General features: G+C 40.2%; 1 protein-coding gene and 1 long non-coding RNA gene across 3 annotated transcripts; one reads left to right on the top strand and one right to left on the bottom strand.

Moving 5' to 3' along the window:
* The first annotated feature begins 22,033 nt into the window (after positions 1-22,033).
* LOC148025512 (pleiotropic drug resistance protein 1-like) lies at positions 22,034-37,306 on the top strand. 2 transcript variants are annotated; one of them, XM_087692682.1, is made up of 24 exons: positions 22,034-22,808; positions 23,397-23,517; positions 23,601-23,683; positions 23,783-23,867; positions 23,992-24,151; positions 24,265-24,341; positions 24,440-24,493; positions 24,642-24,732; positions 25,233-25,534; positions 25,626-25,907; positions 26,020-26,336; positions 26,459-26,619; positions 26,691-26,794; positions 26,946-27,108; positions 27,233-27,373; positions 27,454-27,611; positions 27,688-28,020; positions 28,192-28,482; positions 29,246-29,329; positions 29,418-29,551; positions 29,802-30,029; positions 36,225-36,396; positions 36,689-36,943; positions 37,031-37,306. In XM_087692682.1, the coding sequence occupies exons 1-24, from the start codon at positions 22,477-22,479 to the stop codon at positions 37,304-37,306; spliced, it is 4,404 nt and encodes a 1,467-aa protein (XP_087548808.1). In that variant the 5' UTR covers positions 22,034-22,476. The 2 variants fall into 2 exon arrangements, with proteins under 2 accessions (XP_087548808.1, XP_087548809.1); XM_087692683.1 differs by lacking the exons at positions 22,034-22,808; positions 23,397-23,517; positions 29,802-30,029 and having other exon boundaries at positions 23,588-23,683.
* Positions 25,436-36,696, bottom strand: LOC148025513 (uncharacterized). The gene is made up of 3 exons (XR_015693110.1): positions 36,552-36,696; positions 36,199-36,416; positions 25,436-25,525 (listed from the first exon to the last, which is right to left on the bottom strand). It is a non-coding gene; the product is annotated as an uncharacterized LOC148025513 (long non-coding RNA).
* Positions 37,307-72,089: the final 34,783 nt, after the last annotated feature.

Below are 72,089 nucleotides of genomic sequence, written 5' to 3'. Positions count from 1 at the left end.
CCTCTTCAGGGCATCGATTCCCTATCAAATTTTGCTGCTTCTTAATAAAATTAACGTCCACAACTATTTGTCTATATTGTTCAGAGCGGTATAGTGCTTCATCATGTCCTTGACATCAACAAGGACATTAGAGGCACTCGACTCATAGTCGCGATCATCAGTCCGTTGTCCCATTAGCCTAACCACTTGATTAGGAATTGGCCACTGATCTACTAAGACAACATTAGAATTCATTGTTTGGCTTCCACCACTTAGTGGCTCTGTCTGACTAGCCAGAGGCATAGTCATACTAGGAGGAGCTGGTAACATAGGTAAATTCGGCATGATACTCCCTCTCCAATTCGCATTTGACATGGGGTCACCTTGGCTCCCATTGGTTAAGGACAAATTATTACCATTCCAATTTATTCTTGCTGCATAAGCCACTTGCAAGCATGACTCTACTCCTTTTGCAGCAATGTCAATGTCGACCAAAGCAACACTACTAAGCTGCACCTGGATATTGAAATCCAATCTATGTAGGAAATATTGCAACTGTGCAGCCACTGGAATGGGGATATAAGTATTAAGTTTGTGAAGAACTTGCTTTAGTTTCTTGGCATAGGCCTGGACATTCTCATTTGGCTCTTGGCATGTTACATTCAAGACACACAACCAATATTGTCCACCCTTCTCATGAGCAAACTCTCTGCAAAAAGCTGTGAAGAATTGGGCACTGCTATTTATGGTTCCGGATTCTAGACCATGATACCAAACTGCCCTCTTCCTTTTAATGTCATGTTGAAGAATATCATTAGGTGCCCTTCGTCTTGGATTCGATAGTTGAACATCAGTGTTTGAAACTCCTTAATATGGAGTTCTCCATCTTCTTCTGCTAACCCATGGAAAATGGGCAATGGTGCTCCTAATGCCGATAAATCCGATGTCCCTGCTGGAATTGCGATGGGTTGTGCCATGGCTACAACAGGATTGACAACAGGAGGTTGTGTAGGTAAAACTACGCCCCCACTTGAAGTGGGTTGACTGATTGGAAGAAGGGAAGTACTAAGACTTCCACTTGCACTCAAAGGGTTGCTTGTGACACTTAGATTACTAAAACCACTACCGCTTATGCGTAATGGGCTACTCCTTTGAGGAGAATAGTGTCTTATAGTCTCCAACAACCATCTAGTCCTCTCAACACGTTCCGCTTTTTGTATTTCGTCTTGACGATCCTTGTCAGAGGACATAAACCAACTATTTGGTCCCTAGAAACCCTAGATTCGGAACCACCACTTGTTGGCGGCTCCCGGCAAATGCACCACTGATGGGACCTAAAATGGCCGACACTGGCTATAGCACTAGTTAGACCTCTGACATGCACAAGACAACCCCACGGCCTCGCGGCGGTCAGGAGTGTCTACAAGACACATTGCCCTGCCATCGTACGTAAATTTTGCATTTCTATCGTGTTTGTAGTCCAACCCTTAACCTTCTCAGACTCCTCAAAGGGAGACCCTACACATATTGGTGTAATTCACCACGTAGAACAACATAGGAGGTACCCCTCAGCTGATTGTCGCGGCCCCACTACGACCCTCCTACACCTTGAAGATTGGCCCCTCAATGTGTCGCTAACACATATAACACATACAAAATAGACTCCACTCTTGGTACCAATATTATATCGTCCCAAGAATGTACCAGTCCTCATTACTTGTCCCAGCGTCTAGACCTACAGCTTGGGTACCTTACTGTCTCCAACATGGCTCATTTATAATTCAACCAATTGCTATGCATACCAGGAATAGATACCATGTGTATGATTCATGCAATAGTGGATGCCTTATTGTGCACAAACAGTTATGGTTTGAAATCAACCTATGTGTCGTGCAAAAACAACCCTTTTAATGAATTTCTACTAATACGCAATGCTTCATTTGCAGGAACCTAGCATCAAGGCGAACCTCGTGCTGCTAGATCCATTATTTCCAAATAAACCACACCTAAATGTTATGCATAAAGAGAACAATCTAACTTTGTATTATTTCAGTGCTTAAACTGTTGTATAACATCATCCTCCCCCTCACCGTTTAAATTTTGCTACGTTGCATAGGTGTAGGCGTTCTTTTATGTCAATTTTTTGTATGTAAATTCCATTTTTTTCGAATGCAAGAAACCCAATTTTTCCTATTTATTTTTAATAAAAAATATTTATTTTCTAGTTTTTTTTCTAATGACAGATCATTGGAAGTGAAACTCAGCATTTTTCCTTATTTTACCCCATGTCCACTCATTTTTTCCACTCAAAATCAAAGAAACTATCAATTTCCATCTAAATTTGTGTTTTTTCGGGTTTTAAAATTTATAATTGCTGTAAATTAATACGGATTCCGCATAATAGTGATTGCAGCCCTCAAACATAATGCAAGGAACATTCAAATAAAATTTCAACTCTTGTGCACACCATTTAGACCATGAACGATAAAAAACAAGCAAAGTTCTTTCATAAAATAGAGCATATCGCCTTTTTGCGTGTTTTGGGTTTTTTGAATATTTAATTGGGACTGTGTATCGACCAACCATCCATGGATTTCAACATAGATCTTCAGCCTTCAGCCTCCTCAGCCTCTTGGAACAATTCGGTGCCTCCCGGACAAGCGCTCTTCAATGGATCTTCAATTCTCTTCATGGGCATGAACTGCCTCTTAAGGGGAGAGAGAGGGAGGAGAGAGAAAGATTGAATTCTGATCAGGTCATCCAGGTAGCCATTCCACGCGCGAAGATAGGCAATGAGGAGTGAAAATAGAGTGCATCTCAGGCATCCAAGCAGTTGGGGGGTTGCTTTCAAGTGCCACAGCCCCTCTCCATCAATCATGGGAAGAATGGCGTCCTCTTCTTGTTTGCGCGCAGAAAAATGCCCCCCCCCCCCCCATGATTTTGAGTTTGTTAGGGGCCCTCAAAGGGAACCCCCAAAAGGCATGACTTTTGGGCTCCCTAAAGCCTATTTCCACTTGCCACTTGGCCTTGGCCTCTTGGGCATTCCCATTTCTACATCCGGCGTCCGAATTGAAGTGTGAAAAATCTTGGAAGTCCGTCTTGAAGTCCCGCACTACTGGGCATCTCCCAGGGTCTCGTCTGACATGCCAAAAAATTGTGAAAATTCACCGATCGCCATCCAATGGGTCTTTAAAGCACTTTTTGTACATTGCCGCTTAAAATCATACTGATTGCAGCCACCGCCTTCGACGAAGTCTATTTTTCCCCTAAAATTCAGAATTTTTGGCTATTTTTAAGCACTTCTCGGCATCAAAAATCATATTTCATCGCCTCCTTTTAGGATTCTAATTTCTTTCTTCCTTTCTCCCGATGTGGCAATGGTGGGCCACAACACTATCTCCCACACGGATCGATGACCCAAATTAATCAATGGAGAGTGGGGATCGATGGCCCAAATATACGTGGCTAATCTTAGTCTACAATACTTTATTGTTACTTTTTGTTGAATCCTTAGAAATAAGCAAGTGTTTTGACAGTGCCTACATCATATCCTCATCGAGATGCATCCAAAAAAAAGCCAAAATTTTTCATTCGTTAATGCAAAAATACTCATTACGAGTTGCCCAAACCCTTAACAGATTAATGCAAAATCTCGAGGGGGGGGGTTCACTATATATATATTCTCTATATAACGTGCATTCATGGCCTATTTATAAATATCCTAATCTATGAATTTTTCTTGAATAAAACACAACCCTTTTCTATTCAATCTGTAAGTAGCCCCTTTATATGACACCCTTTTGTATGTTAAAAATGTATAAAAATAGTGTTTTAAAAACCCCTTATTTTGAGCTCATGTTATATATACATATATTCATGAGTGACCCCCCCGAGTGCAAAATACTCGATCCTCATGCCATAAACCAGTTATTACAATACCTCCTCCAAACTAGACTCTGCACAAATTTTACCAATTTATTGCTCTTGCCTTCACTTGATCCTCTGCTCTATCTCTCACCTAGACAACCACCTATTGAGCCCTTGTATTGAGCCCGCCCCTAGAAGGAGTGTATCTCTGACCCATCCAATAGAGAGAATTGGCCTCCCAACAAAGAGATTCTACCACTACATTGCTAATTTCATCATGACCTATCGATAAGACTATTTTTTATTTTCAAAAAACATCCTCGAGCTCTGCATATTTGAGATTTTTTCCCCCATGGTGATGGTCTTTGCACTAGGATTTTTCTTTAGTGGATAGTCTTTCAGGGACACCATCAAGTGATCAGTGAAAATCCATTTGCATGGGCTACCTCCCTCACTTTGGCAGTGGCCCTCGTCCCTTGTTATTAACTTTGACGATCCCCACCATGCAGTGCATTGCCAACCATTATCAGCAAAGCCTCCCTTGTAACCCATTACTAGGACAAACATCCCTTGCTTGATGGTGGCCCACATTCCATGTCCCTTTTAATTATCCCTAAGGGTCACTACCAGGTAGCGCATGGCTACCCACTACCAAGGAAAGCCTCCATTGGTCAATGGTGATCCCCATCAAGTGTTATTGTCTTCAAGGGTCACCACCAAGTGTTGCATGGCTATCCATTGCAAGGGAAAGCCTATGCCACTTGGTGGTGGCCCTTGTTCCTTGTTATTATCTTTGAAAGTGAATACCAAGCGACATGTAGTTTGTATTTATATGTTAGTAGCCTCTCTCGCTTGGTAGTGACTCTCTTTGGTCTATGATTTAGCCTTGATGCCTCCATCTCACTCAAGGTGCATAGAATACTAGGCTCATCACGCAATGCTTGGAGAGCTACATGGGATAGAAAATTGCATGCAACCTGCAATACCACGCATGCACTTCCAAAGGTTGGTTCATGAAATCCGCAAGGAATGAGACATTGACGTGAGATGGAGCATATTTGTAATTCTATCTCTTCAGGAGATTTTAGAGGACTTCCTTTCTTGTTGAGTTTTTCGAGGATGCATATTTTCTTATAGCCCATGCTCACAGAGTGACTATCATACCGGTAGATTTCCTCAATATGAAAGACTACTAAATCTTGTTGATATCTCAAACTAGCACATGTGGGAAAGTATTTCCATCCCATCTCTTCACCATCGATGATCTAGGCCAAGATCCCCATCTTGCATGAGAGGGACACATGCTTATAGAGAGAAAGAGCAATGGCCCAGCAGGTGGCCAAGACCTGCGAGACCGAGACCCGAATACAGCCCACCGGCCCAATACCTTGCCCCACCGGCCCAATACCTTGCCCCACCACCCCGATTCCCATCGCACTAAGACTCTTTAGGCTCTCTAGAATGAGCCCCACCACTCTAAGCCCCTCCCCAAGATAAGCCTCACCACTCCCATCCTCTCTAGGTCCAGGTCCTCAAGCCCCTCCAAGTCTTGCCAAACCACTCTGAGCCCCTCCAAATCCCATCCCACCACTCCCAACCTCTCCAAATCCCATCCCTCAAGGCCCTCTAAAAGGAGCCCCTCAAGGATGGCCCCCCATATCGAGGCCATGCCGCTTTAGACAAAGTCCAATTATGTTGAGCCCCTCCACATCCACAAACCCCAACCCTGCCACACCCTAAGCCCCTCGATGCCCTCTAAGACAAGCCCCTTCACGTGGAAGCCCCCAAGGACGATCCCCTCTAGGAGGAGCCCCTCTATGTGGATTCCCCCTAAGATAAAGCCCATCCACATGGAGCCCCTTTAGGATGAGCCCCTCTAGGAGGAGCCTCTCCACATCGAGGCCCCTAAGGACAAGTCTCTCCAGGAGGAGCCTCTCAACACCGAGGCCCCTAAGGATGAGCCCCTCTAGGAGGAGCCTCTCCAAGCTGAGGCCTCTAAAAGGACGAGCCCCTCCATACATACTCCCCAAGGAGGAGCCCCTTTAAGTAGACACCCTTTAGGACAAGTCCTCCAAGGATGAGTCCCTTTAGGTTGAGCCCCATCACTTGCAATCATCCTCAACAAGTGCCAAGCTCCAACTTACAAATGTCCCCTATCCCCTCCTCATTAGCACATTCTTGCACCTCTACCTCCACCTTAGCTCCTTGATTATCGAGACCTAAAACAGGCCCGACACTAGCTCTAGGGCTCTAGTGTCAAGCCTCATATGCTCAATAAACCACCCTCACGGCCTCACGGCTAGGAGTGTTCAGAGACTATACATTGATCTAGCTAAATCATGTGTTTGTATTGATTTGTAGCCCAATGATTTTGCCTAATCCAACTCCAACATAGGGAGTATCAAACATACAAGTGATCAACACCTCAATCCACAAATACAAAGAGCCCCCTCTCCCTAACAAAGTGTTGTGGCTCCTAAGGCTCTCCTACACCTCGAGGATTGGCTCAAGGATGTGCCATCTAAGCATAGAACACAATCATAGGGAGTATCAAACATACAAGTGATCAACACCTCAATCCACAAATACAAAGAACCCCCTCTCCCCAGCAGAGTGTTGTGGCTCCTACGGCTCTCCTACACCTCAAGGATTGGCTCGAGGATGTGCCATCTAAACATAATTGTCCACTCTTTTGATAAAGCATTCCAGGACATAATTTTACTTCCTCACATAAGAGTTCCCAAAGAAAATCATTCTATCTTATAGCTCAAGAATTCTATGATGTCTCATTGTTGATCAATCATTTTATTAATCAAGTGCCATGTATTTTAAGAGATTTTCTCTTAATACCATGTTCAAATGTAGATGCAATGTGCAATGCTATATAGTGCCCAAACAAATTAAACACAAAAATAGCCAATGGGACATGTGCAAAATATTATTTCAATGATTTCCTTTCACGAAGTGCTTCATTTCTTGAAAATAATACCGGACTAGTCCATGTTATTGTCCCTTTAAGAATATTGAACAAACCCTAGATAGGATTGCCTCCCAAATAGGTTGAGTTTGGCACATTAGTTGATTGCACTTGGTACTAACCAATGAGGATCCAATGATCATATGTGAGGATGTTGTTGCTAGCTCCCTCATCAATTAATGCATCAAAGGTATGTGCATTTTGGGTGGTTATCATTGTGCGCAAGTAGGCTCATGCTACTTTTCTTCATCCTAATCCTCTATGCCTGTGATAGTTACCACTCTAACATTCATAGGTGGTGTTATCATAGGAGGCTTGTGTAGTGGGTGTGATGGAGGATATTATTCTTGACGTGATTGTTGCCATGGAAAAAGCCTATACCATCTCCTTCTAGGGTTTCAAGCTCCACGTTGCCTATTCTACCAATGTTACAGACTTTGGAGGGTCCCAACCCTCTAAGCTTCATCTTTTGTTTGTGACCCTTTACAAAGTATAACAACACTAAGTCTCCTTATTCAAAGTTGCATTGTTTGACATGCTTGTCAAACCAACTCTTGCATCATGCCTTCTCATAGATGAAGGCATGTGTTGCAATGAGCCAAGTTTCAAATAGGCCTTCTAGTTCTACTAGGAAATTCGTCCATGCTTCCTTGCCATCTGAGAGCGGATTTTTGGACCCCCGATTTAATGTGGAAAAGTGTCTGGGAGGCATAAATTGCTAGTTTTTCATGGAAAATGAAACGGTTGCTGATGGATGAGCTAGAGTTTTCCTAGATAGAGTTTGATGCCATGAACGCAATGCAAGTCTCAATTTGTTAATCAAAGGACGGTTGACCCCCCATTTAATCCCTGTAAGGTCTGGTGTTCTAAAGTAGCTATATGATTTGGGAGCTAGAAAGTGTGCGATGGAAGCCAAATTGATAGATTTCAATGATACTAAAGCCGCCCATCCAGACCATACGTAAATCAGAGTTTATTTGGGCCTCCAAAATGAAAAAAACCACTTGCATGTAGTGTGAAAACTCAAAGTTTGAACTAGATATTTTAATAATTAAGCCTTAAGACTTGATTATCAGGCTTAGAGCCTTAAAACTCAATGAATATGGGGGGGAGGCACATTTTTTTGTAGTGTCCCCTCATTTCCCAATTTGGCGATTTTTTTGAAGCAAGCAAAGAGAGAGAGAGAGAGAGAGAGAGAGAGAGAGAGAGAGAGAGAGAGAGAGAGAGAGAGAGAGGCCTCTTAGCCATGGAATGAACAATTTTCACGCTTCTAATCACTTCAATCCATGTGAGTACAAATGATGTAGTAAATAAAAAGATCAAATTCTAGTATTTCTCTCTCCTCTCTCCTCTTGTTATGTGTTTCCATGGTTGATTCTATGAGAAAATAGGGTGGACTAAGATGAGAGATATCGATTGGAAGATGATGCTGGAGCATGAAGGAGCATAGATTGAGGTTGGAGGAGCATCACTGGCTATTGGGAAGCATCAATGGGCCTCCATTCATGAGATGCGTAAAATATAAAGCATGGTTCTATGAGTAAGTCATAAATTTAACCATTTTATTGATAAATTCTATTGCCAAATGGTTGAAAATTATGTACTTGGTTGTCAATGTTGTGATCTATCAGAAATGTTAAGAAAATAAAGAAAAACTGTCATCTAACAATTTCTTTATAAACATGCAAAACTTGCAACATTGTGGTTTTAAGGAAAATCATGAGTTTTTCGAGTTTTCTTATGTATATGGTGTTCCCATGGAATGGAATGTGACATTAAAATAATCCTCAACAGTCCTAATAAGTTCATATCACCAAATCAAAAATATCTATATTTATAAATAAATAAGTATATAAAAATAGAAAAAATAAAAAATAAATTTTTTGCATCTAAAAAATAGGAAACAATCACTTTTATGTTTGTGAATGTATGATAAGGCCGAGGCATGAGGGTAAACCTTAGTTCAGCCCTATTTTTATGTTAAAGTGGGTATTTATAGCTTTTATGAAAAAAAAGTTGATTTAAAATATGCTCTCTAAGCCTACCACACCGAATGCACAATCTGAAGTGGTCAAGAGAAGTGGGGTGTTAAGGATGATAATACAATAAATTTTGATTTTTTAATGATGCATGGCATATAGGACACATGGTTTTTTAAAGTTAAGAGGGTCCAGTAGTACGAGCATGATTGGTGCTGGCCCTATACAATGCAACAATTACGTTTAGAGTAAAGGCATGAAAAGAAATTTTTTTGCACCTTCACAATACTCGTTGTTTGTGAAAAAAATATTTGAGCACTATAAACCATACACAATTGCATTGCAAGCAACATATGGTATCATCCTTGATGCACAACAATTGTTTTCTCATGAATATTGACCTATGTTGAGGAGATGAGATATCCTAAGTTGTAGGGCTAGTAGTCAATTTCCTTAGGGAGTATTCAGTGAGAAATATATTACATCTCATGGAACGATTCATTAAAAGAGTGGAGAATGTATCGTATGTGTTCTATGTATGAGCGACGCATCTTGGGGCCAATCCCCAAGGTGTAGAAGAGTCATAGTGAGGCCAAGAATGTCAGCCGAGGGGCACTCCCTTTATTTGTGCTTCCATGGTATATTACACTGATATGTATAGGGACTCCCTTTGAGGAGTTTGGGAAGGGTTATCTGTTGGATTACAATTCATACAAACGCAAAGTTCTACATTAGAGATTAGGGTAATATACCCCTTAGATGCTCCCAGTTGTGAGGCTATGTGGTGTGGTTTGAGTTTGTAGTAGAGACCCGAGTAGTGCCATAGAGCTAGTGTTAGACCTGTTTTAGATCCTGATAAGTGGTTCCTTTGTCCGAATCTTCTAATAAAGTGGCAATCTTTGAACCTTGGTCGATAGGAACCAGTTTGTTAGTGTATGCCAAAAGGTAGTAAAATAGATCAAAAAGATAGTTAAGCAGAGCTTCAGAAGCAAGAAAGAGCTGAATGGGCTAGATGGTAGGCCAAAAAAATTAGGAGATATTCTCCTCAAAGAAGTGGTCCGATATCCCTACAAGGGAGGGGTCTAAGTAACCCAAGCCCCACGCATAGTCTATTAGGAGAGGAGGAGGAGGAGGAGGAGGAGGAGGAGGAAGTTCCAGTACTCCCCCTAGTTGGATAGCCCAGTTTGAGTGGGGTACTAGTGCCATCAGTTCAAACTCCTTTGGCAAATTTGATTGTTATAATAGCCAATCCATTACAATCCTAGCAAAAACACCGGACTTGCTAGCCTTAGGATTTCCTCTACCCATTTTTAATGGGTTAGCAGAGGAAGATGTGTAACTTCATAATAATGAATTCCAAAAGTTAATGTTTAACTATTGAATCTAAGATTAAGGACACTTGATGATGTTCTTTAATATGACTCTGAAAGGATGAGCCACAGTATGGTATCATAGCTTAGAGGTTGGAACCATAACTACGATTGATTTACTTTTTGTGTCCTTCCAAAGAGAGTTTGCCCCTGAAATGGGAGGTTAGTACTGGCTATATGTTCTCAATGTAACATGTCAAGAATCTCACGAGAATGTTTGAGGTTATGCCAAGAAATTGAAGGAAGTATTTCGTAAGTTGCAGACCTATATTCCCATTTCAGCATTGGTACTGCTCAACTCCAATATTTTTTGTATGGGTTGGACTTTAATATTCAAGTGCAATTGAGGTGCAAGGAGGGCCTCTAAAATCAAGCGAAAGGCAAAAGCACATTTTTAAGTGAAAGGCGCCCCAAACTTTTTGTAAAAGAGTGCCAAGCTCCCTCTTGTGTGAATTGTAAAAGGGTAGATGGTAAAGAAATATGCCAAGTAGAAGGGAATGGAAAAAATGGCCTTGCCACAATGGTCAGTCATGTAAAAAAAGGGGATGACCACCCATGGGATTTTAGGGCATATATATAAAGTTCAAAAAGTGAATGAGAGCTCATTCTTTGGTGTGTGGCAACAAGAGGCTCTTCTTCTTCTCTTATCATTGCTTGCTTGTGTGTGCTTGAGAGAGGAAGTGTGAGAGTGTGAGGGTGTGAGTGTGTGAGGGTGTGAGGGTGTGAGGGTGAGGGATTAAGGAGGTGAAGCTCTCCACCATCTCCTCTCTTCTTATTCTCTTCTCTTGTCTCACGTGCGACTATGGAGGATGGAGCTTAGAGGTGGAGGCTTGAGGATGCTTGAGCTTGCATCAAGAACCATGGACCTACCAGTGTGCTTGAGGGAGGAGGAAACTCATTCAGGCATCAAGGTAAGCTATGTTGAGAAATGTGCAATCACATCCACGATAGCCTCTAGGTAAGGAACAAACAAGGCAAAGAAACACATTGCAAATAAAGCCTTAGACTAGGTCATGCATGCATGGTTTATTAAAACCATAGTTGGTGAATAGCATGGTCACTTTCCACCTTTCTCCACCTACCAATACCACCTATTGTAAGCCTATAAAAGGCACTCATCCCCACACTCATTCAAATAGTTATGTTCTCATCAGTTGTACTTGCACTATGCTTGGATAATATCAATTGTTCTTCTTTGTCAATGCTTATGCCTCATTATGATTGTCTATTTGCTCATTAGTGATCCTCCTTAGCATGCATTCTCAATATTTTAACATGGTATCAAAACAAGTTTCAAAGTAATGAGTCATTGGGTCACTCTAGTTTGAAATTTTGGCTCCCTCCACTTTCCCATGAATCTCTCACCTATCTCCATAGCTACCCACCTTCAGTGGAGGACTTGAATCTCTCTTCCCATGCCATTTCAACTAGTTCTTCCTTCTAGGCAAACTTCCTTGACTCAAGGCACTCCTCCCTATCATCTTAGAGTCTTACATTGTCACCTCTCAACCCCAACATTGCGCCTGCAACTAATCGCTACCCAGATCTGCACCATTTTTGTTCATACTACTCAGTCCACCTTTTCACACCGCGATGCTGACGATCATCATCAGGCTTTGGTATCCTATCTACCAAGCTTCATTTCTATCAAGCAAGTTTTGAAAATGATTAACTATTCAATTCATAAGAGCTAAAAAACCAAGCTGCCCCCATAAACCCTAATGCAAACTCCATAGCCATCAAACTTCAAGCTTTTATTTCACTTCATTTTCTTGCTTTTTCCAATCAATTGGAGTTTTTTGCCACTTGGGCTAGAATTTTCACTCAGTTTTCAGTAACACTAAGGCATCAAACCAGCAAGAAGAGGACATTTTGGAAGATTCAAGTTCAATCCAAGAAGATACAAGCACAGTGTCCATTGACACTCATCTAGTGCTTTAAGCACTTATGTTATCTAACAAAATCAGCTTTGCCTCTAATCAAATCTAAGTTTCTTTTGTGCTACTCCAGCATCAAATCAAGGAGGGGAAAACTCGAACTTCCAAGACCTTGAAGATCCCAGTTCAAAGGGCATACTAGTCACCTAATCACCTAGTACCTCTTGATACTAATCACCTAGTGTTTTTTAGCACTTGTGCTCAACTCTTTTGCCGCTAAAATCTAATAATTTTGAAGCTGATTTGCTGCTAATCTTGCAATCTCAACATGGGCAAGGACTCATCAACATCCCGATTCAATGGTGTCGAATTCCATACATGGCAAACTAGGATCAAACTGATTCTAATGAAGATAGGCTTGTGGTCAATCACAAGTGGCCAAGTGAAGAAACCAAGGGAAGCTACACTTTCAATCATAAGGGATAAAAATGATGATAAGACTAAAGCTATTATCAAGCTCGAACTTGATGACAGCTACATTCATCATGTTGATAATTGTGAAGCCTCTCACATGACATGGGATCGATTAGAAACGGTGTTTGGAGCTCATTCAAAATCCTCCAAATATGGCTTACTGATTGAATTTTTAGGCTTGACATGAAAAGTAGTACCTCACTTGCAACTCATTTGAATTATATGGAAATCTTGTTGACACAACTTGCAGGAATCAACTTGAAGATGGATGAAGACGTTTGCATTGGAGTGCTTCTCAAGAGACTTCCACCCAAGTTTGATAATGTGTCTACCACATTAATCAACATTCCAAAGCCGAATCTTGTGGATATCAAAGCTTCTCTCCTAGAAGAGGAAAAGAATATCAAGAGCAAGGGAGAAACAAGCATTCCAAGAGGAGACCAACAACTCCTCTATGTGAAAGGAAAGAAGAGCATAGTCTGTGATTTTTGTAAGAAAACTGGGCATATTGAGAAGTTTTTCTATCCTAAGAAAAGGTCTCAAAGAGCATATCTTGCTACAGTCAAAGAAGATGAAGACAACAATGAAGAAGAATAATAATAATAATAATAATAATAAGATACCTAAGAACAAAATGATAGGACTCACCATTCCCTCTTTTATAGCTCATTTTTTAATAGAAATTTTTAAGTTAAAAATGTGGACTTGCCTAATGTTCCCACCATAAGCTCCTATGCTCCTCATGTAACCTCTGCACACTACAATCTCTATACACTTAGTGAGGCCTTGTAACAGCCTCTAGCTTTGTATGATTGTTTTTTTTCCATGTCTACACTTACCAAGGTTCTACTCATGACAGCCTCTGTATACTCAGTGTCTTTCTTGGTTATGATTGAGGGATGTTGAGAAATGTGCAATCACATCCACCATAGCCTCTGTGTAAGGAACAAACAAGGCAAAGAAACACATTGCAAATAAAGCCTTAGACTAGGTCATGTATGCATGGTTTATTAAAACCACAGTTAGTGAATACCATGGTCACTTTCCACCTTTGTCCTCCTACCAATACCACCTACTGTAAGCCTATAAAAGGCACTCATCCCCACACTCATTCAGTCAGTTATTTTCTCATCAATTGTACTTGCATTATGCTTGGATAATATCAATTGTTCTTCTTTGGCAATGCTTATGCCTCATTATGATTGTCTATTTTCTCATCAATGATTCTCCTTAGCAGGCATCCTCAATATTTTAAGAAGCTCACTAAACCCTGATAGGATCGAAGGTACATTGGCTAGGTGAGAGATAGCCATAGGTGCTCTCTTAAAACACTTGAATGAATAAGTGGTCCAGGGATCTTGGCGGTTGAGCGTGAGCTCCCTCAACAATAGAGAATCAAGTTGCCTACATTTTCACCAAGGCCTTGGGATTCAAGAAGCTTCAACACTTCAAGACTATGCTTGGAGTTCACGAGCTCATGCTAAGCTCGAGGGGGAGTATTGAGATGTTTAGCTCTACATGAGCTAGCATCCACTATGTGCCTTAATGATGTGGGATGATATTATTCACTGACATGTTAAGTTACCAACATGAGGATATGGACTATACCCATGTAGTCCATCCTTGGTTATGGCACATTCATTGTGACACCTCTTCTTTTGGAGTAGGTTCACACTTAGTGACCACGAGTACATATGTTGTGGTACTTTCACATTAGTCTTTTATCATGTTGTAGACTTAGTTCTTTTTGTGAAAAAAGAAGAAAGAAGAAGAAGAAGATTTCAACCATATCTCTTTGTGTTCTCAAGTCTGCATTTCTTTTGTATGTGTGTGTGCTCTTGGGTGCTTCACCTCTCTTCCATCTTGTCTGTTTTTAGAAGGCAAGCATGATTTTTGTGAGACTAAAGTAGAAAAGTCTAAAGCTTTTGCATTATCTCACACACAAAAAAAGTTTCAGATTTTTAGAAACATCGTTTTACAAAAGATTATCCACTTAAATAGCCACCATCACAAGGAGAATTAGATCACAAAATTGAACTTTTCCCTAGTGTTTCTCCACTACATAAAGCTCCATATAGGCATCATCATTTGCATCAAAAGAAACCCAATGATAAATAACTAAATTATTAAACAAGTGTTGAATCCATTAGTTCTTCTCCTTTTCGTACACATATCCTATTGGTTGAAAAGAAAAATAAAACATGTCATATATGCATTGATTATAGAGCTCTAAACAAAGCCATTGCTAAAAATCAATACCCTACTTGAAGAGTTGATGATTTGCTTAATAAACTTAAGAGAGCCAAAAATCTTAGTAAGATAGATCTCCCAATCATAATATTATCAAATTTGTATGGATTTAGCTAATGTATTTAAGATTGCACTCATGACATAGTTTGGTCATTATGAATTTATTGTTATGCCATTTAGTCTCACTAATATACTAGCTATGTTTGCATGTATGATGAATAGAATTTTTCTGGATTATCAAGGTTTTATAATCGTTTTATTTGATGATATATTTGTATCCAATAAATCAGAATATTTGGGACATATAAAGATATGTCTCAACTATTTGGGGCATTGTATTTCATTTACTACATAAAAATCATTTGTATGCAAATCTTGATAAGATCTCATTCTTTCAAAGTCAAATTGAATATTTGGGACTTTCACTTAAGGTATAACTATTGATCCTAAGAAAATGAAAACAATAAAATATTGGCCTAGTCCTAAGAGTATGCATGAAGTTTAATCTTTTCTTGGATTAGTAGGGTTTTATCACAAGTTTATCAAAAAAAGTACTTTGATTGCTTTACCTTTGACTATACTATTACACAAAAATATTGTTTTTCATTAGGGCCCTAATCAACAAGAACTGTTTAACACTTGGAAATACCTTTTGACCCATGGACCTATTTTCTAATTGTCCAATTCTTTCCATTCTCATGCACCTATTTTCCAACTACCCAATTCTTTCCATCCTTTCTTTCTTTCATCTCACTGATACTAGTGGTCCATGTATAGCTGCATTTTTAATGCAAAAAAAGCATCATATCACCCATGAGAGTTATAAACTAAAACCTTTGAATGAAATTTCAATATATATAATAAAGAATTACTAGATGTAGTTCATGCTTTGAATATTTGAAAACATTAGCTTATGGGATACAAGGTTCTCATAAAAATGAATCAATAGGCCATAAAACATTTGTTGAATCAATCTTTTATTTCTAATTGACACATTAAATGGGCTTCTATGATTCAAAATTTTCATCTAATGATTCAATACTAGATAGGTCATGTAAATGTGTGCACTAAGTTGTAAGCCAATGGAAAATATAGTGTCATATCATTTTCTTAGTTTTGATAAAATCAAAAGTGTGTATTCAACTAGTGTTTCCACTAAGAAGTTCAAAATTTTGATGCCATGATTCCTATGTATGCTTTAGATCTTAATTTTTTTTAATTTGGCAAAGATTTCAGAATACAAACACGATTATTTTTAATCAGTGCTCTTATATGAATGGATTTTTTAAATTATAAATAAATTGTGTGTAAATATACCTTTTAGAAATATTACCATGATTAAATTACATGCATCTTCTTATATGGAACATATAGGTATTCAATCTACTATAGTTGCATGCAAAGAATATTTTTATTAGCCCACAATAAAGCGTAATATAGCAAAATTTATGTCTATATGCATTTTATGTCAATGCATAAAATGACATCATGGAAAATCATATGGTTTTCTTATACCTCTACTTGTACCTAATGGCCCATGGAAACAAATTTCTAGGAATTTTATTACTAGTCTTCTCATAATTTCAGCACACCATGACATGATTTGGACAAGTGTGGATAGATTCACTTAACATGTCTATTTTATTCCTTGCAAAAAGACTTTATCAAACCCACAAGGTTCTAAACATTATTAACACAATTATTCCTCAACGCAAGTTTTCTAAGGTTATACTTTCCAATTTGTAAGAAGCTAGAAAGCGACATTATTTTAGTTGGTTCTATTAATAATACCTTGTCACATTGGCATAGGTATATAAGATGCTGAGACTTGTAAAATTTTTATTAATTTACAATAATACAATTACAGTCTCTTCATCTTACCTTCTTGTTCACAGCTTCCATGGTTTCTCTCTCTTCTCTTTTATCTTTCTAGTCTTTCTCTCTCATCATCACTCATTCTCTCTCCTCTTTTCTCTCTTTTCTACACTCTCTTCTCTTACCTTTGAGAACTCTTCTTGACAAGTGGTATCAAAGCTAAAGAATCATTGCCCCAAGGTTTCACGAAGAAAGGAAGTGATCACCGAGCAAGAGAAAGGATTCTTTAATGTCCACCATGAAAGCTCCACAAAAGCTTAAGAGAAGAAGAGAGAGAAAGCATGTTTGCAGAATGTAACTGGACTTCTAACCTTGACTAACTTCTATTACCCTTTCTTTAATCATTTTACCTCCAGAATGGCTTATTTCTTGACCATGACCTACTATTTTATCCATTGTGCCTCTAACTTAGTCTCACATCCTCCATTTAGCTCTAACTAGGCTATCCTCTACACTTGAAAGCTTCTTGGTCTCTACACTATCCACTTTCAAAGCTACAAACCCTATGGAAAATTTATACCTATGAATCTTTTTAGAGAGCACAAAGAGAAGGGTCTATGTTGCAAGTATGGTGAAAAGTAAATAGCTAACCATGGATCCAAGAATGCCAAAGCTAAGAACTATAATATAATTGTGCTTGAGAATGTTGATGAGAAAGTAATTGAGGAATGGGTTCACAAGTTGAATTTGAGGATCATGATGAGGATCTTAAGCAAGATCAGTCATATGACTCAATAGATGGATTTCCATTTGACCCTAGTGGGCATGTTCCATTTGATCCAAGTGAGATGGATTTGCGTATTGCTACCACTACACTTTATTTTATCTCCATGGATACTTGGATAGGTTCTAAAAGCCCTAATATATTCCGTATGAAGGGTACCATTCATGGGAAGGATGTATTTATCTTGATAGACAAAGGAAGTATACATAGTTTTATAAATAAGTCAATGGCAAAGAGGAAATTAGCACCCAGATGTTTCCACAGGTTCAAATATAGTTGGCTAAAAGTTATGAAGCAAAGGCGAACCTCATTACCTTGGATTTGGCAATGGCAAAGAGGAAATTAGCACCCAGATGTTTCCACAGGTTCAAATATAGTTGGCTAAAAGTTATGAAGCAAAGGCGAACCTCGTTACCTTGGATTTGGGGCCCATAGATGTAGTACTTGGGTGGGATTGACTGATGACTTTAGGGAGGATTGCTATGGATTTTTTGCAATTGCACATGGAGTTTGCCAATGATGGGTAGCCTATCCATCTATATAAGGAATCCATAGTAAGTTATATTTTTAGTTCATCACCATTAAGCAGCTTAAGGAGTATAAGAGATACTCTTAGATTTTTGTTTTACACCTAAATAAAGAGGTAGAAGATCAATCTAAGGAATCAGCTGTTGATGATCTAACATTAAAATCTCTAGTTGAGGAGTATAGGGATTTGTTTGAGGTGGTGCCTACGTCATTACCTCCCAAGAGAGCAATGGATTACCCTATTGACTTAGAGCCTCACTCTAAGCCAATTAATAAGCCACTCTATAGATTGTCTAGTGAAGAAGAAAGATGGATCTTCAGAATGTGTATAGACTACATGGATCTAAACAAGATCACTATGAAAAACAAGTATCCGATTCCTAAAGTGGATGATTTGCTTGATGAGCTCAAGTAGACTAAGTTCTTTACCAAGATTGACTTGAGATCGGGATATTATCAAATCCACATGCAAAAGGGTGATGAGATTAAAACAACCTTTAGGACTGATCATGGGTTATATCATTTCCTACTATTACCATTTGGATCTAGCCCCCTTCCAAAGTCTAATAAACAAGATTTTGTAGCCTTTCCTCTTTAAGTGTGTGCTAGTGTTCTTCTATGATATATTGATTTATAGCAAGAAATTGGAGAAGCATTTATCACATATGAGGAAGGTTTTTGATGTGTTAAGGCACCATATACTCTTTGCTAAGGGAAAAAGAGTTCATTCATACAAACACCTACCACTACTACTTCTCTTAAAGGATTTCTTGGTTTATCATCATTCTACTACATGTTCATGAAGCATTATGTGACTACAACAACTCCTTTGATTGTCAGGTTGAGAAGGAAGTTTCTAATCACTCGCATGGAACACAAACATGAAGGTCTTATTAGGATTAATCAAAACATGCATCAATACCTACAAAAATATCAAGAATGACTTGATGTTGATCCAAAAGACAAGTTTGCACCACTATAATGACCCGAAAGACAAGGTTGAATGTTCATGCGCCAAGAGTTCTCAACCCAAAGTTCTTGCAACATGTGCATTCAATGTCGTTTTTAATTTATCATTTATGATCAAGGCAAAGGGGGCAACATTTTTACCAAAACAAGATGACATCAAGAAAAGAGGCAGAGACCTTCAAAGACAAATGTGTTTAACATCTTAAGTGCAAAACAAAAGTGGTTGATTGCAACTTTTATAGCCAAACAATAGCTAATGCAAGACATGAATGTAAGCCAAAAACATGGCCAATGTGAAATTTGATGTAAAAGCATTTGCTTCTTCAATCTACCTAGGTGTGATCAATAGCCTACTCTATTATGTTTTTGGAGTTTGGTGGGCACCAAGAGAGCTTGAGATGATGTGTGCTCACGTCTCTGTGTATGGCTGGCTGCATGCGAACACATGTACATGCTTGCAATATTATGCAAGGTTATGCACTTAGTATTAGGACATGTAAAACACAATACTAATCACACAAGATTTCCTACAAGGAACCACCAATGACAAGAAGAAGCCAAGATTAGCATTGATCAACAATAAGCAAAAATACACAAATCAATTGTGTGGCCATGGAACGTAAACTACTCTTTTATAGGCTATGAATGTACAAGACAATACTTAAAGAGTGAGAATCTACAAGAGTCAAGAAAAAACGCTATCAATGCCTCTAAAAATGAGCATTACTTTACAAGACTTTAGAATAATCTAGTTGTTACTTACACATGGCATGACCCTTATAAAGTAGCATTCCAATTTTTAAGCCACTTCTTTCTCTTCTTCTTTTAATTAAACTTTCCTACACCATGATTTGGAAAGATCAGGACTCTAGTTCACATGGCATTATTATACTCAATATTTCCCTCTTATGTGGCAAGATTGTGGCTAGCCTACTTGTTTGGATTTTTTTAAGATCATCATTTTTCAATATCAACAATGCGAATCTTTATTTTTTATCACCTTGCATCTATTTTGAGGTATGCTTTCTTGAACCTTAATTTTGTTTGCAATGCTCTTTCCAATTCTTTACATAGGGCCATGCTTAAAGAGAGGCCTCCCATAGCCCTATTGACTTGCATGATGGATAACTCGATATGCCTATTTTGAGGCATGCTTTCTTGAACCTTAATTTCGTTTGCAATGCTCTTTCCAATTCTTTACATAGGGCCATGCTTAGAGAGAGGCCTCCCATAGCCCTATTGACTTGCATGATGGATAACTCGATATGCCAATGCCACGCACAAGTAGACCACACATGTGGACTTCCATCATGTAGGCAAGGAGAACTATAAGAACGGAGAGAGAAACAAGAGTAGACACACCCCATATTCCCACATGTCATCTACTCTCCATTAATGGAGCACCCTCTTTTTCAAGGGTATTCCTTCAAACCAACAAAGTCCTATAAAGCTCATGGTGTAAAAGCAAAGACACCATCATCCACTTGTTGATAAGTATTTGCATGTGTTGGAACCAATGTATTTGTTTTGGGAAAATTTACATATGTTTTGCCATAAATGAGGTCAAGATGTGAAAATTTGGCTGTACTTGAGCCAAAAATAGCCATCCTTGCCAACATGACCATAATCTAAATTTTTTGAAGTATATTTTCCCTAAAATACTCCTCTATAACCATACAAAGAGGTGTATAAAAGAGCAACTCATTCTTAATTTCCATATACATTTTGCTACAATTTAGTATGATTTAAGGCTCCTATGTTAAATTAGATGACATCATTTAGTTTATTTGCTAGACATATTGGTTTATCTTCGGGAAGATTCCTCTACGAAGCTCATATGGATTCCCCTCTTTATCCTTTCTAACCAAGGATTTTGAAACAAGCTTGACTAGAAAAGTTACATTTTTAGGCTCATTATAGGATAATTTAGCCTAATGAGCAAAACATATGTAAAACCACGCATATATTTATGCATAGGTTTGAGTTTAGAGAACTAAATATCAATCATTAGACTAATATTTAGTTGATCCAACAATGTTAAATGTTAAATCAACTTTGATCACCAAATCTTTGAGAGCAAAGTTTGGAGGGAGCTTTAAAAAAAGCTCAATGTTACACTTGAGTTGTTAGCTACTTATCTAACCTTTCAAAGTAAAGGCAATCACATTTGTAGTAAGGAGGCAAAGGACCATGCCACACTACCTAAAATGGAGGTTATTTGACTTCTAGAAAGTTGAGGCTATTTGCAACACTACCTAAACTTGAGGTTGTTTGACTTTTAGAAAGTTTGGCAAGTTGTGGTGTGACCCGCACCTTCGGTTACTTCTTGAGACTATTTTCAGGTGTCCTTTATAGGAAGTTGTTGACTTGTGCAATACCTTACAAGCTTTGGCTACAATCACATAGAACGCTCAGTGGGAAGATGCCCTTAATATTGCCCCTTGGGCCTAGGTGGAGAGGAGACCTTGGAATCTTGGATTCCTTTCATGATTTTGCCAAGTTACTTTGAATTTATATAAAGGGGAGCTTTGGAAGGTTGTAAGTGGGGAAGGGCCAACCAAGCCTCAAGGATACATGTCAACAGATGTGTGCGTATTATTAATAAACACTAAAGAGTCAAAAGGGGGCATGCCGCATGTATGATGACTCAAGCGCATGCATCATGCAAGGCCCATCTCCAAGCACAATCTCCAAGGCCAAGCACCAAAAGACGTATTACTAAAAAGGTAGCCTAGTAGGATGGAGGCTGGCCAATCAGAGCCCTGCATCTCGTCAAGCTGTTTCGTATTGTTTTGTATCTGCGTTCTGCAACCCCTTTTTTTATTTTTAATAAAAGACTTTGCGTCTTTTTCTTTCGTTTTTTGTATTTGCAAGCCCTTTTTTTTTTTAATACTTTTAAAAACTAAAAGGCTGTCATCTTCTGGAAGGTTGACTGCGACGGAAGCTCATGCACGATCGCTCCCAAGGCTCTCTCTCTCAGATGAAGGCGATAGTGACACGTCGACGCCCTCTCCCTCTCTCTCATAGTGAGACTGTCTAGTGAGTAGTGGCTCTCTCTCTCTCTCTCTCTCTCTCTATATATATATATATATATATATATATATATATATATAGATGGTGGACCAAGGTGGGTGATGGTGAGACACTACGGCCCTCTCTCTCGCGCGCGCCTCATTGCTCAAGTTTCAACCCGAGCCTCTCTCAATGGAATATGCATAATGCCTTGTCACTGGGTCAGTAACTGATTGTACAACGTCCATCGTTCGTCACAGTAGTGACGTATCACACATCGACACAACAAGTCTACTGATATGTGTGTGTGTGTGTGGGTGACAGACTGCTAATAAACAACCCACCTCTCTCTCTCTCTCTCTCTCATACGTACTCATTGTGCACATGCATGATGCATTGCTGCCCCACTAATCTCAAATTGAGACAGACTGAATAAACAACCCACCTCTCTCTCTCTCTCTCTCTCTCTCACATATATACTAATTGTGCACATGCATTGCTGCTCCACTAATCTCAAATTGAGCAATACTCATTGCACTCTCTCTCTCTCTCTCTCTCTTTCTCTCATGCACCCCTGAGAAAATTTGAAGCTCCCATGGCATCATTGCTGATCGCCGGAGAGGATCTTGCCGCAAGCCAGCGGTTCTACTCCACCACAGAAGACAACGTCTTTTCAGCCAGGCATTCCACGGCTGATGATGAAGAGGCCCTAAAATGGGCAGCATTAGAGAAACTGCCCACCTATGATCGGCTGAGAAAGGGCATCTTGAAGAACATTAATGAGAACACAGGGAAGGTCGTCCATAAGGAGGTGGACATAGCCAAGCTTGGGTTTGCAGAGAGGCAGCAACTCATTGAGAAGATCCTCCGCGTGATCGACGAAGACAACGAACGGTTTCTCCTCAAGCTCAGAAAGAGAATTGACAAGTAACTCCTCTTCTTCTACAGGATGGAAAATCAACCTGAATTTCATGTCTTCAAGCCTCAAGTCTTCTACTTGGCTCAACAGCTTCTGAAACAAGATGGCAAATTAAGTGACCAGATCTTAAATTTCAATGCAGACAAGCATGTCCGATCCTTATCAAGGCCAAGAGACCTTTTTCAGAAGACCAAAGACATTGTATCTGTTAAAATAGAGACCATTTCTCCTAATGCAACAGCCTCAAAAACTTGCAATGAAATAGTCAGGACCTCAGACTTCTGCTTGTACAACCACCTTCTATAAGACTTCTGTACATCTTCTGATAATCATTTTTTATCTTACTAAGGTCAAGAAATCCCTTTTGAAAATTTTAATAAATCTGTATCACTCGAGACAGAGCCCATCCACATGAGGCAGCACAATGCAACAGCTGAAATGTTCATCTGTGGTGATTTGCCGTTATTGATCATAGGCATAAATTGGTTCTTCCTAATATTTGTATGATGACAAAACCTGTGACTGTTATCCAATCACAAACTACATGTACCTTCCCCGCGAGAGCTGAACAAAGTTGTTGATTGACTTTAATACAGTGTCGGTATTGAATTGCCCAAGATCGAAGTTCGATTTGAGCATTTGAATGTTGAAGCAGAAGTTCATGTTGGAAGTAGAGCATTGCCAACTCTCTACAATTTCACAATAAACTTGGTCGAGGTATAAACTGTCATCCACTACTACCCAGAATAATTTTCTTACCTGGCATCAAATAGAAAATATGTTTGTAATTTTTGCAACAGGAGCTTTTTAGATGCCTCTTGTCAAACAGGAAGAGACCACTCCATATACTTCATGATCTAAGTGGCATAATTAAGCCTTCCAGGTAGCTTCCAGTCTCAGCACAGCAGCAGTTCTATTCTCATGAGTGCTCCCTGGTCATTGTAGATGGTCCCAAACTAATATTTTTGTACACTTTGCATAGAATGACACTGCTTCTTGGACCACCCAACTCAGGAAAGACAACTTTATTGCTTGCCCTTTCAGGGAAGCTAAGCCATGATCTCAAGGTATGCTTATCCAGCCGCAACTTACCATCTGTAGGCTTAAGTGTAGGAGATATGGTGCAGGCTTGAAAACAAGCAAGGTAGATTCAACTTTACAGTAGAAGACTAATTAACTCTGCATATTCAGGTGTCAGGTAAAGTGACATACAATGGGTATGAGTTGACTGAGTTTGTCCCTCAGCGGACATGTGCATATATCAGCCAACATGACATACAAATCGGTGAAATGACAGTCCGTGAAACTCTGGATTTCTGTGGGAGATGCCAGGGTGTTGGAACTAGATATGGTAACTGGTTTACACTTTTATCAAGCATATGGCATCAGCATCACATATGTTTTGCAAATATTCTGCCATATTACCAACGGTTGAATTAAGCTTTCTTTATATGATGCTGGCAGAAATGCTGACAGAGCTTTCACGGAGAGAAAAAGAAGCTGGAATCAAGCCAGATCCTGATACTGATGTATTCATGAAGGTCGATTTACTGAAATTCTTTTACTTTTATTGGGCATCCTATATGCTGTCTTACTGTTCAGAAATCTACCAAGTTTTGTACTGAATTCTTTTCTGCAGGCAAGTTCAATCGAAGGACAAGAAGCAAGCATTGTCACAGACTATGTGATGAAGGTAGTGCAACTTATATATGTACTTGAAATACTCATGGCTATCAGCTAGAACATGGAGTGGCCATGTCTGATGAAGGTCAAAAGATTCTTCATGCATAAACCGCCATTCAGCTACAAAATTAAGGTATCTTAGTCTGTTGGCTCTACAGATTCTAGGTCTCGATATTTGCGCTGACACATTGATTGGTGATCAAATGCGAAGAGGGGTTTCAGGGGGGCAAAGAAAGCGGATAACCACAGGTGAGTTGACTAAGGCGTTCATTCATTCATATATAATGACTTTTTAGCACTCATAAGGAAATTAGGAATGCAAACCTAGCTTGTCTCCTGGTGGAAAATACCAAATAAAATTTATGAAGTCAGTTACAATTATCTCTAGCCTAGCAAACAGGCAAGAGGGTCAAACAATGGTCTACAACCGTATGGAAATCATTGAAAAAGCACACTAAATGTCCCTCCACCACCAAGAAGAATTCTTCTAAGCATTATGCCCTTTTAAGATTCTATTTATTCTCCAAATGTCAACTCCATCTACAGATCAATCCTCTACTTGTTGGCCAATTAAGGATGTTTTTCTGCTGTCCTGGAAACTTGATGAGTGATCAAATTCTTGATATGCATCACAATTCTTAGCCTCATACATAATTCCTGTTGTCTCCATGCCTTCCATGAATGTTGTGGACTCTACTTTCTCTTGCCATTATAAATACACTGACAACTTTTAGCACAATTCCATGTAGGTGAGATGCTAGTAGGACCTGCTAAAGCTCTCTTCATGGATGAGATTTCGACTGGACTAGACAGTTCGACCACCTACCAGATTGTTAAATGCTTACGACACATTGTTCATGTGATGGATGCAACAATGGTTGTTTCACTTCTACAACCTGCACCGGAGACGTTTGAGCTGTTTGATGATGTAATACTTCTCTCTGAGGGCCACATTGTTTACCAGGGTCCTCGGGGACTCATTCTTGATTTCTTTGAGAGTCTCGGCTTCAAATGCCCAGAGAGGAAAAGTATAGCAGATTTCCTACAAGAGGTAAACTTAAGCTGTGATATTGCTTTCACATCTATCAGCGTGATAATTACAGTCCATGATACTATTTCATCTATCCGCTGACAAAATTTAGGTAACTTCAAGAAAAGACCAAGCACAATATTGGGCAGATCAGACACAGTGCTACAAGTATATTCCAGTGGAAGAGTTTGCTGCAGCTTTCCAAGCTTTCCACATCACCCAACGCCTTCAGGAAGAGCTTGCAGTTCCTTTCAACAAATCAGTTAGCCATCCAGCAGCACTATCAACTCAGAAGTATGGCCTCCACAAGAAGGCCCTGTTGAAGGCATGCTTCTGGAGAGAGTGGCTGCTTATGCGGCGCAACTCCTTCTACTATGTCTTCAAAACTTGCCAGGTTCTCATCTTAGGGAAGCCTAGAGCCTATACTAGAGTAACAATGTATTTGATGCCACGCATTTTAGTCTCTCATACATAGTAACTCTCACCTGCCATGTGTCTTTTCCCAGGTATCACTTGTTTCCATGGTTGCAATGACAGTCTTCTTTCGAACTGAGCTCCACGCAGATAGTGTTGCTAATGGCAATTTATATCTCGGTGCCCTCTTTTATGGGCTCATCATCATCATGTTCAACGGATTTGGAGAAATGGCTTTGATTGTGAGCAGGCTTCCTGTGTTCTACAAACAAAGGGACCAGCTCTTTTTTCCAGCATGGGCATATTCCATACCAACTATCATCATGAGATTGCCTTTGTCCATGCTCGAAACTCTAATATGGTCATGTCTCACATATTATGTTATTGGCTTCTCTCCAGAACCTAGCAGGTTTAGTAACCAAAGCCTTGCTGGTTTTTAATAACCCCATCTTACATGACCAGTAACAGAAGCTCTTAGTCTCTGAATTGAATAAAATTCACAATTTGATTGTGGGGGTGGGATGCACACAGATTCTTCCGCCACATGCTCGCACTGTTCTGCGTCTCTCAAATGGCGGTTGGATTGTTTCGTTTTATTGGTGCACTTGGGCGGTCAATGATAATAGCCAGCACATTTGGATCATTTGCCCTGATGATTATCTTTGTGCTCGGTGGATTTGTGATATCTAAAGGTACATCATAGTTTTCACACATGCTCTCTGTTGGAAGTAAATGGCCTTGCCTTATTGGGTTGCTTTGGCAGATCAAATTCGAAGCTGGTGGATTTGGGCATACTGGATATCTCCCTTGATGTATGGGCAGAATGCTCTGGCTATTAATGAGTTTATGGGCAAACGATGGGATAAGGTGTAGAAATCTTTTTCTTTTTTTTCTTTTTATTTTCAGGCTCCATCCACCTAGCTGTTATAACATGAAATATGATTGTCTCTTTGATCCCCTTTCAGTATTCAGCCTAGCAGATTGTGGGAATTAACATGGTGTGTCATGATCCAAACAGCCTTATAATGGGAGTCTGGATGCACATACTATTGGCATAGCAGTACTGCAATCTCGAGGATTCTTTACAGAAAGCCACTGGTACTGGATTGGAATTGGAGTCCTCATTGCATCAGCCATATTATTTAACACATTGTATACATTGGCATTGGCTCATCTGAAACGTGAGCATTTGGACTCCTTGCATTTCTCAATAAATTTATTAGGAGATCCAGTACAGAAAAGAGTCGTTCGATGATCTGCTTCAGCTGCTTTTTGGCAAAAGTAACCACTTTTTTCTCAATGCAGCCCTTAGCCGACCTCAGGCTATTCTCTCAAAAGAAAGCCTAGATGAGAAAGACGCCACCAGGACTGGCGAAGTACATACTTCGGCGCAGACACAATTGAACAGAAAATCCTCCTCAAAAAGGCCATCAACTGATGATCAAGGTGAAGGGTTACATACAACTGCTCTCATATGGGAGCCTTGTTACCCAGATTATTAATCAGCAGCCTGTGGGTATTTCCAGGAGCCAAGTCAGGCGAACTAAGGTTGTCTTCAGATGCATCTAATCATTCTGATGTTCATGAGTTGGCCAATGGAACTCAAAGGAGAGGAATGGTTTTGCCTTTCAAACCATTGTCTATGGCTTTCAATTCAATCAATTATTATGTTGATATGCCCATAGTAAGACTCTTCCCAAAAGTCCCTGAAGCATCGGTTATATGCAAAGATTGAGCTAAACCTTGCAACTTGCTTGCAGGAAATGAAGAAGCAGGGTATGCCTGAAGACAGGCTTCAACTGTTACAGGATGTTAGTGGAGCTTTCAGACCAGGAGTTCTTACTGCTCTAGTGGGTGTCAGTGGTGCTGGAAAGACCACTCTAATGGATGTACTGGCTGGAAGGAAGACAGGTGGCTACATAGAGGGGGAGATCAGGATATCTGGATTCCCCAAAAAGCAGGAAACCTTTGCTCGCATTTCAGGATACTGTGAGCAGAACGACATTCACTCTCCCAATGTGACGGTGAAAGAATCACTTGTCTATTCAGCATGGCTTCGACTGCCAAAGGAAGTGGACAAAGAAACAAGAATGGTAATATTGTATCCTCCATGCCTTAACATGAACTGAAGCTGAATATCCTTTATTATCATGCAGAAAATCTGCCTTGGCAGCATCTCGCTTTTGGTTTTGTACTGGCAAATCTTTGATCTGTACCTCTTAAGAAAAAGTTATTGATTCTCTTCTTACTGCATCAACATGCAGATGTTCGTTGATGAAGTCATGGAACTGGTTGAGCTTACATCAATCAGAGATGCGCTAGTGGGCCTTCCTGGTGTTACAGGCCTGTCAACTGAACGGAGAAAGAGGCTAACTATTGCTGTTGAGCTCGTGGCAAATCCTTCCATTATCTTCATGGATGAGCCCACATCCGGACTAGATGCACGAGCTGCAGCCATTGTGATGAGAACAGTGCGTAACACTGTGGATACTGGGCGGACAGTTGTGTGCACTATCCATCAGCCAAGCATTGACATTTTTGAAGCCTTTGATGAGGTATAATCTAGCTTAAGATAGCAATAGTATCACGTCTGAAATAGTGCTACCTTAAGCTTTGCAAGTATGATGTAGTTGCATGTTTTGGACAAGGCCATACATACATATTGCATTCCAGAGGCCTCTGGGGAACTTCGCTCCATTGCCCAAATCCAGAAAGAACCTTTTTCTTCAGGTTCATAAACAGTTCATCAAGCAACAAGAAGTCCTCTTTTTCTATTCTTTATAGTAGCCTGAAGCCCAGGACTTATGGATACCACACCTAAAAGCCATGATGTATCAAGGCTAGAATCCATTTTATCAATGGTTTGTGAGACAAATGCAACATGCCCAAGGAATCAAAGTGCTATAACAAAAGTACTGATAACAACTAACACGGCAGGAACCACGTGAACGCCCTCACAAGAAGGGCATGTCTGTATCTATTTTCTTTGGAAGACATGGATCCACAACTCCTTGCTTATACAAAAAAATATTTGCCCATAGGCTACCCCTTTGAAACATGGAAAATATTTTGGAAGGCAACCCCTTAGTTATGGGTTCGCTTGTTTACACAATGGGCTGAAACAGTTAAGCTTGCTTTCCCTTGTACAGTACCTACTCTTCTACTTCAACTGAATCAAAAGTGGTTCAGCTAAACTAGTTACTGATTATCTTTGATTTGATTATGAAAGAGTTCATGCTTAAAGAAACTCTGAATTTGAAAGCACCAGAACATGCAAGGTGACAACCCCCTCTTCAATGTGTTATTGATTGCAAACAGATGCTCCTAATGAAAAGAGGTGGCCAAGTCATCTATGCTGGCCCTCTCGGTCGACACTCCAGTCAGCTTATAGAGTACTTTGAGGTATGACCATGCCCACAACAAAATTTCAGGGCTGTATGTACATTCTTTTGTGCTCCAGTTTTTGAACTAATTATGTTAACTTTTACAGGCAATCCCAGGTGTCCCAAAAATTAAAGAAGGCTACAACCCAGCCACATGGATGCTGGATATCAGCTCACCATCAGCTGAGATTCAAAACCATACAAACTTTGCAAAGATATACAAGGAATCTCCTCTTCATCAGTGAGCATCTCTCTCTCTCTCTCTCTCTCTCTCTCTCTCTCTCTCTCTCTCTCTCTCTCGTATCTGCAGTAATAGATAGTTGGTGATCAACCAATTGGGCTTCTATTCTGCACTGAGTAGAATTAGCCATGACACTGGTATTCAGTGCTCCTCCAGAAATGAAACATTGTCTATGCCTGATGTTAATTTCTCCGATTTTCAAACTTTTACAAAAGGGTATATTTGGTGGTTGTCTTGTCTTACAAATCAGGCGAGTTCAAACATTAGTTAAGGAGCTATCTGTATCTACACCTGGCTCGAAAGACCTCTTCTTTCCCACCCAATATTCTCAAAATTTCGCTGGACAGTGCAAGGCTTGCCTTTGGAAACAGCACTTGTCTTATTGGCGTAACCCCTACTACAATGTGGTGAGACTGATGTTTACTGCTGTCATTGCTCTAATGTTTGGAACGATTTTTTGGAACCTTGGCAGTAAAATGTAAGGATCTCTCTCTCTCTCTCTCTCTCTCTCTCTCTCTCTCTCTCTCTCTCTCCCCCCCCCCCAAAGAAAGAACTAACAGAGTACATTGCAAGACATGATTATGAATAATTGATAGAAGCTGTTTTGAAGTGCTAGAAAGCTTTAAGAAATACTCAGGAGTCCCTGAAAATGTAAAGATTCCAATGGGGTAAGATGCCCTTACTTGGACGAAAACCTATTGGTCAATGTCCCATTACTTATACTAGGAGTGGTCTTAAATTGTAGGGTGAAACTCTCTTTAACTCCCTTTACTAACCCTTCGTACGTAATGAGCAGGAATAGCATTGGCCTCTCTGATATGGCACTAAATGTATGTCCGTTGATTGATATGATCAGACACTTGAATTATCCTTTATTATTAGGAATAGGAACTTCTGATATATCTCCGCATTTTTTCCTGTAATGGATATTTGTATTAATTATGCAGAATGTACAAGAGTCACATTACTACTAAGTAGCACACAAAGTGACTTTAAGAGATGGCAGCACACCAGGGAGTCAAATTATCCTTGCTAACAAGACTTGCATACTCCATGGTGCCCAATGACCCCACTGAAGGAAACTGTGCCAATGATCAATATGGCTATGAACACCAGATTAGGAATAAAAAATGAAAGCATTACAGATGTTCCAATTATGCCTAAACTGTAGAAAATGAAAACCCACCAATAATTGTGGTTGTGCAAATTCTATAAATTTGGGGTTTCCAAAAGCAAAACCCCGAGGATGCATAAAGCTTTCAGAAACTTAACACCAAACTCGAGAGACAAGAGAGACCAAATGCGTTGAGTGACCATGCAAGACAGAAACCTATGATGAGAGGTCTCCTTAGCTCTAATATTTTTAAAAATGAGCCATTTGATATGGTTCAACTCGAAAGGGCCACACCAAGTGGGAGACCACCCACCAACATTCTCCAAATGAAGATCTCCACTTGTGAGCAAAAAGAGAACATGGGTAAAAATGAAATTGTCCTATAGTGGCCCTTACATCATGGTAATTGGCCGATGCTCAAAGTCTAGGTACTTTTGGGATTAGTCTAGGGTCTTGGTCCAATGTCCACATCCTCTGTTTTTGGAAATACCCTCCTTGTACTTCCATCTCTCATACTGCATAGTCCAGGTTGCTCATAATCTTCCTTGTGCTTGTATTCTCCCTAGTATTTCTCTCTCTAAATCTCAGCTCTCTTTGTATGTTGCTTGGGGTTTTCCAATGGGGTAAAAAACCCTAGGAGAACTTGATGCTACCTTATGATCCAAGGAAGTTGTAGGCTATGGTATGCTTCAAAGCTATTATGGGTTAACTCTACCATTTGATCCAAGTGGTTATAAGGATTTCTTGGAGTGGAATACATATGGAAACAATGAACATTTTGTTTGAGCTACATGAACTTTTCATGTCGTATGATCCAAGAGGTGGCAATTGGTTTGGCTGCATGCTTATGTGATCAATAGAGCTTTGAGTTTATGATCCTAAAGTGACTATATATTTATGTGCATGATACTTTGGGAGACAAGAATTTGGGTCTATGATCCAAGAGGATTCCATGATGCTCATGACCAATGGGAGTTTAGCTACTCGCAGCTTGATCGAGGAGGTGACAGATGATCTATATGCTTGATTATTTGGGAGATTACTAGTTGGCCTTTTTATCCAAGTGGATTTCAATAATGTAGCACGTGCCCGAGGATGTGCAGATTTAGAGGGGGTGGATGTGGTTTGGAAGGCAGTGTAAAGAAATGCTCTACCACAGAAATCACAACACAATTGTACGACAAATGCACAAAATGATAAAACACTATAAGGGTTGAGTTAAGATGGAGAAAATAAACACAATGAAATATATTGAATGAATAATAAATATAATATGGTGTGCAATACAACAAACAAGCTATGTAATAAAGAGTATTAACCCTTGAACTCGTGTTTGGAGGACTAGGACAGAGAGTATGAGTTGGAGAGTGTGTCGTACTCTAACAGATCCCAAAATGCAACAAGGTAGTCTCCAAATGTTTCTGGCAGCAACAAATGCAGCGATAGGATGTCGGATCAGTGACAAACAAGTAGTAGGGATAGAATGAAATCCACAAGTCCTAAGGAACTCGTCCATCCTATGGAACTTGGAACATCGTGCTTGCTTCAACCCATAAAGAACTTTCTACAAACGAAAAACCCTGTATTTTCGATCACTAGAAGAAAATCTGAGAAGCTTTCTATCCATAAAGATCTGACTTGAGGAGATACATCAACAGTCCTTGTACATTTGCCCTGTTCATTTTAGTGTTCATTAACTACAGATTTCTACGTTCTTTTGTCTCTTCTCTCTCTCTCTCTCTCTCTCTCTCTCTCTCTCTCTCTCTCTCGTTCATTGTCTTTCAGTCTTGTCCATACACTTCCACATTCACTGCAGGTTGACATGGTATCAAAAAAGTGTAGGACTAATTGGACCTAATCAGGAGGATTCTTCGCAACAAAATTTTGTGTTTACAGCCTATAGAGAATCCACAAGAAAATTTGGGATTTCTTTAAAGATGTTCATATTTGACTCCCATATATAGTTGAAAGGAAGTTGAAAGGATACATGTACATAATGGCTTGGGGTAGCTGCACCTTCAACATATTCAGATTAGCAATATCAACATCTATGGAATCTTGTAGTACTGGGCCCAACAAAGTTATCACTCTTGCATCAAATTCACAACATCTTTATATGTTGCCCCGTATCTCCCCTTGCTTCTCTTGCTTTCTCTTGAAAATAGAAGCTTATATCTCATATTGTGCCCATCGAGTAATGCTCTTCATTCATTACAGACACAACCGTACTTGATGAGGAATAAAACCTAATACTAACACACTTTAGACTGAGGTGAATAGGTACAATGTGGAGGAGCAAAGTTGCTGTTTTTTGCAGGTCGTTGTTGTTGGTGAAAGAGAAAAGGCTGCATTTTCAGTCTTTTGCTACAAATTTTGAGTTTTCATCGCCTTTGGTAGGGGTGAGACTATTTGACGACGAGCGGAGGAAGCCCTAGCAAGCATTGGTACCATGCACGGAGTCAAAGCGGGCTGCCCTTGTTTTTATGCAAGTCATTCCATTTACAATGTCGACTGAACTTGACACGGAGTTTCAAGCTATTATGGACCGTAAGGTCTCTATGTTGCTACCTCTTCTTTCATATCAAAAGCTTGATGGGGAGAATTACCGAATTTGGTGCATAATGATGCTTGCCATCTTGGAGTCTTATGATTTAGCAGAGCTCATGACCGAGGCTATAGGCTGTCCTACGGCCCGCAAAGCCTCCAAGCTTCTATAGATGAGAAAGCCGGGTTGATGAAGGTACATGCACATTGGGACGAATTTGAATGCCCACATCTGTTATTTCCTCTTTCTCTCTTGCACTTCAACCATCATTGCTCACATCAAGCACTTGACTGTGGCTCCAGAGATATGATTGGAGCTTGATCAAATGTACAATCGAATGACCATGATGAAGCGAGTGTCTTTGGAGGTTTAGATGAGGACTTTCAGTCCTAACAAGTCTTCTTCTATATGGGAGCATGTCAATAAGCTTCGACAATTACAAATGCACGCCCAAAACACAGGGAAGGTGATTACCTCAAAGGAGACTTTTCCTTTTGAGACTCCACCCTTAATGGAGAAGGAGATTGCTTCACCACACGCTTCACCCGTTGAGTCCGCCCCAGTGGATATTACAGTGACTTCTGTAGAAGGAGAGCAGCAAGTATCAACCTCCTCATTGGTCTTGAGACACAATCCATGATTCAAGGATTGAGGAAGTCCGTGAAGAGTAATAGCCACAAGTTGATCTACGGCATGGTTAGAGAAACCACGCACACTCCATCGAGATTATTTATACTAACTACTATTTGATGACTTGTGCCATGCAGGATAGGGAGCCCACCTCCGTGAAGGAGGCTTGGTAGTCAAAGCATCAAAAGAAGGCTACTGAGCAAGAGTTAGATACTATTGAGCGCAATGGCACTTGGGATCTTGTGCATAGGCCCGTCCATAGCAAGGTGATTGTTGGTGTAAAATGGATCCTCAAGACTAAATACCACAGTGATGGCACTCTAGATAAGCACAAGGTGCAACTTGTTGCAAAGGGCTTTGCATAGCAGCCAAGAATAGATTTCTGATACCTTTGCACCTACAATTCAGATGGCTACCATTAGGGCCATTATTGTCTTAGCCAACCATAGGAGATGGCCGAAGGAAAGTTGGGGTATCAGCGTTCCTCTTTCGATCCCTAGTTGTATGTCCACATCTTAGTTAAAGGACATGCATTGTTCGTGCTTTATGTGGATAATCTTATTTTAACAAGTGACCATGCCTAGAAGGTCAAGGAGACAAAGAAGGCACTCCACAAGGTGTTCAAGATGACAAATATGGACCTTCTCCATTTCTTTTTAGACCATGAGATTTGCTAGACTTCGAGGGGGCATCTCTAAATAGCAGCAGCTTGCAATTAGGATACTCTCTCAAGGAAGTTGTTCATCCCTTTGTAAGAGAAATTGGAGTACTTTTTCCCTTATCCATACTAAAAGAAGGAACAGATTGAAGCCCTCACACACAGAGAAATGGGAGTATACCCATACAAATTTGCAACGTGTTTCCAAGATAAAGGCTATAGGGTATGAGAAAATCAAGGTGACTTTAGAAATGATAGATAAAGAGAAGGATGATCAAAGGCTGATCACTTTACATGCCTCCCAGTTGATCTCCATTTTAGGAACAGCATGGTAACTTTGCAACATCTTTAAGTGAATGGGTAGTGCCCCTCCACCCCGTCCCCCTGTTTTTTAGCATGTGCCTCCTTTTGTAAACGGGCAGTGTCCCTCTGAATGTAAACAACTTCTTATTTTAATACGACATAATGTAATCCCCCAAAATAAAATAAAATAAAATACAATTTAAGAGCCAAATGACGAGACTTCAGCCATGAATGGAAGCACAAGTTCAAGTGCTGACGGGTCACATATTTTGAATGATGCTGATGTTGATGTTGGTGTTGATGACAACAATGACAAAGAGTATGAATCTAAAGCTATTGCTGCTGTTGCTGCTGCTACTGATGATGATAATGATGAGCACTGATAGCTCATGCATTGCTTGTTCTGTTTTTTCACAGCTTGCTGCCTTATGAGTTAGGATTTTTTTTAAATTTGCCTATGCCCTACAGTTTTGAACTTCGATGTGAATACCCCAATAGCTATCGTGTTTCGGAGTTTTTCCCACACTTGTCACTTGAATTAGTATGTTTCAACCTTACATGTCTTCAAATTTCAAACCTTCATCATTGACACATTTGACTACAAATATTTAATAAATTACCCAAGGGAATTCACTAGATATATATCCTCTATATCACGTGCGTTCAAGGCCTATTTATAAAGATCCTTATCTCTGAATTTTTCTTTAATAAAACATAACCCTTTTATATTCAATTTGCAAGTAGCCCCTTTATATGGGACTCTTCTGTATGTAAAAAATGTGTAAAAATTGTATCTTTAAAATCCCTTATGTTAAACCCACATGACACATACATATATTTATGACTAATCTCCTAGGGTGAATCATCAAGTAACACATCTACAAACTTCTATTATCTCATTCTAACTTCTAAGTTCCAAGTTCCCTACGTCGATCTAATGTTGGAACTTTTGATCTTTTCAATAATCATGGTTTAAACATTTAAGTTTTAGCTTACAATTCTATCATTCTAGTATGTACATTCACCTAGGGACAGCAAACCATACTCAATCATTACGTCCCTACTTATATGTGTATGCCATATGGTAACGTATGGAAAAACCTATTAGTGTCATCATATGTCATAACCAAGGAGTATGCTGATCCTTGGATTTCAGCTCTTTCTACAAGTTCTGAATTATTGGGCTTCATGATCAGGTGTTAGATGTCCATGTAAAAGGCTTTTATTGGATCGAGCAACCTCTGTACCTCTTTCTTGTGTTTAAAAAAATAAACATTACAAAGAGAGAGAGAGAGAGAGAGTCAAACACATACACTGCCAAGTTACCAAGGACTAGACTTCTTGCAATGAATCAGTAACCTTTAAAGTTTTGATGTTCACGGCATAATAGCTCTCACCTCAATGAATTGAACTTCTTGTGCAGGAAAACTGTTCAGGACCTGGCCAATATCATGGGTGCTGTGTATGCTGCGATGCTTTTTCTAGGATTTAGCAATGTAAGCACAGTCCAACCTATTGTGGGAATTGAACGAACTGTTTTCTATCGTGAAAGGGCCGCAGGATACTACTCTGCAATCCCATATGCTGTTGCTCAGGTACTTCCAGCCATTGTGATCTGTGCATCATTCTGAAACATGAAAATGCTTCGAAGATACTAACAATGAATGTGAACAGAAGTGTTATGGCAATAAGGAAAAGTACTTGAAACTTTACACTTTCTCACACTTAAAGAAGGATTTAGAGAACTTGCTTTGCCTGTGCAGTCTGGCATTGAAGTTTTCATGCAAACTCCAGTCTATACAGTGCTTGCCTTTGCATATTCATTTCCCTCATAGACAGATTCATATAGAAAATTTGACCAAGATGCCTTTGCTTTGGTGTGTGCAGGCTGGCATTGAAGTTCCTTATGTGTTCACACAAACTGTAATCTATACAGTGATTGTCTTTGCAATGATAAACTTTGAATGGACTGCTGCCAAATTCCTGTTGTTCTTTTTCTTCATGTTTTCCTCTTTGCTCTACTTCACATACTACGGCATGATGACTGTGGCGTTGACACCAAACCTTCATTTCGCAGCCATCATTACTTCAGCATTGTTCAGCTTCTGGAATTTATTCTCTGGCTTCATGATCCCTCGAGTTGTAAGCTTCAACCCACTGTGGTTCTTCCAGTTTTACCAATCTGCACAAATAACACTGCAGCTAACCTTGATATGGAACTGATTGCAGAGCATTCCTGTGTGGTGGAGATGGTATTACTGGGCAGATCCTATATCATGGTCAATTTATGGCATTGTCACCTCTCAACTCGGAGACATCACCACCCCAGTAAACAACCCCGATGTGACAGGGACACAGCCATCCGTGAAGCAATACCTGAAAGACCATCTAGGTTATGAGTACGACTTCTTGGGAGCTGTGGCAGGGGTGCATCTTGGTCTGTGCTTCCTCTTCTTATTTGTGTTTGCATTCTGCATCAAGTGGCTGAACTTTCAGAGGAGGTAGATGACGGCATGATACAATCTCTTATCAAAAGGAGAGAATTATGTCATCGGTCATTGATCATTACTTCTTCCTAAGGCGGACTAGACTCCTCCAAACAACTTGCCAGATTCTTCTCCTAAGGGAGGTTGGCCGACATATGAACTGTCTATACTGTCTGGCTACCAGTGCACCATCATTTGCAGAATTGTTAACAATGAGCTTGAAGTTAGAGAAGAGTGGCCAATACAATGACTTCCTATACGATCTGGCTATCAGTGCCCCATCGTTTGCAGCATTGATTCCAATGAGCTTGAAGGTTAGAGAAGATTGGCCAATACATGAACTTTCTGCACAGTCCGGTTACCAGTGCCCCATCATTTGCAGCATTGGGCCAATGAGCTTGATCCTGCAAATGCTCTCCTTGAATCCAGTAGCCTTGCCAATTCATCTTCATGGGTCGAATCCCCCATCTTCAATAGGACACAGGACAGTGATAACTCTCACCATCATCATCATCACCAATCATCGTCACGCTCCATGCTTCTCTGATTCAAATGTTCATAACTGCGCTCTCACTGCCAGCTTGCCAGACAAGAGAATGGGCAGCTGCCGATGTGCAACACCGGAATTGGGTTGTCTTGCAGGTACCATATCGGAAAGAGGGGGCCACCACCCAATTCCTTGTTGCAAAATTTGGTGATGAAATGGTTCTTCACCTAGCCTAGGGGATACACTCTCTATGCTCCACCTAAGAATTACTCTCCCCATGCTCTTTGTATAATAAGCCTACTTCTAGTGATACAAAACATTGGCAACTTCTTCGATACCATACAAAGGAGAAGTGTCTAAACTAATTTTGCTGTAGTACTACCAGTACTACATCAGATCAAGCAATTATGATATCCCTTAGGTAGTGTCCATCATATATTGAACCATTACGCTCCTTCAATGCAATAGCGCAAATATAAGGTTAACAATTGACAAAGACTTCTCAATGGTGTTATTTAATGGACACACAACTTGAGAACCATATATTCACATTCTAATTTGAATCAGATAAGCTATACTTATGCTTCACACTACCACAAAGCGACATTTCTCTCTCACTCTTTTCTCTTTCTCCCCCTTAACCATTTTCATGTTGTCTCTCTCTTCACCTTCTTCTATTTTTGTTCCTTTAACCCTCTCTCTCTCTCTCTCTCTCTCTCTCTCTCTCTCTCTCTCTCCTTTTACTCCTTGGTTGTTGCATCTTGTGCAAGGCATTACTATCTATCGCTGCATCACCACTGTCCATCACCCACCAATGTCCCTTAAGTGCTAGCACCATGATATTGGGGCTTCTACCATCCATTTCAACCCACCTCCTATGCAATGAGAGTGAGTGAGTGAGTGAGTGAGTATAGAACCATTTTTTAGCCAAAAGGAAACTCTCTCTCTCTCTCTCTCTCTCTCTCTCTCTCTCTCTCTCTCTCTCTCTCTCTCTCATCAACATGTCACTTTGGGGGGTCTCACAAGCTAGAATACAATTTTGTGCTCACGCTAGTGCTTCTAGTATGTCTTTTGCATTTCTAAAAAAGATAGCAATGCATAAGTAGTTACTAATTCTTGAAATACCCTAAATCTTCTTTGCCATATATTTTGTTTTTATGTATTTGTATTTGATAACACTTTAGCCTACTCACTAGTCTCAAATGATATGTTTTAGTTGCTATTGCTTGCATAATAGATTTTGGTTGCATGTTCTTGCTCTGTGCTCAACTAGACATAAGTGTGCATTACTTTAGACATAAAATGAGATGTCTCAATAAATGAATAATAGATTTTTGGAAACAAAAATTTCAATTTGGTGATGGTATGACTTTGCTAGGCAAATGTAAAGTGTAAAATTTTGTGAGCATAAAGTAGAGAATTGTACTTTGCACATAAAAAGAAGGCAAGACAACTATGGATAGTGAAGAGGATGATGATCCTTGACATTTTGAGGCAAGTGCAAATTGTGGAGTGCAAGGATATAGATTAAAGTGCAATGGTGTGCACCCAAGGGTTTGCATAGTGATGACTCACGAGTAATGTTGGTGGATGTCATGAAGAATATCAATGCATTTTCTTAAATACAACATATAGGACTTTGTTGACTTGTCAATATGCCTCTTTCTTGTATGTTGACCTTCAATGTCTTAGGTTCATAACTTATAAATGTGCTATGTAGCTCAAAAATCATGTTCTTTTTGGTATAGGCTTATTCTTAATATGACTAAGGTAGATAGTTGTAAATTTTGTCATCTATAAAAAAACCTCAAACTTTTAGAATTATATTAAGAACCTTAACACATGAGGCAAGCATTTTCGAATGTGATGACATGAGCTTTTCTTAGGATCTTTCAAACATTTCTTTTTTGTCCTTGAAGGCTAACATTTTACCCCAACTTTCTCAACAAACTTAGTTGCAAAAAATAGTGTACAATCATCAAAGAAAGTATTTTCAAAGTCACTAGAAAGGGTATTCATGTGGTGATGTGACATTGTTCATGTGTTTGATTAAGCAATCATGCACTTTATGGACAATGTTTCTTTGGTAAGGGAGAACAATGGAACTTGACTAATATTTGGAATGCAAATGAGGTTAAGGAAAAGTGCTCTCTCTCTCTCTCTCTCTCTCTCTCTCTCTCTCTCTCTCTCTCTCTCTCTCTCTCTCTCTCTCTCTCTCTCTCTCTCTCTCTCTCTCTCTCTCTCTCTCTCTCTCTCTCTCTCTCTCTCTCTCTCTCTCTCTCTCTCTCTCTCTCTCTCTCTCTCTCTCTCTCTCTCTCTCTCTCTCTCTCTCTCTCTCTCTCTCATGCTAGAAATATATGGATATGGAGAAGATTCATGGCATCCATAAGAATACCATGTAGACCTTTAAAGCATTGGAATAGCATGTAGACCTTTAAATATGAAGAAGGTTGTAGGCTTGAAGGACATGCTACTGAGTTTTATTTGTGTAAAACAAAATGGTCAAGGCTTGACATGAAGACTACTAGGAACCTTCACATCAATTTTCAAAATAAAGGCTAAAAACTCAATAATCTATTCCATTATATATTATTTTAGTTATAGGTTCAAGAAGTCCCAAACCTCAAGAGCCTCCTAAACCTGCAACCATACCTAATCCAAATTTGAAATTTGGAAATTTAAATCTCTGACAACTGGCTAGTGCACACACAATTTCTTCCCCCACTTTGCCGTGTGTGTGTGTGTGTGTGTGTGTGTGTGTGTGTGTGTGTGTGTGTGTGTGTGTGTGTGTGTGTGTGTGTGTGTGCACATACATACATATATAAACGATTGCTCTGTGTGTGTGTGTGTGATGGATTACATTAAAACAACAAATGGCACGAACAATAATGATAGTGAGAGCAATAGAAGTGATTGCATAACAATAACTGCTCTCTCTCTCTCTCTCTCTCTCTCTCTCTCTCTCTCTCTCTCTCTCTCTCTCTCTCTCTCTCTCACACACACACACACACACACACACACACACACACACACACACACACACACACACACACACACACACACACACACACACACACACACACACACACACATTGTGAAAGGTGAAGCAAGAGTAGAAGCACAAGCGAAAGCAAGAGAGAAGTAAGAGCTATGGAGGTTTAAGCAAGAAAGAGCAAGACAATATGTGGGAACTCCGATAGTCACAATAAATGTGTAACTTGCCTTTCCCTATTGTATTGTCATGTAAAGAATAAAGAATAAAGTAATAATGACAGTCGATTGTTGGTAGTAATGTATGGGTTTGTAGACGATAAGTACAAGTAAATATAGGTAGCTAGGTACATGAGGCCTTTAACCCCCAATGACATCCCACTTAAAGGCAAATGTGCTTGAGTATGGAGAAAACAAGAAAAAAGGTGACAAATTATAATGTGTATATAGAAGTACAATAAGATGAGGAATAGACACCACCTCATCCTATATCCACCATCTTCCTAATAAGGAAGGCATAGCATTCTACTAAGAGACTTTTAGTGAGTAGATCTACAAGATTCTTGTTAATCTAGAACTTGCCAAGCTCTATTTGATTGTCCTTAATTACCTCTCTAATGAAGTGATAATGAACTGGAGTGTGCTTGGTCTTTGCATGAAAGACCAGATTTCATGCCAATTGAATGGTACTCATAGATTCTAAATGCAATGTAGGACTCATAGTCATACTAGTTGGCCTAACCATAGGGCCTCCTTGCAAGTCTCAGTGTGGCTACAATATACTCAACCTTGATAGTAAACAAGGCCATGCATTTCTATACCCTAGACATCTAAGAAATAGCACCTCCAGCAAAGGTGAAGATATAACTAGAGGTGGACTTCCTAGTGCATGTATGTCTTGCTTAATCAAAGTTCATGTAGCTCACAACTCTAGTATATAGGAAACCACAACAAAAGCATATATTTGCACTTCCTTTAAATTTCATGATACCCTTCATAGTGTCCCAATATCATTGGGTAGGTGTGACTATATATCGAGCTACAACTCCCATTGCACATGATATGTCAAGTCTAGTGCCTATCATACTATCCATCAAATTGCCCACTATGGATGCATTTGGCCATCTTTGCCTTTTCATTATCTAATTGGGGACAATCTGCATGACTACCCTTCACATGAGAGGTAATGGGCAACCACTAGACTTACGACCTTGCATATGGAACCACCAAGGACTTTATAAATGTACTCCTTCTCTCATAAGTAGAGGATTCGCTTAGAGTGATTGCATATAATGCACATACTAAGTATATAAGAGGCATGACCCATATTCATAATCTCAAAGGCCTTCTTGATATGAGTCTTCAAAGCATCTAGCTCATCATGAGCACTCCCAACAATCAACACACCATCAACATATAGCACCAAAATGATAAGGCTACCATCATGGGCTTTCTTTATGTAAAGATACGGATCCATATCATGACACTAGTATGAATGCATAAAGGCATCAAACTTATGATACCATTTTCTAATTGTCTACTTAAGTCCATAAAGACTCTTCCTCAACTTGCACACTAGGTGTTCATTGACCTTTTTCTCAAAGCCCTTAGGCTACTACATATAAATATCCTCATGCAAGTCTCCACATAGAAGAGGCATTTCTACATCCATCTAGTACAAGTCTAGATCCATCTATGCAACCAATGACAATACCTAGCATAGGGTAGTCATGTTGACCATAGGAGAGAATATCTCATCAAGATCCACTCCCTTCTCCTACTTAGAACCACTTAGCAACCAATATCACCTTATATGCCGGCTTGTGGTGACTAGGGGGACTCTTCAACTTGTATGCCCACTTGCATGGCAATGCATATTTCCCGTCAGGGAAAGAGATTGAATCCCATGTATGGTTTTTCTATAGTGAATCACACTAGACTACATGGCCCTCTTCCAAGAGTGAATATCACCTTTGCACATAGCCTTGTCTTGTAAGTGAGAAGCTCACCAACATCTATCACCATGGCATAATGCATAGAGGGCTTAAAATGCTCAAGAGGACATGAGGCTCTAGTGAATTGTCACAAGACTAGCTATGGAGCTTGTATGTCATCCTCTCTATCCAACATCATGATCCTACACAACACATGGATATCAAGCCACTACATCATCAATAGTTGCAATAGGTAGTTTGTTGTTGCTATCAGCAACCGCCACCCAAGACCCTATGGATTACTTATCAAGTCAAGCGTTTCAATGGCTGCCTGTCACATAGTTGTGCATGCTCTCACACAAGGATATAGTGAGCTTACAATTGAATCCAATGGTTTTAGTCCTCTTCCTCGAATCCTTTGATGGATTCACCATTCAAGGTGCTAGCTCAAGCAAGCTCCATCTCCATGCTCCAAGCTCCAGTCTCCATAGCTGCATCTGCAAGAAAAGAGAAGAGAAGAAGGAGATGATGAGAAGAGGAGAAGAAGAGCTTCTCCACAGTCCCTCACTCACACACTCATACTCTCCCTCTCTCACACTCCCTCTCTCCCTCTCTCATACACAAGTAAGAAGCAAGAACAAGAGCAAGAAAAGAGCTAGTTTGCACGCATACCAAGAATGAGTTTATCCATTAACTTTTTGGCTTTTGTACATGCCCTTCTCCCCTTGGGCACCCAACCCATTTTCATGATTTTTTTTTTGTCCTTGGTCCTCTTTTCCACTCTTGTCCTATTATTTCCTATTTTCATGGATCCTTTACATGTGCCTTTTCATTTACAACTTACATAGGAGAGGGAGCTTGGCGCTCTTTTACAAAGGACTGGAATGCACTATATCTCTTGTGTGCCCTATTCTTGATTTTAAAATTTTTTTCGTGCTTCTTGGTCTGTTTTTTCCATCAGGCTATCTTCTTATGCTCCTTCGTAAGCCTTCTTCCTCCTTGTGTCATTCCAAGAGTTAAAATTGCCCCCTTCCTAGCTAAGTGCCAGTCCCATGGCACTGAATGGTATGGATTGGAGAGGTTGAGAGTGGTATGTGAAATGGTACTTCAGGCTTTTGTAAAATTGGTTATGTAAGATAGGCTTGTAACATATGATTTGAGATTGTTAGTGTGCTGAAGATATGTTGACTGATGAAGAGGGTCTCTGAAGTTGTTGGCTAGCTACACAACTGCAAAATGTAAGTGTAAAGAAAGAATAGGTGCACTATCTAGGAGGTATATTTGCCTTATCGTGTGGTGCACTGTGTAAGTGGTGGTGGAACTGGGAGATGGGTCAAGCCCAAGGTGTTGTCCCACACTTGAAGACCCTGTTCATGGAAAAGGGAGGTGTTGTATATGACTGAGGGAGACATGTCTATCACAATGTCCTGCCCTTGATGTGCCATAAGTGTGTGAAATGGGGAGGGGCTAGGGATTTAATGGTCCCTAGATGCAGTGTTTGTGGCTCTCATACATTACAAATGAGAAAATTTGGTTTTTATTTTATTTTTATTTTTATTTTTTAAATGAGTTTGTTACAAGGGATAATACTAAGTTGCATCCCATTCTCTTGTAGGGGCAGAGCTGGGTGGAGATTTAAGTGACTTACTTAGAAAGGACCGGCTTAGCATATAGCCTTTTAAGTTAACTCTCATGTTCAGAGGTGTAGTGGACAAAAATGGGTGGTTACACTTCATAAGCTAACTATCACTCATGTCCTCTAGTAGGTTTATACAAAAGGCTGGCAATAGGGTAGCTCTCATCATGAGTCTAGTCATAGTACAACTATCTATGCCCTCATTTATATAAAAAAAAGAGGGGCAATAGTTGCTCTTCCTTTGCAGTGGGCTTTTGCTTAAGAAGGATTCTCAAGACTCGCAGGTAGTTACAAGTGGTAATAAATGCCGGATCTAGACATGAAGAAAACTCCTTGAAAAAGTGTGCAATAGATGGGAGAAGATCTTTTTCAGTGAAGGCCATGCACTCCTCAAGGGTCGCGGCATTAACATTTTAAATTCATGGAAAATTGTACCTTCCATGCACCTTCAAATCAAAATCTACTCCGCATCTCCTTGGGTAGGGCATGTAGGTTGGATTATCCCATTCATATGGCAAAGCGTTGCAAAAAGCCATCCACACATCCATATTGTCATCCCATATGTTCCTTCTCCACTCCAGTTGATGTGATTCATATCCCTTAATTGCTCTAGGCTCTTATATCACTTTATCCTCCCAGTATCTAGCTAGTTACCTTTGCCATAGCATTGGTTTCCTTTCCCTTTCTTCTAGACACCTTTTTCCCAGCTGCATTGAAAGCTTGATTACCTCCTCCACCACCCTTGGTGACAGTACTTGATCAAGTGATCAGGGGTAGAAGAAGATGAATTCAAATGGGTTGCAATGGCTTTTATATTGCTCCCATAAGGTCAATTATCATGCCCAATTGATTGACAAGTACTCTTGTGCTTGATGCTCTTGTTCCCCAAATCCTAGCATGTCAAGCTCCTGATAAGATAGCCTTGCCTTGATCAGATATTGCCTTTGCTCTTCCATACTTAGGCTAGTGTTGGCCTTGGGTATCTTTTCATGGAGATCATATCTTAATGCTCCCCTTGTGAGTTCTAATTTTCTTTTGAGCCCATCGATTGTTTCTTCTCCTTCTGTTTGAGTGATGTTCAACACAACATTTAAGAAAGCCTGCTATTGTGCTAACATCCCCATCTCTATTGCTTCCACTTTTCCTTCAGGCATTATGCGCTTGCTTTCTAATAGCGCCAGGTGCTCTGCTAAATCCTTATTTCTAGCATTGTTCTTTTCCACCCAGCCTTCAGCTTTCTCTTTCATTTGTTCCATACTTTGGTTTTGCTCTTGTGAGAGGATGGTTTTATCAATTGCTCTTGCTCTTTCCATATTGCATGCATCTTCTCTTTGTCTTAGCCTTGGTTTTCCACCTGCTTCATTAGGATGCAATGCTCATGGAGTGCTGTTTGAATGAGAGCATAAATTACATGCTCTCACATTGCAATCATTTTGACCTTAAGACATGATAATGGTATTACTTTTTTGTATTTGGGGTCAACATTAGTAGGCCCAATGTTGTGAATCTAAAAGTTATGCTCTGTATAGTCCCACCAGGCTCTAGAGGATTCTTTGTCTCCTTCTATACCTTTTATTTTTTAAGATGGCATTTTCTTTCTTGCCACATAAGGCAAAATGATGTTCTTCCTCAACAAATTCATTTATTGACTCCTCAAAAGAAACACTAGTGGAGTGGGTTTTGATGGCTAAGAATCTTACTTGAGTTTAGCTTCAAGGAGAAAATATGTGAATGGGTCTTGGGAAGCAACGTTGTAGAGGGTTTGTCAAGTTGATTGATAATGCAAGACAACAATCACTCTTAGTCTAATCCTATGGTTGGCTTGAGTTTTGACTTGTCTCATAGTTCCATGGTCTTGGTGCACTTCCAATTGTCTTGACAAGTGGTTTGAATTCAGCCCACAATACTCAACTCTTAGTTGATTATCTCCCCTTTAACATAAATGACTTGTGCCGCAGTGCCTTGATGTTGTTGTGCACTTGATCCGAAGCTTGAAATTGTGCAACTAGGTGTGTGTGTATATGAGTACACTAATGAGCATGTGTGTGAGTGCCCTATGTGAATGAGTTCTCTCTAGCTTGCTCAAGTGCTCGAGTGTACTAATTGACTCGATGCAACTAACTACCATTGTGATTCACTATTTAAGCATGACCTACTACCTAAGTGTAGTTATACCTGTGAGTGATTTTAGCAAGTGAGGATGGCCTAGACTTAAATGGATAGTGCTTACTCAAAGGTGGAAAGGGTGAGCAAGAATGAGAGCACGAAGAAAAAGCAAGAAGCAAGAGCTATAGAGGTTGGAGCAAGAAGAGTGAGCAAGATCATAACTCTAATAGTCATAATGCGTGACTTGCCTTTCTTATTCTATTGTCATAGAAATAATAAAAAATTAAGTGAAAATGATGGGTGGCCAACACCTACAGTATATATGTGTGGAGGCACTAAGTATACAGTAAATGTGGATGGCTATATAGAGGCGGCCCTACAATGTATAGGTGTGCAGGCACTAAGTACAGAGTAAATGTGAATGGCTATACGCATGTGGTCTTGCAATGTATAGGTGTGTGGGCACCAAGTATAAAGTAGTGGATGGTTAGGGATAGGCGGCCTTTAACTCCTAGCAACCTCCCTCTTAAAGGTGACTATGCTTGAGTGAGGAGAAAATAAGAAAAAAGTGACAAGGTATAATGTATATAGAAATACAATTGGATGAGCAATAAACTTCATCTCATTCTACACCAATAATCTTCCTAATGAAGGCATAGCATTCCATTGGAAAATTTTTACTAAGGAGATCAACATAGATATCTTGTCAAGCTCTATCTACTTGTCCTCAATCACCTCTTTGATAAAGTGGTAATAGACCTCAATATTGGTGGTCTTTGCATGATAGACCAGATTACATGCCAATTGGATGGCACATATAGAGTTTGAATCCAAAGTAGGAGTCATATCTATGGTATCAACATCTGTAACCAAGTGGCCTAACCATACGGTCTTCTTGCAAGCCTCAGTGGGTTGCAATGTACTCAGCCTTGATAGTAGACAAGGGTGTTGATGGCCTTAAAGAGACTAGTCTAGAATTTGGAGGTAAAGAGAATTTCATGATCAAGTCTAATGATCCTTTTTGGGAGCCCATGTAGTCGAAATATCTCCTTGATGAAGATTCTAGCAATGTCAAAATATTTATGGATTGATTTGAATGGGATAGCATGAGCTACCTTAGTAAGCATATACACATCACTAGGATGGAATCATATCCTCCTTGTACAATGGGTAGGCCCACTATAAAATCCATACTAATATATTACCATTTCATTTGAGTGATATTGAGAGGGTGTAAATTGCTAGGGAGTTTGAATCCATACTAATATATTGCCATTTCATTTGAGTGATATTGAGAGGGTGTAAATTGCTAGGGAGTTTGAATCTTTTATCCTTGATCCTTTGATAGCTCAGGTATTGGTTTACGTATCTAATGATATTTTTTTTCATTCCTAGCCAATAGTAGCTTCTTCTGATTGCATTTAGAGTTTTGACATAACTTGGGTATCTAACCACAAGGCTGTCATGAGCTTCCCACAAAATTTTCTTTTTGATTCCTAGCTTTTGGGTACATAAAGTCTTTATTAATAATATAGCACCCATCTTGAAGGATATACTTTTTGAATTTGGCATATCCTTCAAGGTATTCTTTTCTAGATAGATATTTCTTTTTATATCCAAGCTCCTCAATCATTGGGGGCTTAAATGGGATTACTAAGCATTGAGATGAGACTTTCAAGTCCTCCCTACCTTTAGGGATCTTTAATTATTAGGGTATTCAAGAAGTTTTTTTGATTGAAAGCATAAGCCATTACAATCTCCCTATTGTGTTGATATTGAATCTCCAAGTCAAGTCCACCTTTATTGCCTCATATTGAGATTTGGTTGAATGAAAATCCATTTTAGGCTTTTGTGATTAGTGTTGATGAGTGTGAATCTATGACCACATAGATAGTAGTATCATACTTTGAGAGTGTGAATGATTGATAGAAGCTCTAGATGATGCGTAGTATAATTCTTCTCATAAGGCTTGAATCTTGAGAAGAGTAGTAGGCTATGGGTCTGACCTTTGGAAAGCACCCAACCCATTTCCATAATGCTAGCATTGATGATGACTATGAATACTTGAGAGAAGTTGGGGAGCTTTAATATTGGCAAAGTAGTGAGGCATGCCTTTAGCTTGTCAAATTTTCTTGCATTGTAGAAGTCCACACTATCTTGGTTTGTTTCTTGAGGAGTTCAATCAAGGGAGTGGCAATAAGGGCATAATCCTTGATGAAAATATGGTACCATCTTGTGAACCCTAAGAATCCTTAGATTTCATCGATAGTTTGTGAAGGTGGCCAATCTTGAATGTTCTTTACCTTAGCTAGATAGACTAAGATCCCCTCAGAGAGAGATAATGAAACATAAGTACTCAATCCTCTTTTTGAAGAAGGTACATTTTTTCGGATTTGCATATAACTTATTTTCCTTGAAGGTTTTGAGGACAATTTGGAGGTGGTTTGGATGGTCTTCTTCTTCCTTGGACTAGGCCAGAATATCATTAAAGAACACAAGGATAAATTAGTCAAGGTAAGTTCTGAAAATGTCTTGAACTAATGTGTGGAAAGTAGTTGGCACATTAATGTCCTGAACTAAAGAATACAAGGATAAATTAGTCAAGGTATGTTTTGAAAATGTCTTGAACTAATGTGTGGAAAGTAGTTGGCACATTAATCAAACCAAAGAACATAATGGTAAATTCAAAATGGCCATATCTCATGTCAAAAGTACTTTTTGGGATATCCTCTCCTTTATTCCAAATTTGATAGTAGCTTCACCTTATATCAATTTTTAAAAACATTTTTGCTCCTTAAAGTCTATCAAGTAACTCATTAACTTGCAGAATGGGGCACTTATTTTTAATGGTTACTTGATTAATCTTTGATGGTCGATGAAAAATTTAGAGTCTTGTCTTTTTTCTTTTGAAAGAGTATGGGGATACCAGAAGGTGAATTTTTGGATCAAACGAAGCCTTGCTTTGAGCTATTCTTTTAACTCAATGGCCTCAAGATTTGAGATTTTCTAGGGTCTCCTTACTATTGGTTTAGTCATGGGGCTAATTCAATCTCATGATCTATTTCTCAGCTAGGAGGTAGTTTTGTTAGATCTTTAGGGAATACATCAATGTATTCACTAAGATATGAAAGCTCTTTAGGGTCCATGGGAGGTGCTACCTTCTTTCATTTTATCAAATAGATGGGCGACCCTTTCCTTAGACCTTAATTAATTTACTTGCTTTTGGTAGTTGTAATCTAGGTTTTCCTACCTTTTCTTGGTGTGATGGACTAAGATTCTTTCAATATTATTGAAAGTAATTATCCCTTCCCCAACATGAATACTTGCCTAATTAGGGCATAGCCAATCCATTCCTAGGAGGCAATCATAAGTTCCTAAACATAGAAGCTAAAAGTTTTCTTTTGTGTGTTGGTTTCTTAAGTGCAGTTCTACATTTTTGACTATTTGGTTTGAGTATACTTCTTTCTTGTTTGCTAGTCCTATAACAAGATTTCTAGTAGGTTTTGGATTTAACTATAATTTCTAAATAAACTTACGAGAAATAAGGAGTGAGTAGCATCACAATCAATAAGAATTTGAAAGGATTTACCTTAGTATTTTATAGGCAATTGAAGGATGATATATTGATGTCTAGCCTCTTGATTATTGATGACCACATGAATGATGTCTCGCTCCATTTCTTTGTAACACCACAATCAATTAGAATTTGAAAGGATTTGCCTTGGTGTTCTTTGTAAATGGCAAGGTTCTCTTCTTCTTCTTTTTCAAACAATAATAGGATTGGACACTAGCCCCTCATCTTGCTACTTGTCTTCATCTTCAATTGTTGAGGTTTCTCCTTGTTGGAGGATTATGATAAGGGTTAGTATTAGCATTATTTTCTTAGAGGGAACATTGTGCTCTGAAGCGGCCTGGTTGATTGCATCTAAGGCAATGGGGTTGGGATCCTTGGTTGGTATTTACAAGATTAGGGTTGTGGTTGTTAGATTGGAAGTTAGGACCATTGTTGATAAGGTTAAGTAACTCCAGTTCTAAATTCCCAAAATATCCCCCTTAAAAAATGGGGTCATACTTAAATTTTTGTAAATGAATTCCAAACTTGTTGGAGATATCATTTTTAGAATATACTCTTCAAGAACTTTTTGATGATATACGGATTGGTTTGGAAGTGGGATAATGAAGTTACATCAAAGATTCCCTCTTGCTTTGGGAATATTACCATAACAAAATATTTGAGAGCAAAAAGAAATCTTTACAAAATCTAGTGTCATCCAATCTTAAAACCCCATAATGCTATATATCATCAAAAAGTTTGTGAAGAATATGTTCTAAAAATGCAACCTCTAACAAGTTTGGAGTTCATTTGCAAAGATTTTACCATGACACGAAAATTTTAAGTAATATTTTGGTCAAACTCCCTTAGAGGGCATTTTCAAGACCTCAAAATTTCCCTAATGAAACTGACTAAACCTGGTAATCTTGCCCAAAATGATACTGTAGAGCATGTGAATAGGACCATAAATGAAAGAATGTTGAGTATGTTGTCTAATGTTGGTCTTTCTCAAGGATTTTGGGCTAAGGCTATGGTGACTACTATACATTTGGCAAACAAGTTACCTAATACTACATTGGATGGTGGCATTCCTGAAGAGACATGGTTAGGCAAGAAGCACTCTTATGATCACTTAAGTGTTTGATTGTGAATATTAAGTGCATATGCAAAAGGAAAAGTGCAATAAGTTAGAACAAAATCCACTAAGTGCATCTTTTTGGGCTATGGACAGAGTGGCAAGATGGATTATCACCTTTGAGATCCAAAAGGTAGAAGATTATTCATAGTAATGATGTGATCTTCAATGAGAAAAAGAGCCATAGCAACCATTTAAGAAAGTGGAAACAAGAAATGTTACTTTCTAGGATGTAGTGCCACCTATTATTTTGCTATGTAGGGTAAGTGCTAGTGCACCAATAAGTGTGCAAACAAAGGGTATAAATGATACTTCAATTAGTAAGCAGAAGGCATGGAGATTTATTAAGCAAAATATTGAGAGTCCTATGGTGGTCGTGAAGTAAATCACCACTCCAAGTCAGCCCATTGTGCTACATAGATCTACTTATATCTCTTGGCTCCATAGGAATGGTACAATAAGTTTGATATTGAGAGTTTGAGTATGTGATATTGAGAGTTTGCGGCAAGCCATATTGCTATAAAGGTGTCATGACTCGTGATGATAAGTTTAAGTGGGAGCTAGCTATGCAATTTAAAATGGATTCCATTATGAAGAATCTAACTTGCAAGTTGGTTCCTTTGCCCAAGGGAAAAAATGCTTTTCCATCTAAGTGGAACTATAAGTTGAACGTTATTGGTCATGCTAAACCAAAGTCTAAGGCAAGGTTAGTAACCAAAGGTTTTCATCAAGAAAAAGGTGGACTTTGATGTGATCTTTTCACTTGTGGTGAATTTGACTATTGTTGCTTGCCTTAGTGGCCAAATATGGACTTGTTAGGGATCAAAAAGCTTCCCCTAAGTTAACCCAAAATGGACATCTCTCTGATATAAAATAGATTCAGATTACGACTAATATTTGCCTTTTTGTCTTTGTCATCACGCACCATTGAACATCACTTCAACATGTAGACCTGTTTTCCATTTCATAATTCATTTCACAATTCAGATACATTTTAAACCAAGATAGGAAACATTGTATAAGACAATTGAGACACATCGAGATTAATCTATTCTGTGTATTCCACATCTTCTGCTTAGAAAACATCGATTATAGAAATTCCTGTTCTCTTGACTCGAACAAACACAATTAGAAATCTCACGACTCCTCCTTCTAACTTCCAAAAAAACTCATAATCTACTCATGACTTTTCACATCTGATCAGTTACAAAGGTTTAAAACTACTTAATAGACCCCTAGGTTATGCCTTAATCATGCCTTTAACACTGGCACACCTGGTGGTTACTATTTTCCCAAAATAGTAGACCTGAACCCACAAAATCCCTTGATTTCATTTCAATCTTGAGAATTTCATTCCTGCATTTTTCTGACTATCAATTCTGCTTTGCCTAAATATTAGTTAAAATTGATTGAATTGATTTGTCAATCTTTCATCATTTTTGTTTTCCTCCTCACCTCTTGGAACAACTTCATCAAATTTCTAAATATCTTTTGCACTAACATTTGTCTAAGTATCAATCACATTCACTTCAATAAATTGAACATTCTTCTCTTGCACAGAAGTTTGCACTTCCCCAACAGGTACAATAATTTGTAGCAACCAAAATATATTTATTTCTTGAAAGTTCTATTGCTAGCTTGAATGGACCCATAAAATCCATTCCCCACTCCCAATGGCAAAACTAGATGCTGCCTCATTCTGTCCTGATTCCTTGGATATCCATCCCTTTGACATTTATCATAGGCCTTTGCATATTTACATGAATCTCTGATTCCTATTGGTGACCATAAACCACTCTGAAATATATTTCTACTCGTTACATCACCTAAAAAGTGACCTCCAGAACTTCATGTATGAGCTTCAGTTAACACTGCTGCCTGCTGACTGTTAGGAACACATCTCTTGATAATCTGATCCACTCCTCTCTTGTACAAATATCCTCCAATTACTGAATAGGTTGCACTTCTTAATACCAGCTTCCTCCTGTGGTCTTTGGTCATTCCCTCAGGGAATATACCTTCAGTAAGGTAATTAAGCATCTATTCATACCAATCATCTGACTTGGTTGCCTGAATCTAAAATAAGTCTACATCAGGTAAATCATCTGATATCCCTTCAGGAGGTTCTCCTGACTCCAATTTGCTTAAATAATCAGCAATCAAATGTTCTCTTCCAAGTCTATGCACAATGGAATAATCAAATTCTTGTAATAGCAGAATCTATCTAGCCAATCTTCCTATTGGTTGTGGTTTGCTCACCAAATAGATCAATGCCTGATGATCCACATGAATTATGATTGAATTTCCCAACAAATAATGTCTGAACTTTTTTAGTGCAAAGATAACTCCTGGGCACTTCCTTTCAGTAATAGAATAATTTCTTTGTGCTCTTGTCATCACCTTACTTGCATAATAAATTGGTTTAAACTAGCCTTTATGTTTTTCCTCAATTAACAGAGCTCCCACTGCAATATCAGAGGCATCTTCAAACACATGGAATGGTAAACTCCAATCAAGAGGCTGCATTATTGGTGCTACTTGTAACATCTTCTTCAGTAATCTAAATGCTTTTTCATGTTATTTTGTCCGGACATACTTCACATCCTTCTTGATCAACTTGGTCAATGGAACACAAACATGCGACAAATATTTCAGAAATCTGTTATGCCACTTGATGTGTCCAACAAATCTGCTCAATTCCTTCAAGTTTGCTAGTGCCTTGGCCTTTTGAATAGCTGCCACTTTCCTGGGATCAACCTGCATTCCTTCTTTTGAAATGATATGCCCCAGTAAAATCCCTCTTTTAACAGCAAAATCACATTTGTCTAGATTAAGACTCAACCTAGCCATTTTGCATCTTTCAAAGCATAATCTGAGTTGATTAAGGTGATCCATAGCCTTCGTAAACACACTAAAATCATCTAGAAAGACTCTCATGAATGTTGGCAAGTATGGAGCAAAGACTTCCTGTATCCATTTCTGAAATGTAGATGGAGCATTTTTCAAGCCAAATACCATTACATTACTGGCATATACTCCCTACTCTGTAACAAAAGCAGTATTCTCTCTGTCTTCTTCTGCCACCCCATCAATATCTGATTATAACCACTGAATCCATCCAAGAAACTATACATTTGATGACCTGCAACTGCATCCAACAGAGTATCCTGAAATGGTAATGGGAAAGGATCAGTTATAGTGGCTGCATTTAGTTTCCTGTAGTTAACATAGATTTTGAGTTTTCCATTCTTCTTTGGCACCACCACTATAGGTGATTACCACGTCACCTTCTCCAAAGGATAAATAAATCCCACTTTCAGAAGTTTATCCAACTCCTCCTTAACAACCTTTGCATAATTCGGATTCATCCTGTATCTCTGTGAAATAACAAGGATTGCATCTTTTTTTAGGTTAATCATGTGCATACAAAACCTAGGATCCACTCCTTTTATATTAGTGTAAGTCGATGCAAAAATATCTTTAAATTCCTGTAATAGCTGACTTAGATATGCTTTGAACTAGCCTTCCACATGAACATTGACTTTGACCATCTGAGGATCCTCTGTAAAACCTAAATTAAGATATTGTAAATCATCTTCTTGGACTCTTGCAGTTTTAGCCATTTGTTCCTCAAAAGCCTTTTTAGCCTAAATGATCTATTGAATGAGCATCTTCTCCTTCTGTTCAGATAACTTCATGTTTATGTCTTCCTCTTCTGAATCTTCATGTTTACTTTCACTCTATTGTTATGAAGCTTCAGATTTCTTCTACCCCTTATAATGTTCCAAAATTTTGGCCACATCTATATCACAAACAGGTACAACTGATTCATTGACTTTAAGGAAAGCATATTCTTCATCATCATCAACTTCCTTCACCATATTAATGCCCTGTGCATACAAGGCTCTAACTTCTCTGGGCAAAGTTGCACTAGGTACCATATTCATGTAAACTTTCTTCTTCCTTGTCCTGATTGTAATTTTAGCAGCTCCCCAATCATGTTTGACCTTTGCTTGTTTGAACCAAGGCCTTCCCAACATAATTGGATAAGGGTTGTCTCCTTCATCCATTTTCAGAACCACAAAACTCACTAGAAAGGTAAGTCCTAAAAGTAATCTGCTGATTTTGGAGAATTCGTAGAGGTTGAATCCTCCTCTAATGATTTGCCATCTTCATTTGAAAAGGAACTTCTTCTAGCTCAGACAGCTTTAATCTGGCATACATAAATTCAGGTACAATATTCATGCCTGAACCTCCATCCAGCAATGCTCCCTGTATTTCCTGTTCCTGAAAATTAACAATGATTTTGGGCACTTTGTAATCCACATTTTCAGCTTCAATCTGACAAGCTTCAGGTTCATCCACTTGTTCTTCCTCCTCACTCAAATTTTTGAGTATCTATCTTTTGAACTCAGGGAACAAACTTAAAATTTGATCCATTGTAACTGTGGTATTCCTCAAAACTTCAGCTGTCAACTGTGCCTCCTGTCAAGATTGTGGGAGAGAAGGAAGGAGTCTCACTTGTAGCTTTCTTGCTTGCACAATGGGGGAAGACACACAAGGGTGGAGGCTGAAAACAGTTTTCCTCTTCTTAGTTGTGTAAGCCAAAAGAACTCATATACAAAGAAATAGAAGAACCCTAAATATGGGTCTCAAACCAAACTCAACTAACTAAGGTGGCATACTAACTGAGCCACGAACTAGAGTAGATAAGGATAGCTATCATGTAGCTATTATTCATGGGCGGTGTACCAACCGCATCTGCAACTAACACGTCGGTGACATAAATGCACAACGGTCACCCTGGCATATCACAAGTGGAGCTCGATATCTCAACACTCCCCCTCGAGCTCAATCCCAATTCCTGCACACCAAGCAGGTCTCTGAACTTGCGCAGCTTCTCTGCGCCCAATGCCTTTGTAAATATGTCAGCTACCTGATCCTCTGTGCTGACATAAACTAGATCAATAAGACCTAGTAAAACCCTCTCCCGCACATAGTGATAATGCACCTCAATGTGCTTTGTTCTAGCATGATAGATTGGGTTATTTGCCAAGTGTATACTACTCATGTTGTCACAATAAATGACAATTGGCCCATCTGTAGACTGATGCATATCATAAAGTAGCTTATGCAACCAAGCTACCTCACATGCAGCCATTGCTGCACCCCTGTACTCAGCCTCTGTGCTCGACAAGGCAACTGTAGGCTATTTCTTGCTGCTCCAAGTGACTGCAGCACTCCCAAAAGAGAACACATATCCACTGGTAGATCGTCTATCAGAAATACTACCAGCCCAATCAGCATCAGTGTATCCATGCAGCTGTATTTGAACCCCAGTCTCATAAAATAGTCCATACTGCAATGTGGACTTCACATACCTGAGTATGCGTCTAGCCGCATCCAAATGCGGTTTCCTTGGAGCCTGCATAAACTGACTTACCAATCCAACAGCATAGCTCAAATCTTGCCTGGTAATAGTCATATAAATCAAACTTCCTACTATGCGTCTGTACATAGTAGGGTCTTCTAGAAGCTCACCTGCATCTGTGCTCAGCTTCACATTCTGCTCCAAAGGAACTGAAATAGGCTTACAGCCTGTCATCCCATATTTGGACAGCATGTCCAATCCATACTGCCTCTGCAAGAGTTGTATCCCACTTGGTGATCTAATCACCTCAATGCCCAAGAAATAATGCAGCTCTCCCAAATCCTTCATCTCAAACTTCTGCTTCAATAGCATTTTCACATGAAGGATATCTTCATCACTGTCACCTATCATAATCAAATCATCAACATAAATGACAAGTAGCATAATACCTTTCTCTGTTTTTCTCACATAAAGTGAGAAATCTGCCTTGGAAATCTGAAAGCCAATAGTGACAAGATACTGTCCTATCTTGTCAGACCATGCTCTAGGTGCTTGCTTCAAGCCATACAAGGCTTTCTTCAACCTGCAAACAAACTCAGGATGAACAGCATGCACATAACCTGGTGGCTGCTCCATATAGACCTCTCCTTGCAAATCACCATGCAAGAAGGCATTCTTTACATCCATCTGATGTAAAGACCATCCCTTTGATGCAGCCATAGCAATGACTGCTCTTACGGTTGCCATCCTTGCAACCGGACTGAATGTTTCTTCATAGTCAATGCCATATGTTTGTGCATACCCCTTGACTACTAATCTTGCCTTGTATCTGTTCACAGAACCATCTGCATTGTGCTTCACCTTATAAACCCACTTATAGCCAATTGAATTCTTACCTTTAGGCAAAGGTACCAATTCCCATGTAGCATTTGCTTCCAAGGCATCCATTTCTTCATCCATGGTTTTCTCCCATTTTTCTTTTCCCATGGCTTCCTCAAAAGAAGTGGGTTCTGGTTCATGTATCACTTTAACCATATATGCATAGTGAGTGGCTGTAAATCCATCATATTTCAGCCTATCCACAGGATACCTAACTCTGGTAGACCTGCGCAAAGTGGGTTCACTCCCAGATGCTCTCAAAACATCCCTGGTCTTCCATACTCCAGGTGTAACAATAGAAGGAATACCCAACTCATCATCAATGCTCTGTTCTGAGCCACTGGATTCACCATCCACATAAGAGTGACCTGCATTCACATCAAACATGGGCTGATCAACCTTCTCTTTTCCTTTTCGTGATACCTGCATACCAGTATCTGCATTAATTTGAGAAGATTCTCCTGATCTCAATCTGCCTGTCCATGGCGAAGAATGTGAACCACTGCTAGAGGACGCTCCAGGTCCACTAATATTTTGTGACTGCTACTGTGAATTCTGTGTAGCATTACCATTTTGTGCATCTACATCATCAATCACATTTACTGGTTTATACCAGCTACTCATCTCATCAAAAACAACATCTCTGCTCACTGTAAACTTACGAGTAGAAGGGTTATAGCATCTATACCCTTTTTGCTGCAGAGAGTAACCAATAAAGATGCACTTCTCAGCTTTTGGATCCAACTTGGATCTCAACTCATCTGGCACATGTACATAGACAATGCAACCAAAAATTTTCAAATGAGAAATATCTGGTTTCCTACCAGTATACCTCTCCTCTGGAGTCATTCCATGTATTGCTGCAGTGGGAGTCCTGTTCATTATGTAGACTGCTGTAGCAACTGCTTCAGCCCAATAAAAATCTGGCAGGTCTTTTTCATTTAGCATGGCACGAGACACCTCTCCAATATGTCTGTTTTTCTTTCTGCAATTCCATTTTGCTGTGGGGTATGACTGCATGAATATTGCTGCTTTATGCCATGCTCCTGCAAGAACCTTGCAAACTCATTTGAGAGGTACTCTCCCCCTCCATCTGACCTTAGGCATTTTACTTGCAGGCCTGTTTCTTTTTCAACCATAGCTTTAAGAGTTTTGAAATGCCCAAAAACTTCACTTTTCTTTTTCATAAAATACACCCAAACTTTTCTGCTATAGTCATCAATAAAACTGACAAAATAATGACAGCCTCCAAGAGATGCAGCTTTAGTAGTCCACACATCAGAGTGGATTAATTCCAATGGCTTCTTACTCTCTTGAACATGTCTAGGAAATGGTTTCCTTGCCTGTTTTCCAAACTAACAGGCTTCACATACCTTATGCATTTCTGCAACCTTGAATCTAGGCAATCCTGCAACAATATTTTGGGCCTGCATTGATTTAAGTCGTTGTACATTAACATGACCAATGCATTTATGCCAGATATCAATATCTGCAACTACACCGGTCCCATGTGCAAACATTGCTGCACTCAATTCAGACATGTCTGCATCCAATGTAAACATTCTGCCCTTCTTCTTTCCTTTTGCTATCAAGCGACCTTTATTTTTCATATCCTCAACAAAGCATCCATGAGGATTAAATCTGACTTGCAAGCCCTGCTCAACCATTTGACCAACTGAAACCAGATTCTTGGTGATATTCGGGACATGAAATACATCGGACAAGTATTTCTTTTTCCCATCCTGCATAGACAAATGAATTTTTCCAATCTGCACAATAGGATGTGCAGTATCATCACCAGTCTCCACAAATCCTGGTTTTTCCATTTTCCTTGCATCCTCCATCCATTCTGCATGACCTGTCATGTGGTTTGATGCACCTGAGTCAACATACCATACATTGTTGCTTTCTTCTGCACTTGTCACAGAATTGTTCATGTGCTACACCATAAACAGATGCTCATTTCTGTCATCACCCTGTCTACTAGAGGATGCATAATTTTCTTGTTGCAGTTTTTCATTCATGATGTCATTCTGCTTTTTATAGCAGTCTTTAGCCATATGACCCATTTTACCATAATAGTAGCATTCAACATTACTGTTTGCATTTTGGCCTCTTTGCCATCCACCACGACCTCTTTGGCTCCCCCTGCCTCTAGAGTTACCACGTCCTCCTCCATAGGACTGGTTTTCTTGAGTTTGCTGCATATTCTGATTTCTACCACGGCCTCCATATCGGCCTCCTCTACCTCTGCTTGTACCTCTTCCAGCATTTGAGTAGAAGACAGCTTCTTTTGAAGTTTCTCCTGAAGAAGATGCACCACCATTTCTTTGCTCCTCAGAAATTAGAAGAGCAATCAGCTCCTCAAAATCAGGAAATCTTTCACGAACTGAAATGGATGTCCGAAACTGTGCATAATCCTTTCCTAGACCATTCAAGGTCACAGAAACTAAATCATCATCTTCCACTGGTGACCCAATGGAAGCAAGTGCATCTGCAATCTTCTTCACCTTCATGTGGTAGTCGTTGATACTCATATTTTCTCTTTGCACATTGTGCAACTCTTGCTTGAGCTGCATTTTCCTGGCTTGCGTATTTGTGCTATACATTTTTGACAAAGTATCCCATGCCTCCTTTGGCATACTTGCATCCTGAATATGCACAATCATAGAGTCTGAAATGCTGATAGACAGCCAATACATAACTTTCCTGGCTCTCTCATGCCATGCTTTAAATGCCTGCATTTGCTGTTGATTGGGAACATCAGGCAGAACTGGTTCTTCTTCATTTCCTGCAACAAATTCCCAATATCCTTTTCCCATAAGGAAATTCGTCATTCTAAACTTCCATGCTTGGAAGTTGTTCTTGTCAAGCTTTTTAGTGACAATCTGTGAAAGAGAATCAGATGCCATTACAGAACACTGCAAAAAATTATGTCACTGCAAAAAACACAGCTTCACCCTCACAAGGGAAAATTTGCAAAACTGGCGAAAGTGGTATTTTACCACACAGTCACTTCCTAGTGACGATTTTGCATCAACAGGCAATAGGGATGATTCTGTAACTCCCAATATCTCTGCGCACAAGCATACGATGCAATCTCTGTGGTAACTTTTCACCGACCTGTAGAACAGTGGTCGCACAACATAAAACAGGGCCTTTTCCTGAGTGCGTGCAGAAAACTTCCGCCTTCAAAACATGCCCCGAAATGGCCTCAAATAAAAAAAACAGGGTCGCCAAGAGCTAAAGCTCTGTCCCGCAGCATATACTGCCCTCTTGCTTCAACGCGAAGGGCGTCTCAACCTGAGACAATGCACTCTTGCAATTTTCGGCTGTGCTACCTGCAGAGATTTGCTCCCAAAACAGAAAATGAAAGCAACACTGCTCCTCTTACCAGACCACCGCGAGCTTGGCTTGCTTTCTTGAGCTCCTTACCACGAACAAGGCTCTGATACCATGTCAAGATTGTGGGAGAGAAGGAAGGAGTCTCACTTGTAGCTTTCTTGCTTGCACAATGGGGGAAGACACACAAGGGTGGAGGCTGAAAACAGTTTTCCTCTTCTTAGTTGTGTAAGCCAAAAGAACTCATATACAAAGAAATAGAAGAACCCTAAATATGGGTCTCAAACCAAACTCAACTAACTAAGGTGGCATACTAACTGAGCCACGAACTAGAGTAGATAAGGATAGCTATCATGTAGCTATTATTCATGGGCGGTGTACCAACCGCATCTGCAACTAACACGTCGGTGACATAAATGCACAACGGTCACCCTGGCATATCACAAGAGGGGCTCGATATCTCAAAAATCTCTTGATGCTGGAAACTATATATCAGGTATTTGCTGAAGCAAATTCTGCTTACCATAGTCAGTTCTTTGACTCTTTTGAATTTCCTTCAAAAATCCATGTCTCACCTGTCTTTGATTCTCCCAATACTGAGCTTGTAATAACCAGAATTGATATTGATTTTTTAGGAATCTCCTCCTGGAGCCCCAAGAGGAACACCAAGGAAAAGGGAATTCTCTTGCAAGAAAATCTATCTTGTAACATCAACAAGCTTGTTTATCATATTTCATATGATCACCATGAAGAAAAGAACACCAGGCACAACAAATCTTCATGCAGCATCATGTAGATCTCCCACGTTTTTTAATTATCAACCATATTCTTCAATATCTTCACAAAATCCATCAAGAGAACAAAGAAAGCAAAGGAATACACCATCTTTGAATGGAAATACATCACATAGTATTCATCTTCAATATCTTCATAGTCTTCTCTCTCAATCTCTCATATACATTCACTCTGTTTCAGTAAAATTGGCTGTCTCTGACTCTCTCTCTCTCTCTCCATCAATAATACATTATATCCTCACTACAATCTCTCAAAAATCACACTCAATAATCCCTCTTAGGTCGTGCATACCCCTCCCAAGAGGTATGTCTGATATGAAGAGCCACCAGAGCCACTACAGTGTCCTTTCATAGCTCACTACTGTCACTTCACTCTAGTCTTTACTTGAGTCTTCAACAACTACTTCTTCCACTTCTTCCAGCTCTTTTGCACTTGTATTCACCTCTTTCCAAGGCTAGAAAACTTTCCCAAGCTACACTCTCATCCACCACAACACATACAGAAGCATACAGAACAGTCTACAGAACAGTACCAGAACAGCTACAGTACAGAACAGAACAGAGACAGAAGCTCTACAGAAGACCTACAGAAGGTTACAGAAGGTCATCAAAACCTCATAACTCATTCTCAAACCATTCCAAACTCTCACAAACCATTCAATAAACTTTCACAATATCTCAATCTTCATCAATCAATACTCCATCCCTCCTTACAGAAGACAATCAGAACAAAACAGACCAAAACAGAACAAAACAGAAGGTATACAGAACCCATCAGAACCTATCAGAACATCACAGAACCACCAACAAACATCATGAACTTCCAAAACACCATCATTACCATCCAAAACATTCTCAAACCACTTCTAAACCAATCAATCATCTCATAAAATCAACCATTCAGCTCTCAAAAACAACAAAAATTAGCCAAAAAACAAGCCATTTCAACACTCAACATATCCCCACACTTAATAAGGAAGTGTCCTCGCGACCCAAGAAAAAGGGAATACAAGTTCAGGGAAAAGCTCAACTTTGATCTTCAATATCGTCTCAAAAATAATCCATCCACCACGACCCCAACTTATAACCTGCTTCTAAGATAAACATACAAAGAAAGGAAAACCCTTTATACATTAACACCTCTTATCAAACTAAAAATCACAACAAATTTGTAAAGGATATAAAAGTTTTCTTCTTCTGCATCAGCATCAACTTCAATTCTGCATCCACGAACCCAGCACCACAAATCTCCAAAATGTAGCTCGTACACGAAATCCAATAGGAAACCACCACGTTCGTTTGACATAAATGAACTCACAACACAAACACTAATACACAACACAACCATCTGAATGACTCCTTCAAAAAGAGAGATTTTCATTAGAAAACTTCCACCATACATTGGAAAGGTATCAATGAAGATGATCCCTCTTAAAAGATTGATGTTGTCGGAAATGATCCATAGATAAGGATTCATCTACAAAGTTTTTGGGAGGATTTTGAAAAAATTGGAGACAGCACATCCTTTCCAATAGGACCAAGTATCTGCTAGGCAAACAAAGGGCATGAAAATACAATATATCCAGTTGTTGGGAATCAATGCTTACATTGACATTCATGCACAACTTTGGAATAGGCTTAGAATCGTTATGAGAGTGCCTATGCATATACGCCAGGTACCAAGCAAAGTGAGCAGTTAATCTCACTGAGGGATCGTCATACTGTGAATACTGCTGAGCAAAATGAACATAGTTCTAATAAGCTTGACTGGAAGCTGTCCATTCTCCTGGAATTACTGGCCAATTGATCTGAGGTCATGTAAGGCAATCATCCGAACTCCATGCCCGTCTTCTGGAAATCTGATTATCAAACTCGTCACAGTCACTAACCAACCGAGGTGGTTGAGATATGGAAGTGTTAGGAGAGGGTAGTGGAATAAGGAAAAGTGGATGTAGGGAAGGATAGGAAAAATCATAAAAGGAAGAAAAGGTTAAGGAAGGAGTGGCAGAAATTTGTAAGGAATCACTAAGGAAGGGTGTTAACTGATAAATAGGAAATGTGGAGGGTACATTAATGGGTGGAGAAGGACAGGGCGGAGAAGGGGAAAATACCTATCCTCAATAAAGGAACAGTATGTAAAAATAGGAATTTGAGGGAAAGATGAAGGTTGGAAAAGAAGGGGTAAAATAATTGTGGAATTAGATTGACAAAGGGAAAGATATATAGCATAGCGGTGAGCCATTTGTTGGTAATAGAGGAGGGTAGGAACAGAAGGTCCCAAGAGAGATCGTCTATGATAGGCATCAAAGAAGGTAGCATCAAATGGATTATGTTTTGAAAGATATGCTAAGAGATCCATCCTCAGTTGATTAGTACTCTGGGCAGAGGTAGGAGCTGTGTTTTGTCGTTGATTTAGGACCACAGAATCAATCATGGGATGCCACGAATTATCATGACAATCAGCTACTTTGGAGGAATAACTCTGGAACATGTCAGCTATGCACAACTCCAAATGATTGACATACAAAACAGCCTGTAAGACCACATCCCCCACATACCATGCCGTATCCACCTCATCTGGAATTAACAAGTCTCCTCGTAGATACATGCATGACATCAACATGGTATCTGGTGTGACAGAATCTTCAAAGACCATTCTGACTACCTCTGTCAACAACTCAGCAGACCAAACCCCCCTCCAGCCATCCTCTGGAAAAGGTAAATCCATCGTGGAAAGCTTCATGTAGAAGACCAACTTCTGTAAGTGGTAGTGGACAAAGAAAGAATGGTCTGGTAAAACATATTCCTGAAACTGCTCAAAGGTAGACCATAATAAGTCCATTCTGGACTGCAATCTTTCCACTTTATCTTGGAATAGAGGGCACAAAGTAGCTTGTCTCTGAAGAGCAGCCAAGTCCTGCTGTGAAAGAGAAGGAATCAATGGAACATTAGGGCTTGAAGGAACAGAGCGGGACTTTGTTGATCTTGCAACTGCTGGATTTGGGAGGCTTGGTTGGCCACTGTGTCATTAGCAATCTGTAAAGCTGAAAGTTTGTCATCTAAGATAGCTTGGAACTCCTTCACTTCTCTGGACATTCTCTCCTTCTCTGCTGAAAGGCTAGTAACCTGGGATTGAGCCTCGAGTAACTGGGTCTTCAAAGAAGAAATCTCATCGCTTTGGGTGGCAACCAGTTGGGTTTGCTGTTCCATTTGCTTAAACAAATCTGCTAGGGTATCCTTAGCAGAAGCTAACTCAGAAGTTGCCTTATGCAATTGGTCCTTAGACTGCATGAGCTCTTCATAAAAAGACGCGTACAGCTATTGAATACAGGCTATCACTGACAACTCAATGGAACTTTGAATATCTTTACAGAGGAAAGGAATGGCATCTCCTGAAACTAGATTGTTCAGGGAGGGAACTGAGATGTCCAATGATCCTTCTCGATGTGCTCGGAACAGGTTATTGTAAGTGAGATACCCAGGGAGTTCACTGCCAGAAGTAGCAGGGATAGGCACTGAAGGAAGTACAGAAGGAGCTTTATCCGCTACCCTCTTCAAGCGTTTGCGCTGTATGACCAGGGGAAGCGGAGAATCATCATCCTCTATGTCAATGGGTTCTGACTCTTCTGAAGGTGGAGGAGGAGGTACTGGATCTGATGGAGGAGGTGGAGGCATAGTCTTCTGTAAACCTGAATAGGTCAAGAAGGCAGACAAATATGATCCATATGTGACATTGGTAACATTACCCCTGGTGACTTTAACGAAATGCTGATCCATTTTAGTGAGGAGGTAAGTGCTCCAATCAATAGCAACTCCTTTCAACACCATCTTGGAAGCTGTAAAAAGCTCTTTGGACAAATAGTGGGATGGCGTTTTGGCAGGCATAAACCTGTCCTGAAGAAACTGACAGATCGTCTTCCATACGGGATCAGTGATCATAGAAAAAGAAACTCCTGAAGAGTTGATCACCTTCTTAACATCGAGCATTTCCCTTGTCTACTTTTGCAACAGCTTCAGAATCTCTTCATTAGAGAAAAGCTGACGAGTGGTCACAAAAGGTTCACCTTTGAAGGGTAGAGACAGAGCCTTCCCTAAGCCTCGAGGTGTCAAAGTCATTGAAATTCCTTGGACTAGTCCTGTCTTCTTGCTGTAAGAGGCCAGGAACTCATCACATAACGACGGATCCGCTGGAAGCAGGGGAAAAGGAGTAGCCACAAAAGCAGCAAGTCCCGCCTTCGTGAGAGGCTCAAAAGTAAGTAGGGAAGAGTAATCCCTACTAACTAATGGGACGTACTGGATAGGGGGAGGAGCATGAGAAGGCGCCATTCAGATGGTTACACACACACCACAAACACAGACAATCAAGGAGAATGCTTGCAAAGCAACAGACAAAAATCCAAAGATAAGAGAATAACCAAACAAGAAAACGTGACTCGACCAACTAACCCCAAGCAAACCACATCCTAGAAAAAATTCGACATGACCTTGAGACAAATGCGACCGAAAGCTTCATGTGATGCATCAGACAAACACCCTGAACCCCGTATCAGGCAATCAAAGAAAAAAACTGCATACCGTATCCGTAACCGTAACAAAGACAGTAAACCAAAACAATACCATATCCGACACATATCAATACTACATCGATGATAAACCAAGACTGGACCAGGAAAAGAACGCCAAGGACTGCGCATACCCATCCCACGAAATGGTTCATTAAAAAGGGGAATTAAGTGTAGTGAGGGGGAATTAATTTAATGAAGGGTTGATTTTAATAAATTATTAAGAATGGGTGAATTTTTATTAGGTGATAAACCTTAGCAAGAAAATGGCGGTTCCTTATTATAAATTAAATTACCAATTATTAGGTGAAGCGGTGCATTAATTCGATTCCCGGACTTCGATACCCGACTGGGTCTCTAAATGCAAGTTCATTAATTACAAATTAAGGTGATGTGGAGCGCTTTTTTGCCAGCGCGTGCTCATGTGACGGCTGGTTCATTTTAATTAAAAATTAAAGTGCCTCTTTAGCGCACGTAGCGCGTGCTAAGTGAACGGCTGGTTTAGTTTAATTAAAAAGTATGTGTGTGTTGAGCGCGAATGCGCGTGGAACTGTAGGTGAAGAAAGAGTTCATTTGAACAATTAATATGTGATTAAGGGGAACATGAAAATAAATAAAACACATAAAAATAAATACATGGAAGGGGTGTGTATGTAATGCAGAAATGCGCACGGAAGAGTCTCCCAAAAGAAGTGAATCCAGTAAAGGAAAAGTAAAGAGCACTGATGAAACAACAACAACAACACCTTAGCAGATGTGTGGATTTGGTTTGTGTTGGTTTTTTTAAGATTTATTTTTTATATTTTATTTTTAGTTTTTTTTTGTTGGTGTTAAGTTGTGATTATTTATGATTGAATAAATGGAAAATGATCAAGGGAGGTGAGGGGAATTTTTTAGTTTTTTTTAGAATTTTTTTAGAATTTTTTACTATTTTTAAATGAATTTTCTACATTTATTGGCAATTTAGGGGTAAAATTAGGAAATATTTAACTTTCAGAAATTGTAGGGTGGGTAATTTCCAGCGGACAAACTCCCAAAAATTGGCAAAAAGCAAAGGGAATTTTTAGAAATTTTTCTGAATTATTGTGATGGAAAATTAATTTAGAAATTAATTAAATCATATAAATCATGTTAATCAGATAAGTCAGTTAGAAATAAGTCAGTTAAGTCTGGTTAGTCTGGGTAAGTCATGTTAGTCACAGGAAGTCAAGTCAAGTTAAGTTAGTCAGGTTGAATAAGTCAGATAAGTCCAGTTAGTAGAAACTAACCTAAAGGGGGTTAGGTAACCTAAGGTGGGTTAAGGTTAGGGTTAGGGTTAGGATTAGGGTTAGTGGGATGGTAACCAAGGTTAGTTACAACTAACTAGGGTTAGTAACCAACTAACTAGGGTTAGTTGGTTAGTTGTTAACTGGAGTTAAGTTAGAGGTTAACTAATGTTAAGTTAATTGTGAGTAACTAAGGTTAGTGATTAACGAAGCTTAGGTTAGTGATTAACCTTAGTGTGGTTAGAGGAGGAGGAGATGGGTAGAGGAGGAGGAGGTGGAGGTAGGTGGAGGTGCAGGAGGAGGAGGGCGTGGAGGGCGGCGGCACGGCCCGGCGAGCGGCGACGCCGGCGGCAGTCCTGCGCGGCGGTGACGATCGCGGACGGGAGGCGCCGTCCGACGGGTTGGTGGAGGCGACAGTGGCGCGGCAGGAGGCGCAGGCGGCCTGGGACAGCGGTGCGGCAACGGCTCGACGGCAACGGGGCGCGGCCTCCTGCTGCGACGAGGGCGGCGGCCTGGGACGGAACGGCGGCCTGCTGCGACGAAACGACGGCCTGCGATGGCTGAACCTGAGGCGGCGAGGGCATGGGACGGGGGAGGGAGGGGAAGAGTAGGGAGGAGGAGAAGATGGAGGGGAGAAGGAAGCAGCAGGGGGGGAGGAAGAAGGAGAGGGTGGGAGGAGGGGATAGGGAGGAAGAAGGGAAAGAAGAAGGGGAAGGAGGAGGGGAGAGAAAGAATGCAGGAGGAGGAGGGGAGGGAGATGGGGAGGGAGGTGGTTGGGGGTTGGGTGGGCAGGGACAAGGGGGGTGGGAAAGGATGGTGGGCAGGGCCCAAGGGGGGTGGAATAGGGGAGGGGGCCCATGGGGGACCATGGGTTGGGTAGGGGTCAAGAGGGTAGGGGGTGGGCAGGGGTAGGGGAGGGTGCCCATGGGGGGAGGGTGTCCAGGGGTTGGGTAGGGTCATAGGGTGGTAGGTGCCCATGGGGGGTGGGCAGGGTAAAAAAAAAGGGGTACGTATCCCCGTCCTGCGCACGAGCGCGGGGCGGGGTAAAAAAAATTTGCCGTGACGGGATTGAAATGGCACCAGGATGACGGTACGGGTCATGCGGACATGACCGGGGCGCGTGGAGACGCGTAAAATCGAAAAAGGGCGCGTTCACGCGCAAAATGGGCGTGCGAATACACGTAAAAATAAAGAAAAATTAATAACTCCCAATCCGGATATCAAAACGAAATAGCATAAAAACAAAAAGTGGGTAGGGCGACAGGCAAAAGATAGGGAAAATAGACGACGGAGGGTTCGGGAAGGGTAAAGGGCGGTCACGTGCAAAAAACACAAAAAATGAACCAAAAAACGCCATTAAAAATTAATAGCGGGAAATCCGTGCATCAGAATGAGGTGCAGAAAAAAGAAAAACTGTGCAAAAAGATGTGCACGACAATCCTATCACATCAAAACATAATTCCGACTGAGATAAGATGCGTTCACGTGGGAAAAACCCAAAAAATAAACCCGAAAATGGGATCGGAAATGAATATCGGACAAACCGTGCACCGGAATGACATGCAAGAAGAAGGAAAAATGTCCGCAAGAAGGAGTGACACAGGGTGATCACGTTAAAGCGCATTTCCGGTGGAAGTAGGAAGGGTTCACATGCGAAAAACTCCAAAAATACTCCCGAAAACACATTTAAAAATTAATAATAAAAAATCCAGAAGTTGAAAGAGGGTGGAGGAAAAAGGAAAAAGGTGAGGGAAGACACAAGGGACACGGCTGTGAAATCAAATTGGAATTCTGATGCAAATAGGGCAGGTTCACATGAAAAAAAATAAAAAAGACGCATGAAAAAGTCGTAAAAAACCGGAAAATTAATAATGGACAAACCGTGTATCAGAATGATGCGGAATAAAAAGGAAAAATGTCAGGGGAAAAGTGGTGGTCAGGGCTATGATAGCACATCAGGGTTCCGAAGCAAGAAAAGCGCGTTCACATGGAAAAACGGCTAAATTACGCAAAATGCTTCGAAAATTAATAACTCAAAAACCGTGCACTGGAATAGGGGTAGGTAAAAAGGAAAAATGGTCAGCGCAAAGGGAGGAATAGGGCTATAAGGTTGGATTTGGACTTCGGTGAACGTAGGATGCAGTCACATGGCATGACCTCAAAATCAGGGAATGAAGGAAAACTGCAAGGGAAGAGCCCCAAGGGTGGGTGGAACATAACCGGGTGGGTGGGAAGGGACCCCATGAGGGTAAAAGCAAGTCATGGCAATCATGCATGAGCAGGTTAAGGCATATGCAGAGGGGTATGCAATATAGATGCGTAGGGACGCGTCCCCACACTTAAGACCTTAACGGATAGGGTTAACCGAGCAACAGGGACCTAGGACCACGCCACAGACCATCCACTAACTTCCCCACACTTAAAACATGACCGTCACGAAGAAACAGAAGGTGTAGGGTTAGAAAAACTTGGCCCATTTCGTCAAAAAGCAAGGTTGAGTGTCGATGGCACGTCCAGTGTGGTTGTCGGCGCTGGAGGGACCAATGCATCTTCTCGGCACACGTTTGTCATGGCAAGGGCCACGCAGCAGTACCCAGGAAGGTAGCTGATTGAAGGAATCACACAAAATTCGTCGATGATGAGGGATATTACACTCAACTCACAGTCACTCAATTGGAATGAAAGAACAGTCACTCGCCCCATGACTAATATCACTCGAGGAAAAAGGATTGAAACCCATATCTCATACCCGGTTGAGGAATCGACAAGGGGGGATGGTGCAGAGGGAGTATGCCAGGGTGCACAGTTGATGGTGTATTAGTGCGTCCAACTCGTCTGGCATAGGTGCAAGGAGGAAGGCAAGGGAGCCTTACAGTGCAGTGGACAGAACAGGGTGGCGTGGCTTATGAGGACGGCAAAGACCCATCCGGTGGGTGCATAGGGAAACGGTAACATACCTGACTCCAAGTGTCGTAACGTCCCTCAATCTCACCTCTCGGTAATTGATTGAAGAAACTCCAGTCACACTCAACCCACCCTCTGTCTCACTCTCTGTTGATAGATACAGGAGGGCAGCCTTTTCCTGAAACCCATTGATGTAATCCTCACAGTCACTTGTGCAAAGGTTGTATGTCTTGTGCGCATTTGATGGTGCAACAATGCATCCCGCCTTGTGCCGGCATACAGTGCGAGAAGGAAGGCCAGGGAGCCTTATGGTATAGTGCACAGAAACAAATTGTGCTTTGTGCATTGAGAGGCCCATCCCGTGCGTGCAACACTTCATTCACACTTCTCACCTCTCATTTGATTTGAAGGGAAAAGACAGGTCTCTCGACCCACCCTCTGTCTCACTCTCTGTTGATAGATATAGAGGGCAACCCATACTCACTTCCCCATCCAGTTAGGATGAAAGCTCACATCACTCGATTGTTTGTCGATGAAGATCGCATCATCAGTTGATGAAGAGGTGTACCCAGGGAGGTAGCCATAAGATCGAACGTTGTATTGGACAGGAACATGTCGTCTGCTAGAGGACAATTAGATGCTTTGCAGAGAGACCCAGGACACAACGTACCAAGGGAGCCAGCTTCGGAATTGGATCCTGGGAATATCAATTAATGAATCCACTTTCTGGACTGCTGGGTGTTACCACCTTTTCCACAGCCAGCTTCTCGCCCAAGGGTGTTTACCACCTTTTCCTAGAACGAGGCCCGCTATGACAGGGAATTGCTTCCTTTTCTCTCATAACAGATTTGTTTTGTTTTTTTTTTTCTTTTCTTTTTCTTGTTTTCCCCTATTCCCGAGGGTGTTTCCACCTTTTCTCGAAGAATAGGTCGGCATGACAGGGACCTAAGTCCTTTTCTCCCATGACCGATATGTTTTGTTTTTTTTTTCTTCAAATTGAGCAAGGGAATGTTAGAAAAACCATTTGTCAGAACCCACCTCGCCACTATCGCTGGTGGAAAATAGAGGATAAGAGATCAAGGCTGGAAGGGGGGTTTGAGGGGACAGAGGGTTGCGTCCACTTCATCAAGAATGACTGAAGAACGGTTATCAGAAGTAGCATCATAAGAAGTGCAGTGCCGCGCCAACGAGGGAAAGGATCAAGTGTCCGTAATTGTCAAGATCCCCAAGGAGAGAAGTACTTCTTCGGGCGATATCCATTGATCAGAAAGGGATCATCCGAGGCATCAACGGTCTGTACTTGGACAAAGCCATTAGGGTTGACTGCAAGTACCTTATAGGGGCCCATCCACCGCTGTTGGAGCTTGCTAGGAAACTTGCCAAATCGTGAATCATAGGCTAGGACCAAATCACCTTCTTTGAACTCCTTGTGCTTGATGAAGCTGTCATGGTAAGCCTTACGTCGAGCTTGCGTGGCTTCCATGCACTGTAGAGCCATCCTATGAATTTCGTCCAAACACTCCAGGTGCAAGAGACGGCGTTGCAGTGAATCATCATCCCCCAAACGCTCTTTGATAGCCACTCTCAAAGAGGGCAGTTCCAATTCAACAGGAAAAACAGCTTCTGTACCATACACCAACTGGAAAGGTGTCTGTCCTATTGCTGCTTTATGGGAGGTTCTATATGCCCAGAGGGCCTCTGTAAGTCGATCATCCCAATCACGATGATGTGCGGCAATTGTTCTTGTCAGAATCGAGCAGAGGATGCGATTGGTGACTTCGACTTGGCCGTTGGCTCTGGGGTAATAGGGAGTGGACTTGCGATGGCGGATCTTATACAACTA

The sequence above is a fragment of the Lygodium microphyllum genome, chromosome 14 (genome assembly GCF_053477565.2).
Source record: "Lygodium microphyllum isolate KBCC chromosome 14, Lygodium_microphyllum_v1.1.10, whole genome shotgun sequence".
Lineage (NCBI taxonomy): Eukaryota > Viridiplantae > Streptophyta > Polypodiopsida > Schizaeales > Lygodiaceae > Lygodium > Lygodium microphyllum.
Note: the sequence above shows the minus strand (reverse complement) of the source record. Positions and strands in the feature narration are given on the sequence as shown.

Excerpts from the sequence above, each read along its gene's own strand:
- LOC148025512 (XM_087692682.1), top strand. The coding sequence starts at position 22,477 with ATGGCATCATTGCTGATCGCCGGAGAGGATCTTGCCGCAAGCCAGCGG. Across the intron at positions 24,494-24,641 it reads TCACAGACTATGTGATGAAG|ATTCTAGGTCTCGATATTTG; the intron begins GTAGTGCAACTT and ends TTGGCTCTACAG. Across the intron at positions 27,109-27,232 it reads GGCATTGGCTCATCTGAAAC|CCCTTAGCCGACCTCAGGCT; the intron begins GTGAGCATTTGG and ends TTCTCAATGCAG.